Here is a 72089-nt window from a genome sequence, read left to right as displayed (position 1 = left end):
TCGTTGGAAGATCCAGAAGAATTCATTCAAGAAGACCTCTCCTCCATGGTTTCTGCCTCTAAATTCGTCACTATGCGAGTCTACACATCCCCACTGCGAATTGGATACGACTAGGACGCAATCCTCGAAACATCTACTGTGTGGTATATGTGCTCTTTTTGCGAACTTTTCTCTGCCCAACATTTTTTAGAGCTGCGTTGTTTAACCTGCTGAAAACGTTCTTTTGAATTGTGAAGATAGGAGAGGATCTGTTAGAAAGCTATTGTTTTGTGGAAGTTCGTTGGAAGATCCAGAAGAATTCATTCAAGAAGACCTCTCCTCCATGGTTTCTGCCTCTAAATTCGTCACTATGCGAGTCTACACATCCCCACTGCGAATTGGATACGACTAGGACGCAATCCTCGAAACATCTACTGTGTGGTATATGTGCTCTTTTTGCGAACTTTTCTCTGCCCAACATTTTTTAGAGCTGCGTTGTTTAACCTGCTGAAAATGTTCTTTTGAATTGTGAAGATAGGAGAGGATCTGTTAGAAAGCTATTGTTTTGTGGAAGTTCGTTGGAAGATCCAGAAGAATTCATTCAAGAAGACCTCTCCTCCATGGTTTCTGCCTCTAAATTCGTCACTATGCGAGTCTACACATCCCCACTGCGAATTTTATACGACTAGGACGCAATCCTTGAAACAGCTACTATGTGGTATATGTGCTCTTTTTGCGAACTTTTCTCTGCCCAACATTTTTTAGAGCTGCATGGTTTAACCTGCTGAAAATGTTCTTTTGAGTCGTGAAGATAGGAGAGGATCTGTTAGAGAGCTATTGTTTTGTGGAAGTTCGTTGGAAGATCCAGAAGAATTCATTCAAGAAGACCTCTCCTCCATGGTTTCTGCCTCTAAATTCGTCACTATGTCCACATTCACCCACTGCGAATTGGATACGACTAGGACGCAATCCTCGAAACATCTACTGTGTGGTATATGTGCTCTTTTTGCGAACTTTTCTCTGCCCAGCATTTTTTAGAGCTGCGAGGTTTAACCTGCTGAAAATGTTCTTTTGAATCGTGAAGATAGGAGAGGATCTGTTAGAGAGCTATTGTTTTGTGGAAGTTCGTTGGAAGATCCAGAAGAATTCATTGAAGAAGACCTCTCCTCCATGGTTTCTGCCTCTAAATTCGTCACTATGTCCACATTCACCCACTGCGAATTGGATACGACTAGGACGCAATCCTCGAAACATCTACTGTGTGGTATATGTGCTCTTTTTGCGAACTTTTCTCTGCCCAACATTTTTTAGAGCTGCGTGGTTTAACCTGCTGAAAATGTTCAACAAGCAAATGGCGTTTTTTGGGTCGTGAAGTTAGGAGAGGATTTGTTAGAGAGCTATTGTTTTGTGGAAGTTCGTTGGAAGATCCAGAAGAATTCATTGAAGAAGACCTCTCCTCCATGGTTTCTGCCTCTAAATTCGTCACTATGCGAGTCTACACATCCCCACTGCGAATTGGATACGACTAGGACGCAATCCTCGAAACATCTACTGTGTGGTATATGTGCTCTTTCTGCGAACTTTTCTCTGCCCAACATTTTTTAGAGCTGCGTTGTTTAACCTGCTGAAAATGTTCTTTTGAATTGTGAAGATAGGAGAGGATCTGTTAGAAAGCTATTGTTTTGTGGAAGTTCGTTGGAAGATCCAGAAGAATTCATTCAAGAAGACCTCTCCTCCATGGTTTCTGCCTCTAAATTCGTCACTATGCGAGTCTACACATCCCCACTGCGAATTGGATACGACTAGGACGCAATCCTCGAAACAGCTACTATGTGGTATATGTGCTCTTTTTGCGAACTTTTCTCTGCCCAACATTTTTTAGAGCTGCGTGGTTTAACCTGCTGAAAATGTTCAACAAGCAAATGGCGTTCTTTTGAGTCGTGAAGTTAGGAGAGGATTTGTTAGAGAGCTATTGTTTTGTGGAAGTTCGTTGGAAGATCCAGAAGAATTCATTCAAGAAGACCTCTCCTCCATGGTTTCTGCCTCTAAATTCGTCACTATGTCCACATTCACCCACTGCGAATTGGATACGACTAGGACGCAATCCTCGAAACATCTACTGTGTGGTATATGTGCTCTTTTTGCGAACTTTTCTCTGCCCAACATTTTTTAGAGCTGCGTTGTTTAACCTGCTGAAAATGTTCTTTTGAATCGTGAAGATAGGAGAGGATCTGTTAGAGAGCTATTGTTTTGTGGAAGTTCGTTGGAAGATCCAGAAGAATTCATTCAAGAAGACCTCTCCTCCATGGTTTCTGCCTCTAAATTCGTCACTATGTCCACATTCACCCACTGCGAATTGGATACGACTAGGACGCAACCCCTGCGAATTGGATACGACTAGGACGCAATCCTCGAAACATCTACTGTGTGGTATATGTGCTCTTTTTGCGAACTTTTCTCTGCCCAGCATTTTTTAGAGCTGCGAGGGTTTAACCTGCTGAAAATGTTCTTTTGAATCGTGAAGATAGGAGAGGATCTGTTAGAGAGCTATTGTTTTGTGGAAGTTCGTTGGAAGATCCAGAAGAATTCATTGAAGAAGACCTCTCCTCCATGGTTTCTGCCTCTAAATTCGTCACTATGCGAGTCTACACATCCCCACTGCGAATTTTATACGACTAGGACGCAATCCTTGAAACAGCTACTATGTGGTATATGTGCTCTTTTTGCGAACTTTTCTCTGCCCAACATTTTTTAGAGCTGCGAGGTTTAACCTGCTGAAAATGTTCTTTTGAATCGTGAAGATAGGAGAGGATCTGTTAGAGAGCTATTGTTTTGTGGAAGTTCGTTGGAAGATCCAGAAGAATTCATTCAAGAAGACCTCTCCTCCATGGTTTCTGCCTCTAAATTCGTCACTATGTCCACATTCACCCACTGCGAATTGGATACGACTAGGACGCAATCCTCGAAACATCTACTGTGTGGTATATGTGCCAGAGGGCCCCTGCGAATTGGATACGCTGGACGCAATCCTCGAAACACTACTGTGTGGTATATGTGCTCTTTTTGGAACTTTTCTCTGCCACATTTTTTAGGCTGGGTTTAACCTGCTGAAAATGTTTTTTGATTGAAGATAGGAGAGGATCTGTTAGAGAGCTATTGTTTTGTGGAAGTTCGTTGGAAGATCCAGAAGAATTCATTAGAAGACCGGTTTTGCCTTAAATTCGTACTATGGTCCACATCCCCACTGCGAATTGGATACGACTAGGACGCAATCCTCGAAACACTACTGTGTGGTATATGTGCTCTTTTTGCGAACTTTTCTCTGCCCAACATTTTTTAGAGCTGCGAGGTTTAACCTGCTGAAAATGTTCTTTTGAATCGTGAAGATAGGAGAGGATCTGTTAGAGAGCTATTGTTTTGTGGAAGTTCGTTGGAAGATCCAGAAGAATTCATTCAAGAAGACCTTCCTCCATGGTTTCTGCCTCTAAATTCGTCACTATGCGAGTCTACACATTCCCCACTGCGAATTGGATACGACTAGGACGCAATCCTCGAAACATCTACTGTGTGGTATATGTGCTCTTTTTGCGAACTTTTCTCTGCCCAACATTTTTTAGAGCTGCGTGGTTTAACCTGCTGAAAATGTTCTTTTGAATCGTGAAGATAGGAGAGGATCTGTTAGAGAGCTATTGTTTTGTGGAAGTTCGTTGGAAGATCCAGAAGAATTCATTCAAGAAGCCCCTCTTTTGCTCTAAATTCCCCTGCGAATTGGATACGACTAGGACGCAATCCTCGAAACATCTACTGTGTGGTATATGTGCTCTTTTTGCGAACTTTTCTCTGCCCAACATTTTTTAGAGCTGCTGGTTTAACCTGCTGAAAATGGTTCTTTTGGGTCGTGAAGTTAGGAGAGGATCTGTTAGAGAGCTATTGTTTTGTGGAAGTTCGTTGGAAGATCCAGAAGAATTCATTCAAGAAGACCTCTCCTCCATGGTTTCTGCCTCTAAATTCGTCACTATGCGAGTCTACACATCCCCACTGCGAATTGGATACGACTAGGACGCAATCCTCGAAACATCTACTGTGTGGTATATGTGCTCTTTTTGCGAACTTTTCTCTGCCCAACATTTTTTAGAGCTGCGTTGTTTAACCTGCTGAAAATGTTCTTTTGAATTGTGAAGATAGGAGAGGATCTGTTAGAGAGCTATTGTTTTGTGGAAGTTCGTTGGAAGATCCAGAAGAATTCATTCAAGAAGACCTCTCCTCCATGGTTTCTGCCTCTAAATTCGTCACTATGCGAGTCTACACATCCCCACTGCGAATTTTATACGACTAGGACGCAATCCTTGAAACAGCTACTATGTGGTATATGTGCTCTTTTTGCGAACTTTTCTCTGCCCAACATTTTTTAGAGCTGCATGGTTTAACCTGCTGAAAATGTTCTTTTGGTCGTGAAGATAGGAGAGGATCTGTTAGAGAGCTATTGTTTTGTGGAAGTTCGTTGGAAGATCCAGAAGAATTCATTCAAGAAGACCTCTCCTCCATGGTTTCTGCCTCTAAATTCGTCACTATGCGAGTCTACACATCCCCACTGCGAATTGGATACGACTAGGACGCAATCCTTGAAACAGCTACTATGTGGTATATGTGCTCTTTTTGCGAACTTTTCTCTGCCCAACATTTTTTAGAGCTGCATGGTTTAACCTGCTGAAAATGTTCTTTTGAATTGTGAAGATAGGAGAGGATCTGTTAGAAAGCTATTGTTTTGTGGAAGTTCGTTGGAAGATCCAGAAGAATTCATTCAAGAAGACCTCTCCTCCATGGTTTCTGCCTCTAAATTCGTCACTATGCGAGTCTACACATCCCCACTGCGAATTGGGAAACGACTAGGACGCAATCTCATCGAAACATCTACTGTGTGGTATATGTGCTCTTTTTGCGAACTTTTCTCTGCCCAACATTTTTTAGAGCTGCGTGGTTTAACCTGCTGAAAATATTCTTTTGAATTGTGAAGATAGGAGAGGATCTGTTAGAAAGCTATTGTTTTGTGGAAGTTCGTTGGAAGATCCAGAAGAATTCATTCAAGAAGACCTCTCCTCCATGGTTTCTGCCTCTAAATTCGTCACTATGTCCACATTCACCCACTGCGAATTGGAAACGACTAGGACGCAAGCATTTCCCTCGCTTCATTCTTTTTTCGTTGGTTGTACAATATCATTTGGATGCTGTACTTGATTGTATTTGATATGGTTCTTTATATTCGCCGCGATATAAGTGGGTGGGTGGGAGGTACTTTTTCGTAAAATAAATTATTTGAATTATAATATGTGAAGCATTAGTCTTTATTTTTCTTGTTCAAGGTCCCTGGTTTTTTTTTTTTTTTTTTGGTGATGAGGCAGCTATACCTTTCCTCAGAAATGTATTTTTAGGAACAGTGTAAAGGAATACTCGGTTGTTCTCTTCCTCTTTGGTACACCTACAACGTAACAATAGAGTTGCATAACCTGATCTCGTTAGAAATCTTTCCTTACATCTTTCCTTACATGCTACAGGAGAACTGTACAGATGAGTGTCGCATGATCTATAATCAAGCAACTTTGAGCGCATTCGTTTGACTGCACCAAGATCCTGTCATTTCGACTCTAGAACGTCTTCCGATGGTTTTAATACGGATTGGTTGTACTTATTCCGCAGTGACAGTCAGCTTTATTTTTACGGTGAAAATCGTGCAGTTAGCGAACAATCAGCTCACTGTGAAGAAGAACAGTAGGGGTCGGACATGTTGTGTCGGCGTGATAGATTAATTATTATTATTAGGTATTGCTCTTATTTCTGTTCGGTATGACTTCTGACCGGTAGAGTACGATAGCAGTGTATCATCGGTAGGACGCGTAGAGCTTTTCTGTGGTGAATGAGTACAATTGTCTAGTCGCAGATTGTTGTCGTTGTTGTTATTGTTGATTTGTCGCGGATTGTTTTTTTAACTTTTCGGTATCGGTTGCTTCGCTGTAGGAACGTTTATGGAGTGTAATGCTGTGGAGACTTGATTCGTTCTCCCCTTTACCCTGCAATTGTGCATGTACAGTGTTTTCAGAAGTAATTATTTTTGTATTGAATTCTTTCTTGTCAATTCAGTTTTTTTGTGCTGCCGGAGCGTCCACAAGGTTTCATTGCTTAGAAATTCAAAGTGTCATTAAGTATGATAAGATTTTTTTTCGGACGTTTTTACTTGAAACAAAGACTGCTAAGAGCTAAAGGGTGCGGGGCAAGAAGTACCCGTGAAAACCGGTTGACCGCTCCTGTCTTCCCTTCAGCTCCGCGCACCTCCTATTAATCACGGCTGCCGCTCTACCAGCTAGACATCCTCCACGACCGCCTAGGATCACCTACGTCCCGCCTCCCTATTGCTCTCTAATCAGCGCCGCGCGTGACGAAGCGATGGATACTGCGAATTTTGGAAGGAGGGGAGCGAAAAACGAATTTCCGCAGCAAATTCTGATGTACGGTTGTAGGAAATGAAAGGGAAGAAGTAGATCCTTCCATCCATTATTTCACATAAGTAAAGATTGTCTTAAAAAAGTTGTTGCAGGGAAAGAATAACATGCATATATTTTCACACTTTTTCACATCTCATAATTTCGCACATTTCACGCTCAAACTCTTCTATATAGACTTGCAGTGGATAATTATGGATTTGTTACGATGCCATTCAACGAATACGTATCCAACTTTCGACAGCAGCAGCTATACCTACAGCAAGTTTATGTGCTTATTACTTTGTATGCATTCTTTAGACTCCTTTCTACATTTTACCTTTTCAGAATTTAGATAGATATAATGTTTATATAGATCCCGTGTCAAACATTTCAATACTTGCCTGTACGTTTTATACAATAAAACCTTGTATGGTTCTTCAAACTACTTTCAACAGCGTTTGATCGCTTCATTTCTGTCTATTCTCAGCTTAAAATCAATTTGACAGGTTAGACGTATTAGTGACGAAAAGAGACCTTTGTACCTTCTTTGCTAGATAAGCAAAAAGAAAATCCTAGAAAGCGAAAAAAAAGTGAAAAAGTAGCATTACACCGATCAGTGAAACCTTGAAACATTCCCTTGAAACCTTGAAAACCTTGAATTCCTTGAAACATCTCGCATTCCCAGAGATGGATGAGTGGTTTCCAACTAACAAGTCAAAACATGATAATGTCATTTTCACTCGCATTACTAAATGGTATATCACATATACAAAACAAACTATTCTTTCCTTCTTTTATATTAGCTTACCAGGTATTTTCCCTTTCGTTCGATTCTAAAAGCGCATCTTAAGAGCTGCAAGCGCGGCGAAAAAACTCGTTTTTAGAGGGAGGGAGAGGGAGACGTAGAACAAAAGGAGCAATCAGGCTACTGGCTACGATTATGACGGTATCAGGAGACGCGCGGTGCAGTTAACGACGCTCATTAGCCTCCTGGATGCGCGGCGGCACATCATAGGGGTACCTCTTGACCGTTCCTTGACCGTTGAATAGTTTACGGTTACACGGTTAAGTGAAAATGATTCAGAATTGTGTTTCCTACAAACGTCTGAACAGTGATAAATTTGTAATTTCAATTCCGTAATACAACATTGCTTTTGATTGTTTGATTCACTTTTTGCTTTCGGTGAGAATGAGTAGTGTCTCCGGCATGAGCATGCTTCACATAGCAGGTTGATAGAGTAGATGTTCTGTTTATTTGATGTGTATCGCATATTTTATTAATGCAATAAAAACTTGAATTCTTTGTTTTGTGACAACAATGTTTAGTGTTTAGTTTGTTCAAACGGCTTGATGCTTGGTACAGTTACGTAACTGGGTGCACTTGAGATCGAGTTTCACGTCGTTTTGACCTGATTGTAGCAGTGATCATAATGTTCGGATTCCGTATCCTAAAGACAGAGACGTGTTTGCGAAAACACCAATTTACTAAAGAACTCTATTACTCTACAATTAAGCCATAAAAACAAGTGAAGAATAAGTATCTGAATTTCACACACTAACAGATACTCGTTTTCTGCATCCTGGAAGATTTTTAAACCTCTGCAAGTCTGCGAGAAATTTATGGATTCATCTCTCATGAAAATTATTAAAACACCGGTCTGAACGTCGGCTAAAGGCTGACTTCGAACTTTCAATGGTGAAAAATGTGATCAATGAAAATTGATAGCAGTGACATTTTTTGTGAAATTAGACTTGTGTTATTCAAACAATACTTTCTTCCTCATTTTTAATCACAAATAAAAGCGAAAGATTTCGTAGATTTCTAAACGGGTCAGTTCCACATTTGGAAAACATTTAAACTTTAGTTCCAAACACTTCTTCGACACCAGTATCGATTGAAGACGATAGAGTAAATTAGAAAAATTAAGGTTTCACAAAATTGAGAAGAAAGCTGCAGTTAAGGTGACTCAAATAGAAAATATCTAAATTTTGAATTAAAAATGTGCTGAAAAAAACTAAAGAGTAACTAGAGAATAACTATATTCTACCATCAAGAACTTTACATCTTCCCAAGCTTTCTTGATTAGAAATAAACAGGCGAAAGTTTTCTCATTTCTTTTCTGTCTCGTCGAAAGTTCCTCTCCTGATCTTTGCAGTTTTTTTGTTGGTTTTTCAAGATTAAATTGTTTTGTTAAAAAAATATTCCACTCACGTACTGTGCGACAGCGCTGGATGCATACTTCACCTAATACTAATAAAGAATTTCGATTTTGTGAGCTTCAAGCAATTTCGTCTCAGATCACCTCAAATATCGAGTGTACACTACTCATATTCGAACTATGTGATTAAAGGCATCACCCCACGGATCTGGGATGGTAAAGATTTCCGGTGGAGTATTCGTATACAGGATCGTAGATTATTGAGAAGAGTGGTTCCGTCCATTTGCTCCTAATTGCACTATTTTCTACAACGAGCCCGGTTGGAATGCGCCTGCCTTGTGCACGCGCCGCATCTTCCGGACCGTTTTTTACGGCAATTAGGAAAAAATGAACGGAATCACCCCTCTCCATAATCTACTGTCCCGTATACGAATACTCCACCTGAAATCCGTACCACCTCAGATTCGTGGGGTGATGCCTTTAAATGTGTCGTTTTTAGTCGTGGTGGCTGAGAATCAATGAGCACGTGTGTGAAGCAATTACACAGCACCAAAATTTCTGCGGAAATGAATATTAGCTTTTGGATTATGGCCAAATAAGGGATTAGTCATGGTATAATATTCTCACTGTAGGCATCGCAGAGAATTCTTATTGCATCTCATATTTTTTAAAATGCTTGTACTTCTTACTACTTTCTGTTAGAATAAGAAGAAGCACGAACGGAAACGTCCCGGGAATTGAATTTAGTTCCAAAAGGCGGGTGCGACGGGTCCAATGGCGTCGAGTTGGTGCGCTCACGCTAGATAGCTATAAAATGGGGTGGGACGGGTCCATCGGCGTCGGATTGGTGCGCCGACGCCAGATAGCTCTAAAGTGGGTTACGACGGGTCCCACGGCGTCGGACCGGTGTGCAATAGCTTCGTGTGGATGTCGCGAAAGGTAAGTTAGACGTTGCAACCGTTTCATGTCCTTGGCCACTGCACGTAATGCCTTACACTTCTATGAATCCTCCACGTATCCATTTCCTTCACATTTGCCTCAACTTGGTAGCATACCTTCAGAAAGTGGAATCACCCACAGAAACGGCAGCTTAAATAGTACCCAACAGTATTCATGATCTGGTGTGGAACTTATAATTATCAGTATGATGATGTTGCTTACGTCATGTTATGTTAAAACATCATTCTTTGATAACTGTTGGGGGAAATCAGGAGGAACACCCATACTTCGAGTAATGCTTTCAAATTGTATCTATATTATTTTGGTATCGAAGGAGTGTTTGAAGCTGATGGTAGAATATTCTCCAAATGTAGAATTGACACGTTCAGAAGGCTTTAACCGGACATTCAGACTAGTATAACGGTATAACGGTATAATGGTATAGTGGTATAACGAGCTTAGTCCGTGTGTGTGTATGTGTATGTGTATGTGTATGTTGTGTTTGTGTGTGTTGTGTATGTGTGTGTGTTTGTTTGTGTTATGAAATTCGAAAAGGGGATGTGACGGGTACACCCAGCGTCATATTGGTGCACCGGCGTCAGATAGCCATAAAGTGGGTTACGACGGGTCCCGCAGCGTCGAAATATCTTCGTGTGCATGCCGTTAAAAGTAGACGTTGGGAAGTTGCAGCCGTTTCATAGCCGTGACCACTGAGCACATTTCACCTTTATGACTCCGCGTTTCTATTTCCTTCTCCGTTCGCCTCAAGTTGGTAACATGATTTTTGAAAGTGAAAACATGCATGTAACATGTACTAAATAGTACCGAACAGTTCACAAGATCTGAACGTTATCTTTATCAGTAGAATGATGTCTTTCACGTCATTTTATGCCAAAACATTCTTTGATAATTGTTGGGGGGAAACAGGAGGAATACTTATATTTCGAGTAATGCTTTTAAATTTTGTCTATAATATATTGGTAGGGATTGTTTGAAGCTGAGGTTTGAAAGCTCTCCAAATGTAGAACTGACACGTTTAGAATGAAGACAATGAAATCTTTCGCTTTTAGTCATAATATAAAAAAGGAAGAAAGATTGTTGGAGATACACAAGTCCAATTTCATAGAAAACGGTACTAATATTAATTTTCGTCGGTCAATGAAGGCGAGCGAAGCAAACACACCAGATAGTCTGAAGTCCGGCTTTAGCCGGACGTTCAGATTGCGTTATAAAATCGCATCTGTTATTAGGCTGAAGAGAAGAAGAAGAAGAAGAATAGTGGAATTCGAAATATCTCCCTGAATTTCCCCTCCTTCTAGGAATGAGTTTGCAGTTTTCTCATTTATGAGTCGTGGTGAAAGGGGAACGGTCAAGAGGTACCCGTATGATGTGCCACCGCGTATCCAAGAGGCTAATGAGCGTCGTTAATTGCACCGCGCATCTCCTGATACCGTCATAATCGCTACAGTAGCCTGATTGCTGCTCTTGTGCTACGTCTTCAAGACGCCCCGCCCACGCCACCCTCCCCTTCCATTTCGCCGCGTCTACCGCTCTTACGACGATTTTTTTTCGCCGCGCCTACAGCTCTTATGATGCGCTTTTGAAATCGAAGCGGAAAGGAAAGTACCTGGTATTAAATGTTGTTCGAAGTTCTACATAAAGTGTGCTTGTAAGTTAATATAAAAGAAAGAATGAATGAAATAGGTTTGTATAAGTGATATGTCATTTAGAAATGCGAGTGAAAATAAAATTATCCTGCCTCGACTTGTTAGGTGGAAAACACATCCATCTCTGGGAATGCAAGACATGTTTCAAAAAATGTCCCACTGATCGGTGTTATGCTATCTTCTTTACTTTTTTCTCTTTCCAAGGATTTCTTTTTGTTTATCTAGCTGGGTAGAACTGGCATCCAACGATTAACGAGGCGCGAATAATCCGTTCTTGAATTCGTGTTCAACTTTCAACTACAGCAGCTATAATAACAGCAATAAATCGTTTTTGAATGGCATCGTGACAAACACATATTTATGCACTGCTAGTTTATATAGAAAACTTAGGGCATGCAATGCGTTAAATTATGAGATCTGTGAAAATATATGCATGTTATTCTTTTTCCTGGAGCATCTTTTTGAAATAATTTTTACTATGTAAAGTTACATTGGATAGAAGGATCTACTTCTTCTCTTCTGTTCCCAATAATATGCGCTTAATTTACTATATCCATACATTAGAATTTGCTGCGGCAGTTCATTTTTCACTCCCCCTCCCTTTAAAATTCGCACTATTCACCGCTTCGTCGTGGCGCGAATCTCGCGCGCGGCGTTGATCAGAGAGCAATAGGGGGCGGGGTGTATGTGATCTCAGGCGGTCGTGGAGGATCTAGCTGGTCGAGCGGCAGCCGTAATTACGCGGAGGAGCGCGGTGCTGAAGGGAGGACAGGAGCGGTCAGCCGGTTTTCACGGGTACCTCTTGTCCCGCACCCGTGTTGAAATGAAGCGTATCCAAGTTTTTATCTTATATGATATATCATCCTCATGTGAATGGATACTTCCTCTTTTTACTTTATTTGTCGATTCCCATCACTCTGTAGTTTTTGTTTCCTCAGCAGCTACCTTGCGGTACATTTTCTATTTGAGGTCGAGGCCCAGATGAAACAAGTCCGTACGATTCCAGAAATCCGAAAGTGGCTTGAGTCTCGGCCCTATGCAGCCGTCTAGATGAAATACAACAATGTATTGGTCGTACTTAATTTTCTCCGTCTAATAAGATATTAGTGAAGCTGTTTACTTAGAGTTTTGGATCTTCATTATATATAAAAAGAAACTTAGTAGCCTTTTTGGTACCATGCGTTAATCCATATGCGGCTTTAGTTCATCTTGTGGGGCGGATGTAGCGCATTCGTTAAGAGGTTCTGCTTTCTCTCTACGATCGGAAATCTGCACGATTCGAATCCGCCCTAGTCCTAGACAAGCCCTTCGTCCTTCCGGGCAAGTCACTGTATAAGGTAGTTATACGTTCATAAACCTCAAACGATTCTGAGTGAAGATATAGAATAAATTCCGATTCTTGAGTGAGGAAATGGAACAAAGCCGGACACTTTACTCTTTGTACTCTACTTCATGTTTATTCTTGCTTCTATACTTTGTATCCAAAATTTTAAGGAACCCCTTGTACATTTCGAAAGGGTTTAACATCAAAAGTTTCTAGATAAGAAAAGATTCTACTTCATCGCGGCGTCTATCGAAAATCATCCATCGTTGAAGAAAAAGAAAACAGAGAGTTCATGTCGCATCAATAGATTCCTTGCTGAACCCAATGAGGTTGGAGTTTCCAACGTAACCTTTCGAAAGGTGATTAGAGGCGAGAAATTTTTATAGTGGGTTCTACCTCACACAGCTCGAGAAGAACCTCATAAAGTTGATTCCACCGTTCGCACGGGTCTAAAGAGTTGGTTACTTCACCGAGTGAGATGATCACTCCGCTACGTCAAATTCACCTGTTTCCTGTTTCCATTACTATTGAGCCTTAACTGCAGACCTGAATAGTACCAGTGATTGCTATCGAATCTATCGATAAAACCAAATTTATCATCATACTAACTGGATTCTTCTTGATCATATTTTATGATAATCATACACTATAGCGGTATCGTTTTCCAAACATTCCTTCGATTTGCACAGGTTTATATCTGTCTAGTGAATTGGATAACACGATCCTCAGCTTAGTACAGTACATGCAGTACCGGTATGTTGTGCCCGGAACTGTTGCCTGAGAATTCATTTAGAAGACCAGTCTGAGCGTCCGGCTAAAGCCGGACTTCAGATCTTCTGTGGTGTTTGCTTCGCTCGCCTTCATTGATCAACAAAAATCAGTATTAGTTTTATTAGTTCTATGAAATTGGACTTGTGTATCCCCAACAATCTTTCTTCCTTTTTTATATTATAACTAAAAGGGAAAGATTTCATAGTCTTCCTTCTAAACGCATCAGTTCTACATTTGGAGAACATTGGAACTTCAGCTTCAAACACTCCTTATCAATATATTATAGACAAAATTTAAAAGTATCACGCAAAATACAAGTTTTCCTCCTGTTTTCTATAAAAAGTTATCAAAGAATGATGTTTTGGCATAAAATGACGTGAAAGATATCATCCTACTAATAAAGATAACGTTCCACGTCAGTCCACATAAACATCTTGCTACTGTTTAAGCAGTCGTTTTCATTCTGAAAGCGGTATGCTACAAACTTGAGGCGAACGAAGAAGGAAATAGGCACGGGAGGAGTCATGAAGGTGAAAAGCAAAGCGCCCAGTGGCCACGGCTATGAAACAGCTGAAACCATCTATCTTCTGCGTCATGCACACGAAGTTATTGCGCACCAGTCCGAGGCCGGCGGACCCGTTTTACCCATATTATAGCTGTCTCACCCCATATTATAGCTACCTGGCGCCGGTGCGACAATCGGACAGTGGGCCGTCGCAGCCCATTTTATATCTATCTGGCGCCGGCGCACCAATCTGACGCCGGTGGATCCTTTACAACTCATTTTATAGGTATCTGGCGCCGGCGCACCAATCCGACGCCGGCTGGAGCCGTCGCACTCCCTTTTACAGCTATTTGGCGCCAGCGCACCAATCTGACGCCGGTGGACCCTTTACAACCCACTCTATAGGTATCTGGCGCCGGCGCAGCAATCCGACGCCGGTGGACCCGCCGCACCCCCTTTTTTGAATTTCTTGACACACAGACAAACACGCACACATACAAACACGGACTAAGCTCGTTATTACATACCGGCCTGAACGTCCGGCTAAAGCCGGACTTCAGGCTTATTTTGGTGTTCGCTCCGCTCGTTTTCATCGATCAGTAAGAAATAGCAGTAGTTACATTTTTGGGAAATTGGAATTGTTTTTTTTATCAAAGCTTTATCCGTTTTTTTTTACCCGAAAACTTAAGTATAGATGAATGATTTTATGGGTTTTCCTTAAACTCTCTGTTGTATATTTGAGGAGCAATCCAGCTTGATTTCACGTCTATGTTTCCCTCAAACCCCCACAATTTGAAACATTATTCGAAGTATGAGTCTGCTCCGTTCTCAGCTATTAGCAAGAGTGATGTGCTATCATGGAATGACGTGAATATCACTATTGTAGTGATAAAAATAACGTTCTACGTCAGATCGCGCAAATTGTTGGTTACTACTTATTGCATTTAAGCAGTCGTTTGCTAGTGTGTTACCTCCTTTTAAAAAAAGCGTTAGGGAGACATGCTGGAAAATAGATATGTGAAGGAACCATCGAAACCCATTCTACTGCGTTGGGGCTCCCGCGCACTCCGACGCAATGGAACCCTTCTCTCCCCCTCTAGCTTTCTGGCACCGGCGCACCATTTCAATCCCGTGGGACCCACCCCAGCTCTCTGGCTCCGGGGCACGAATTCGACGTCGTAGTACACTTCTCACCCAATTTTATCGCGTTGAGGTTCCAGCGCGCCAAACCAACGCCGTAGTATTTGTCTCCCTCTGAGGAATTTCTTGACTGAGACACACGCATACACAGACGCAAACACGTGGCAGAATGGCAGTGGTGCGGCACCCCACCGGTGCAGAGTTTTGCATCATTATGAATTATTTTCGTGACACACACACACACACACACACACACACACACACACACACACACACACACACACACACACACACACACACACACACACACACACACACACATATATATATATATATATATATATATATATATATATATATAGTTTAAACTGATTTCCTTGAGCTGTAGCCAAGATTGGTATCGATCTTTATTAAACAGCGGCTAACGTTTCGGCGATATCGCCTTCGTCAGAGCCTGGAAAACTCAAAGCCGTTAGTGACCTATCCCCTCAAGCGCCTCATCACCCTACAGAAAGCACCCAAACGGTAAGCAAACTCAAACAGCAACACATAGGCTAGTACTTACCTCATTAGCTAGACTTGTTAACTCAGCAGACCACCACGTACCACAACTACGAGTCACAAGGGTTTTTATATAGGGACCTCACGGCCCGCCCCGTAGATCAGAATCCATCTAGATCCCTTTCTGTTTACCTTATATATCTGATGATATGAGCAGAGCAGTACGGGGCTGTCTACGAAAAGCGGGTCTAGGGAATGACGTGAGAGTTGTGGAAATACCTCCAGCAAACCTCAAGGCGAAGCTGGTACGTAACCGTGTGTATGATCGACTCTGCACAACTCCCAGCTGCGTGGTTTGCCCGTATGGCAGAGAGGGTGATTGCATGATATCGGGAGTGGTGTATCGTATCACGTGCAGGTTGTGCGGCGACGATTATATAGGGGAAACGGGACGCCCATTGTGTATTAGGGTCAAGGAGCATCTAGATGGACTCGCAAAATCAAAAACCTTCACCCCACTTGGAGCACACCGTAGAATATGTCATCCAAACTCCGAAGTAGAGGTAGAAGTTCGTATATTATCCTACGAGTCCGAAATCACAGCACGCAAAACGCTAGAGGCCTTTTGGATAACCGCCAAAAGTCCAAAAATGAACAAGAAGGATGAGTGCATTGCGATCACAAACGAGTTATCCCCGTATCAAGACTTATGCGGGTTCTGATCTACGGGGCGGGCCGTGAGGTCCCTATATAGAAACCCTTGTGACTCGTAGTTGTGGTACGTGGTGGTCTGCTGAGTTAACAAGTCTAGCTAATGAGGTAAGTACTAGCCTATGTGTTGCTGTTTGAGTTTGCTTACCGTTTGGGTGCTTTCTGTAGGGTGATGAGGCGCTTGAGGGGATAGGTCACTAACGGCTTTGAGTTTTCCAGACTCTGACGAAGGCGATATCGCCGAAACGTTAGCCGCTGTTTAATAAAGATCGATACCAATCTTGGCTACAGCTCAAGGAAATCAGTTTAAACTACGTTTCAACATGCCGAGATTCAAAGACAGTCGAACATGGGCAATATATATATATATATATATATATATATACATACACATACACACACGGACTAAGCGCGTTATTATATGGCATGATCATGATATTATTATGTTGAAAATTAAATCTGCATCTACCAACATGACATAATTATATGTCATGTTGATTATGCACACCAACAACTCATTTCTATTGTTTTTCTGCACTCTTCTAATTTGCGAATTTGAACAGTACATTCTAATCAGAATCTTCAAACACCCTCTACAATCTACAAAATTTCTGATTACTTATTCGCAGAGAGCTCCCCACTATTTTCCTTCATCTTTGCTGCATAACAGCTGTTGGTATGTAGTCGAGTTCGACTGCAGATTTCAGCATCAATTTTTATTTGGTCTACATCTACATGTAGACCAGATGAGGCGAAAACAAGGCTAATGGTCTCCAGAGGAGAAAATACGTTCCCACGCGCAACGTAATTGGAAACATCAGGAGAAACAGTTCAGAAAATTATTGCTTATTGGAGTACGATCGTTTCGTTCTAAATCTTATAATATTTAAGGCAAGTTAATGTCAACAATAAGAATTAATAGCATCTTCGGACTTATTGTAAAAGAAAAACCAGTTCGATGATCAAGAAGTACAAAGGTTCTGAAGAGTCGTTCCAAGTTTTCTGGTCGCTGCTGTGTTGTGGCGGGATCCTGTAAACATCTGGATGTCTAAAAACTCGGATTAATTCAAACTTATCATTCAAATCCCTGACCACCGCCACCTTTTGTCATCATTCATACATTCAGAGAGGCGACGTAGTGGGACGAGGGGAAAAAGAGAAAGAGAAGGAAGGAAAGAGAAATGCTGGACAATCAGCGGAGTGCATTAAAAATGCGTTCGATGCTGAGGAGATATGCATTGAATTCAATCAAAAATCTTCCTATTATCTCAGACACTCATTTCTTCCTGTGAGAATAAGGCTGAGCAGCAAGTTCCCGCATTACTAACTACTAAATTCTCCCACCAGATAAATAACCGCTCTTTTGTTTTGCTGTCTTCTAGGGGAAACCAGATCCAACAATTCCTATTTCCTAACAATATCTATTTATATGGAGAAAATGTGTTCTCCAGAACTAAATGCATCCATTTTCTTTTTTTAAAACTAGATTGGACCATATATGCAGTAATCAAGTTCTTTTAGAGAGCGTTGAGGAAGTCGTTTGGTTGTTAATGTATTTTTCTCCACTTAAATGCTACAGCAGTATAGTAGAAAGAAGTCCTCAGCTCGTCAATTTTTCGAGTATCCATAAGTTCGGGTTTTGTAATAATCTTAGCATGAACTAATCACCTAATCGACTACAAGAAAGGAATGTTTTGGAGATCTTTATTTCAAGAAATAGTGCAAATATATGTGGAATAGAAAAATAAACAGGAGCACACAAAATAATTTCATCAACAAATAGCTATTTTTTCGAAAGAGACTTTGATGAACTTATACTTCTCTGAAGACGATGCTATTAGCCTTCGGTTCAGTCGTTTTTTTTTTGTTTTTGTAGTGTTAAATACATATTTGAAATTGAAACTAGAACAGTTGAAGTATAGTATGGACTAAGTAGTATCAGGGAAACATACTGGATGAACTTGTTTGAAGAGAAGCATGTCTATTTGTGAAAAGAAAAAGAAGATCAATAATCGATCGGTTCCCGGTAAGGTATGAATTCAGTCCCACTCTGAGTCACTTTAAAGTCAACATTGAGTCATGCGGTTCATCCTGTTCTTGCTCATTTATGCCTTTTCTGTTCGAAGCTGCTATTTCTTCTTTCTGCTGGATTACTACCCTTGTTTCCAACTTATTTTTAGCCCTGAAAAGAACTACTCATTATTGTAGTTGCCTTTCCTACTCATGCTGCACTCTTTTAAGTAATCGTGAATGCAATGCACAAAAAAAGTTCCAACAAAACCACCAAATAATTTCGCATGAATAGAGAAGGAAGATATTCGCTAGTAGAATGATAAGGATAAAGGATAAAGTGTCCTGCGTCCATCAACTCGTTTGGGATGCTCCACTACGTTCACTTCAGTTTAGTTCAGAATCGTTTGAGGTTCACCAACGTGTAACTGGCCCATACAACGACTTGCGGTGGCTAGCCGATGTGCCAAGTCAGTGTTTTTGGCCTCCCAGACAAGTCTGGTACCAATGTATCGACCCCGGAGGGATGAAAGGTATGGTGAGCACTATGTAGTGCGGATTCGAACCTCCAATCCATCGTGCAGGAAGCGGCACCTCTAAATGCTACACTACATCAGCCCTAGTAGAATGATATGGTAATAAAATTAATGAAAATATTAAATATAAGTCGGAAAACATTTCCCTGGAACTCTTGTTGTTGTTTGCTTCTTCTTTTTAGGAATTTGGATAATGCAGTCTTGCCACAACGAATTAAGTGGATTTCTTCATGATTGCTACGTAAATGAAAGTACGCGGTAATACATCTGTTGAAAGCTTAAATTAGCTGCAGCCGCAGAGATTTACTTATATTAGCATTTTTGGTCTTCTATTTTTGTGAACTGAAGGATTAGTAGACAAGAGATCATTAAAGACGTTATTAAAGACGCTGTTATTCGGGGTTACTCCCCGTTACGTATGGTTTTGCAGATTTATGTTCTCTGCGATATTTCTCTTCTCAGCTTGGTAGCAAAATCTAACGAAGCATTTCTAGAGCATTTGTCCATTACAAAGTTACTGCCGTTCGCTTTTCACTAATTTGCAATTCTCGAATGCTGTTTTTATTCTGCTTATTGGAGTGTACGCAGTGCATCTTGCCCTGACTTTTCGCTTAGGTGAGTAATGCAGCACGATCAAACTACAAGAGTTAGCAAATAATGAAAAACTGGAGTACAGACCGAATACAAACACACAAACCTTTCACCCTGCTGTCGACTGAATCTCGCAATAATTGAGTTCACCAGAGTTTTGGTTAAAGGCATCACCCCAGGAATCTGAGGTGGTACGGATTTCAGGTGGAGTATTCGTGTACGGGATCGTCGATTACTGAGAGAAGGGTGATTCCATCCATTTCTTCCTAACTGCCATAGAAAACGGCCCGGAAGATACGGCTTCGAGCGTTCCGGCGCGCTTTTTTCCACAAGAAGTTTGATTGGAGCATTTTTTTACGGCGATTAAGAAGAAATGGACGGAATCACACCCCTCTCCATAATCTACTATCTCGTGTACAAATACTCCACCTGAAATCCACACCACCTCAGATTCGTGGTATGCTGCCAAATTCATTCTTCCAAATTCATTCCTCGTTTGATCTTCGAACAAGTAGAAGCAAAAATTTGTTGCAGAACTTGTTGTGGAATTACAGAATTTCTGTGCATTTATAGTTGGGCCAGAACGACACGGAGCACGGTGCAGTTGCGTGCAGGTCGCACTGGAGGTAGCGATTGGAGTCGAGGTGGGACTATCGCGAACTTTATCAAGGAATGCTGCTAGAGAAGGTTCTCACTCGATCTTAACCGCTGCACGCCAGTGCACCGCTTCGAGCGGAGCCGCTTACACAACTGCACCGTGGTTCATGTGGTTTTGACTCTACTATGTATTGAAACTTTCTCTGGCGAAATAAAATCAGAGTAGCCTGCATTTTATTTGTCTACTAATTCTCTTCGTTGAGCATCACTATTATCTACTAGATCTAATGTTTTCAATATTAATTGTCGCACTTTTCGGAGATGAATATTATCGGGTGGAAAAGTAGAGAAATTTGTTTTAAAATTGTTTTTATATAGTAAAAGAATTACCATTCACATACACAGGTAGCAATATATTATATTATATATTATATAACATAATATTATATAATATACATAAATTATATTATTACATTATAAATTATATTATTACATTATATTATGTATATAAAATGCACAGGTAGCAATATAAAAATATTGCTTTCTGTGCATTTTTTCTTATGGCTTTCGAAATCTACGCAAATGAAATGCGTTTTTCTCTCGTTTTTCTCTTCGGAAGACTACCGCACAAGCCTTCATATTGTGATATTTTAGGTTTCGTCGTAAATTTTGAAGAGACAAAAAAACTGAAACATTACTTTTTCTAATGGAGTGCTCAGATGAAATCATAAACGACGAAAACAGGTGTCAGCCGAGTTCTTCTCTCCAACTCTGTTGCACACCTTCGATTCGTCTAACATACTGTGCCAGCCTTTTTGCATTACTCAGAATCTCATCGCATCACTCCTTTTCTCTTAAACTCGAGCGCAACAATCTTGTTCTCACTCGGTCTTATTTTTTGGGATTAACTAGCTAAACCATGAATTTGGATTATAAATTTGAATGGAGTTGGAAATAGCTAATAGTTTAATGCAGCAAATGGTTTTCCTATTGTGCCAAAGAGGTTTTAGCAAAGCGTTACTTGTGACCTGACGTTTCAAAGTTTTGAAAATTTTACCAAAACCTCGTTAGCACAACAAGAAAACAAAAATCCACTCCATAAGACTGAGGTTTCAAGAAGAGAGGACTTGGATATTGCTGCAAATGCTGTACTTCCGGAAATTTGATAGTGTCTCCCTTTTTGCTTGAGCTTCCTCGACTTCTTCGATCAATGGTTGCACATTTAATCACTCAACCTGTATCAGGATCTGTGGTACCCGAAAATCAGATAATTCCCGAAACTTTATGAGTCCTTTAACATTTGACGTCCAAATTATATGTAAAGCCTACAAAGCGCTCGAGAGTATTGGTTAAAACACATTGTTTTCGTGATAGAACTTTCCTCTTCAACGTCTTCAATGTTCCAGTAGTTGATGTATCTCTCACAGATTATTTCCCCTCTTTTATAAAATTAAGACGAATCTACAGAATATTATCAAAAGAAGTCTTCAGGAAGTGCACGAAATGAGCGAGACGATTTATGGAACATGCTCAGAAATTATTGTTCCTCACAATCATCATAAAATTCCCGATTCGATATAAAGTTACCATGCTGTGTTACATGCTTCTGCTTGTGTTTAATTTACTGAGCGCTTAAGCTCAGCAAACAAACCCTCTCATTCGCTGGACACTTTAGTAACATGTCTGTGTCGGTTGTCTGCGCTTCTTTACATTCGTTATGTATTGTATGTACAGTGTCGAGGAAGATTAAACCGTCTCCACTTCTTCTGCTAATACGTGCTTCAATGATCGAGCGCATCTGCAACCATCGTGCACTTTGCAATCATATTCTCTTTCTACACATTCTTCAAAGGTCAAAGAAACAAAAGATATGGTAACTATGTATGTTAAAGCTATAATATTAAATGGAAGGACAATTTACAAGCCTTTTTTCAGAATAAAAAGTTGAATAAAAAATAAAGCGTTTTGAGGAAATGATATACATCGTTTGATGGAAAATGTTCCACTCCAGATGAGATTTTTGTTTGTTATTTCAAATAAGTTGGAAAAAATAGCGATTTTTTCATCAATCCAAGATAGTATGACGTAAGTTTGGAGTGAGTAAGCCGCTCCATAACTAAGTTTGAGACTCCTCTGCCTTCATGGACTTGCTCAATACAATTTTCTAGAAGTGTTCGCTTTGGTCTCTTCAAGATTTTTTTCCCAGAAGTTCTCATTCCAGTTTATTTTTACATTCAAGTCCCAGGACGTTTCCGTTTCTGCTTCTTTTTATTCTAACAAAAAGTAGTGAGAAGTATTGAGCGTTCATAAAAATATAAGATGCAATAAAAAGAATTCTCTGCGATGCCTACAGTGAGAATATTACACCATGACTAATCCCTTATTTGGTCATAATCCAAACGCAAATATTGATTTCCGCAAAAATTTTGGGGCCCCGTAACTGCTTTCACACGCGTGCTCATCGATTCTCAGCCACCACGGCTAAAAACCACACATTTAATCACATAGTTCGAATATGAGTAGTGTACACTCCGATATCTGAGGTGGTCTGAGACAAAATTGCTTGAAGCTCGCAAAATCTAATTTCCTTATTAGTAATAAGTGAAGTATGCATCCAGCGCTGTCGCACAGTACGTGAGTGGAATGTTTTTTTTTAATAGAATGAATTAATCTTGAAAAACCAACAAAAAACTGCAAGAATCAAGAGAGGAACTTTCGACGAGACAGAAAAGAAATGAGAAAACTTTCGCCTGTTTATTTCTAATCAAGAAAGCTTGGGAAGATGTAAAGTTCTTGATGGTAAAATATAGTTATTCTCCAGTAATAGTTACTCTTTAGTTTTTTCCTGCACATTTTTACTTCAAAATTTAGATATTTTCTATTTGGGTGAACCTAATTGCAATTTTCTTCTCAACTTTGGGAAATTTTTCTAATTTACTCTATCGTCTTCAATCGTGTATTTTTTTTGGGAATTCCTGGCTAACCCGCTGTTTAACTCGCGAGCTAATTTTTCTCTGTGACCCTACATATTCTTCACAGTGGTGTCACAAGTGATCACATCCTCCAAATTTTGTTTTTTTTCAATTAAAAATTCATTCATTTAACAATGAGATGTCTACATAGCCTCTTCGCCATCCATGTGCCTTCGTCAAAGAAGGTTCCCGTTAACTTTTCCCTTTAAGATTCACTGCAATTTTTCTTCTCGCGTCGTTTATATAGCACATATTAAAGCCATTCGTTCTTTTCAGGTGCCTAAAAAAATAAAGCCAAGTCCAATCAATAATCATTTCTAACACAATGTCAACTTTGCTTTTTTGAAAATATTTTGTAACTCTCTTCCTTTCAATTTCCGTTCGATTTTCTATGAACGTATTAGTTAGTTCGATTTTTTAAAATCATCTTCTCCAAATAATAATATTTCAGCTCAGCATTATTGCTCAAAATGAGAAATCGTTTGAGTTAGATTATTTGCCGACCGCGTATATTTCTCCTGGTTGCACAAAAATCTTTGGTTCTTCAGATGACAAAAGCATACGCAAAGGGGGTGTTTGCGTCTATTGTGAACTATTTCAATACAAGATATTCAGTAATTCCAAATTACTGAGGATGAACAAATTGATTCTCGGTTCTTTTGTTTGTGAACGTTGAACATTCTTTGATTTCTGAAGCAAATCTTGCAGAAGAACACACGAAAAAGATGTGCAAATAATTGACGAAGTCAACGAATCGTGCAAATCAAGGAGCATGTGCAGATCTACTTCAGACATGTGCGTGTTCACCGTGTTGATTCGCATTAAACCTGCCAGTAACCGTTCTAATATCCGGATTTCATCAACTTAGTTCAAGTCCATGTCGTAACAATTTGGTGTTTCTGTTCCATTTTAGCAATGCTGACATGCTAAAATGGAAGTTCGCCCATTCCTAAAAAATAACCGAATGGATCACCCATAGACGAGATATCCTGAAAAGTGCAGGTTTTTTTCACCAATGCAAGTATTGGCTCATTTTCTAATGTTTTGACTCAATCTACGACCATTTTAGCTACTCTGTTCTGTTAAAATCTAGTACTTTGAGTGGTTCTAATTTGTAGTTTTTGAAAGAAAATTCCACCTAGTTGAAGAAGTTTTGCTAAATAAAGGATAAAGGATAAAGTGCACGGCGCTGACCAATCCTTAGGGGGATGCGCCTACACATTCGACTTCAACTCAGACTTCGTTCGAGGTTTTATGAACATTAACGAATACGAACGTTTTTTGTACAGCCTTACCTGTTCCTTACTTTCATTCACTTACAATGACTTGCGGGGGCTCGCCAATGTGTCAAGCCCGTGTTTTTATCCTCTCAGACGAGCTTGGTAGCAATTTATCAATCGCTCTATTACCCTTAATAAGTTTCATCGTTTAAAGGCAGCATACCAGGAATCTGAGGTGGTGCGGATTTCAGGTGGAGTATCCGTATGCGGGGTAGTTGCGCTCATCTCTCCCTGCATCACTGCAAAAAGCCATCTCCAGAATGCTGCTTTGTACGACGCTATCTATTGCAACGCTCCTCCTCTTGTGCCGCCTCCGCCCTACGATTCGTCGGAAATCAATTCGGACTGCCTCGATAGGGTGTAAGGGACGCTACGAGTGCAAGAGTGGCGCGCTGCAATAGAAGGCATCGTACAAAACAGCATTCGGGGGCCGGCCTCTTGCGGTGATCCAGGGAGAGATGAGCGCCCAGGTCTCCATAATCTACGACTCCGCATACGGATACTCCACTTGAAATCCGTACCACTCCAAATTCGTGGTATGCTGCTTTTAAAGGCATCACCCCACGAATCTGAGGTGGTATGGATTTCAGGTGGGATAATCGTATACGGAATGGGAGACTATTTTGAAGGGGATGATTCCGTCCATTTCTTCCTAATTGCCGTAAAAAACGGCTCGGAAGAATCGGCTTCAGGCGTTCTAGCGCACTATTTTCTACAGGGAGTTTGATTGGAGCGCGCCAGCCTTGTGCCCGCGCCGTATCTTCTGGGCCGTTTTTTACGGCAATTAGGAAGAAATGACGGAATCACTATTCCTAATCATGAGGAGATCCCAACATTGTCAGCTAATGTCAGCTGTAATATGATATTTAAGATTCCACTACAAGCCAAACAACCCGCGCATTGACTCAATTTTTTGATAATCTTGCACTGGGAACTAATGAACTGCTACACCACAAGTAATCAAATTGCAGACATGTACAGACCACGTGCGAAAGTCGAGGTTTCTAGGAAAAGCGAAGTTGAGAAAGAAATGTTGGAGATATAGGGACTTCGGTATGAAGTCATGAATTACCTTTTGCTTTTGGAGACATCAGATATTTCAGATTAGTCGCAAAGAGAAAAACTTCCTTTGTTACGCATAATCGATTGCATAATTTCTCGGGTTCCCCGAGCTGACCTCACTACTGATGTCGTTCCAAGATTGATGAAGGGCTCATGACTGCTCTGACGTGTTTTGACTCTAATTGAGTAATTCAGAATGATTCATTAAGTTGTTCGCAAGTTGCCTCTTCAAACGCTCATAATGTTTGATTAATTAGATTAGATGCAATTCACTTATGTTTCCTGACACGATAATTGTGAAAAAAATCTGTGAGCTTAATTGCTGCCGAACGAAATTTCACGGACAACTCATATGTGGGACTGTCAGATAATTGTCATGGATTAATTACGACGACTATCAGAATTGGTGGTCATCATCACATGACTTGGGAAATTTCCCTCGGATAAATTGTGAGGAAGATTGGCTGATAAAAGCAAGCGATGCGCAATGTGAAATTCTGCAAAAGCAGTTCCCGGCAGCTTCGCTAACCACATCTCCACTGCCCACCGGACAATTAGCCAGGATTTGAACGCGAACGACTTGTTTTCGCGATTGTCCATCCTTTTTAGAAAACTCAGCGGCGCAATGTGGAGAAAGGCAACCGCTTGTGAATCGGAGTCATCAGCTACTTGCTTTCTTTTTACAAATGATGTCATCCGTAATGCTTTGCAGTTTCGAACGCCGTTTGCCAAATTTGTGAAAAAAAAACGTCCCGTGGGAGTATGCTTGCGCATTTGTGACGTTTTTGTCGAAGTTTTGGTGATACATAGCTATGGTGCATGAAGAGAGATATTTGATGGTTTTCATTTGTATTTGCTCTCTCTTCTCCAGTCCGCAGTCTCATAATCCATTAAATGCAATGATTCCATCCGGCGCCGGAAAATAAAACTGTTCCTAGTGCCACAACTGATGTGGTTCACGTCAAAAATTGTCTGGTGACCGAGTTTTCTGGATAGGTATTCCATTTCTGGATAGGTATTGTAAGGTCAATACGAAATAAATAACGGTGCAATTGCGTAAGCGGTTGCGCTCAAAGCGTGCGGTGGGATCATTCCAGCATTTAACGGACTTGCACAATGAGGTGGAACTTTTATTAGGCCATTCTACAAATGTGGCAGCTTTTTCGGTTGCATAAATCAAATTTGGGATTGACGGTTATAAAAGATCTTGAAGAAAAACGTTGCGGGTCTGCCGAAAAGGTGAAGGTTGGCTGCAGAGAATGAAAGGACGAAAACTTTTGAAGAAAAAGTTCTCCGAAGAAAAGTCTTCTCAATTTAAGTTTAAAAAAATAAAGAAGCTGTAGGATACCAAATTGATTAGGTGTTGACCCGACTGTTGAATCAGTTTAGAAAAAAAAATGTTTTCTAAGACCTTATCACAATTTTGTGAAACTCATATTGAAGTTTTTAAACTCTTCTCTTGGATTATACATATGTATATCCATTATGGATGTGCTGATTCTACAAACGAAGCCATCATCCAGTAACATGCGCCTTCCGTTCTTTCCAGTACTTCTGTTTCTAATTCGTACAAAGTAAGCAGAAAAGTTGACTTCTTTTCTTTTTGGTCAATAATTTTTTACGTGTAAAATGAGTCCACAATGGCTGCATTCTGTCAATAAATCGCTCATTTGCACTTGCGTAGTTGAGAGAAACCTTCTACACTTACATACATATATTGTTATACAAGATTGTTGATATGCTATTTAGAACGAAAAACGATACGAAATGTTCTTTTCATCTTCAGCATAAAAGATTTGTAGGGAGCTACCCAACTCAGGTTCTCTAAGGCTTAGGAGAGATTTTTTGAGATGCGGATCTTTCTATTCTAGGACCATTCTAGGTAGTTCACGAGTGCAACGGGGAAAATGCGGATTAGGACATCATCAGGAGCAGCCAGAAGCAATATTCCGCAGGACGTCTGCGAAAACATCCCAGATAAATTTAGTCGTGCACACCTCAAAGTGAAGGCATGCGTCGTGCGAGCATCCTTTGTTAAAGGCATCACCCCACGAATCTGAGGTGGTGCAGATTTCAGGTGGAGTATTCGTATACGGGAAAGGAGACTATGGAGAGGGGGTGATTCATTTCCATTTCTTCCTAATTGCCGTAAAAAACGGCCCGGAAGATGCGACGCCGCACAAGGCTGGCGCGCTCCAATCGAACTCCCTGTAGAAAATAGTGCGCTAGAACGCCTGAAGCCGATTCTTCCGAGCCGTTTTTTACGGCAATTAGGAAGAAATGGACGGAATCATCCCCTTCTAAATAGTCTCCCATTCCGTATACGATTATCCCACCTGAAATCCGTACCACCTCAGATTCGTGGAGTGATGCCTTTAAGCCGTTGGTAACTTAGTTAAAAGGAGCGCTTCCACACTCCGCATACGTGTTTTCGCAAAGCCAGCAGTCGTGAACAGTGACGGCTCTGAGTATTCCTGGTGTATCAAATTCTCGTATTTTAAGTGATTGGGAGAGAGAGATATTACAGGGAATTTAGTTTTTAATTTCTTGGCCGTGCTTATCTCTTCTACGACCTACCATTTCCGCATCATAAAAAATGAAATAAAAGCAGGGGGAACAAATCAATACGCCTTTCTCCTGGCAGAAGTAATTTAACAAATTGGACTGGCGTTTCTCTAAGACAAATTCGTTTCTAGAATTGCTAGAAATGATTGCACAGGCTCACTCATAAAAGCAAGGGAGCTTTAAATTGCTGTAATGTTGTGGGCTTGCAACCGAAAAGAAGGGCAGTAGCAGTAATCAACACCTGGTGCCGTTCGAGCTCAACTGCTGATGCTCCACTATGGAATGCGCTTTTGATATTCGCCTCTTACTGACATTTTCCTCATTAATCTGACCATCATTTGCTCTATGTAAGATATCCGTTCCTGCCGCGATTTGCCGGATGAGCAGAAGATCCGATCATGTTTATTTTTTATGCATTGAGTCTGTGTCCCTCTTCCTAATGGTATCCTTCCGTGAAGACTACGGATTAATGACGCATTTGTTGAGATATTATTTCCGCCGTCTTCACTCTTTAACCTTGAACTTGGTCGCGTTTGTCTTCTGCTTTTTGTGTTCGCTCCGTTCTATTTATGTTTGATTTTTTTTCAAATTCAGATTCAGATTCAGAACATTAAAGATATCGAACCAAATCACCTCAGGATTAATATGTGCATAGTAGGTGGCGGTCGTGATGCAGTGTCCACACTTTTTTTTGCTATTTTTCGCTATTGTGTCAATTGACAGGCTTTATTACATCTGTGCATTCATCTCGTAGGCTCAACTCGCACACTGATTCTCCTCTCTCCCTTCAAGAAAGCGTCTAGTCGTCTAAGCGATTTCCAAGCTATTCACAAGCTAGCATTGCTCTATATATTTCTAGCAATTTCTAGCGAACGGGTCGTGTAAATGTAGAAAACAAAGATGAAAGTAATGTTTAGTTTCTCAGAACAGCAAGTGAATGAATCCGTTTCTGAACATTTTGTTAATCTAGCGGCACTGTTCTGCCTGGATTACGATGCAGTTTTAACTAAGCGAACTCAGGATTTTGCAGGATTACAACAAGTATAATATTATATTTACAGGTAACATTAAATTTTTCAGCATTTATAGAAATTTTGGGCTTTTCCTTTACCTTTTCGCTTTTTTTTTACTTCCTAGATTTCCTAAAAACAAAAAATGACTTATGGAAAAATAGCTCGCTTGGGCAGCATTTCTTGCTGAGAAAATAAACCAGACCGAATATGCAATTATATTTAATGGCGTTGGATCCCAAGAGAAGATAATGTGGTTCTTATGGCCTCGCTGGATAGCATAGATTTGCAGGATATTTGGTTCCGGGGAGACGACACCGATTTCATATAGCGTGCGAAACAGCCGAATCGTGGGGATTGGGATTTCGCCCACTCTCGTAACGTCAGTCAGAATTGGCCACCGTAGTCATACGAATAACTTTACTCCATCCATTTTCCACGCAATTTGCGCGTCAATAAGCTTGAATAAATAATTCAACAATTAATTGAACTCAGTTGTTCGGTGAGGCCTTGTCGAAGTTTCAACCCATTTACGAGGCGATCTTCTCGAAAATTGCACGAATATATAAAAAAGGGCTATTGTTTGTTTAGTACATTAGCTCATATGTCATCATCCTGTTTTGCCATTTGACACTGTTTAAAAATTACCAACTGACTGGTAAATAAAACTTCTATCGAGAGGACTATTGCGGTAATTTTGGAGCTGGTATTTGTAGGGGCAAGTGTTATTGGTTTGCCGGAGATGTGAAGCATAAATGGCTTTGTCTGACGGAAATCATGATTATAGGCCCCAATAGATGAATTATGGAAATGCATGTTCTGGAAATGCGCATCTGGAGAGAATCGTGTCAATTAATGAAAATAGTACTGACCTTGAAATTAAGAAACATTAAATCAGCGTAAAAAATCAAAAACACTAATTTATTAAAGAAAGAAATTCTTATTCTAATCTGCTGTTTCTAATTCTTCTAATTCTGTTTCATAACGCTTACCACTCTTTTTTTCTGTTCAATTAAAAAAGAGCCATTACTTATGCGTCAACGCAATAAGTAAATTTGTGAGCTCGCGTCATTCTTCCCTATCTTTGAGATTAACGCTGATAAGAAGGACTACTTCTTTCCGAACTTTCCGAGAAAACGTTGAGCTATATATAATGTTAGAGCAAGGTGACCTGACTTGTAGTGCAATCGTGTGAGCGGCTGCACTCGAGTAGTGCTCCTCTTGCTCCGTGACTCGATTGGGGCCAGTCCAACAGAGTCCAAGAGCGAGCACAAACGCTAACTTTCAACCAGCTGTAGCTGCACTATGCAGACGAATTACGATGTATGTAGTAGGGGTGGCGGTAACTCTGTCCTCGAGTTAACTTTGTCGCTGTTGAGCTTCACTCTTATTTCTAACATAAATTTGAACTGAAATATCATCAATCAGGTGCAATTATTGCATTTCAAAAGGAATTACTTGGATTTTAGGAGGAAATTCTCTACACTATGTAAGATTGTAAGAACACCATGAAGAGCAAGAGTTTAGAAAACTCATATCCCTTGGAAAGTAATTTCATGCTGTTAAACAAGAATCCAGCAAACTTATCACAACTTTGGATTTCTTTTTAGTACAAGTAAGAAAAGTCGCATAATTGATTTTGGACGTTAATAGTGTATTTTCGCGTTTTGAGCAGAAACGGTTCGACTGTTTGGGCGAACTGAGAGATTGGGTTTCTCTCACTTCTAATGTGTTGGCACCCCAAGAAGCATAAGACACCACACCAATTACAACCATATTCCTGAGAAAAAAAAACATGAAAAATTGCAAGAACAAGGCGGGAATGAGCATTCGCATTCGCAATTTGACAGTGGCTCATAACCATTCTTCCGTCAAAACAACAACTGAAAAACGGAAAGTAAACTTAATTAGACTTAATTTAGATTCAATTGTTGAGATTACACAAATGGAATTACCATATTTCAAAGGCTCATTAGTTGAAAAGCCTTGGATTTCTCGTTGCGTGTGACCGAAGCTGCGTGCGTTGCCTCACACTCTTCATTGTGGACCAGATATATGACGATACAGCAGCGCCATCACAACAGGGAAAACGCAGCAATTTATGGGTGTTTCAGAGATCAACGCAAACGGACTACGGCATGTAAAATGAACGGAATGGAATTCTGTCTTGGTAAGCGGAATTCATCGTGAACTAGAACACATTAAGGTCTTGCAAGGAAATGATATACGAACTCGAAAATAGGCTATTTTTAAAAGCTTTCTGTTCAGCCAGCGCGTTTGTAATAGAGTGACTAAAGTGGGTAGTCAAACGATGCATGGAATACTTGCGGATCTGCTTACGGGAAAATCCTTGACACTATGTTTTTCATCGTTCGCAAATTCAGAAATAGAGATATCAGCATTTCTCGAGGTACAAGAATCCGCGTCGAGGCAACACTTCACATCCATGAAATTTATTGAATTAAATCGCATTGAGTGGAATAAATTTGATGGATTACGCGTGTAAAGAGTTGCTTAAAGTTTAGTTAGTTGACTAAAGTAATTGGGTGGGTGGTAAAATTGATTCCTGCGGCGTTTTTGGGCACTCCAATTCCAAAATTTGTAGGAATTATTTCGTATTTTCCATATACATTTGTAAACTACATTCCGAACCCTAATTATCCTGAAAATATCAACAATATCAAATATCAAAGGTTCTCCTGAGTTTGAACAGTGGATTTTCCCTTTATGCGCGATACCGGAAGTGTGTGATCGTACCACTCTTCATCAGCCATGAATCCGTTAAGCTGCTTCTGAAGATCTATGGCGTACTTCATTAAACTGTGATTCTCAGACGTATATGCGAGAAACACGTCTTCAAGTTCTTTACTTCTATGTATTTTCATTCCAGATTTTATGCATTTTTGTAAACTTATTTTTAAAATTTTCTCATGGAGAATTCATCTAAGAAGTAATTTTATTATGATTCCAGCTGAAAGGTGCTTGGACGGAATTCCAAGCTACTACGTAGATACTTATTTTCAAGAAAAGAACGACGAATCTTTGTAGTTAGGATTCATAGTTAATATAAATAAGATTCTTATGCCTTTCTTATATCCATAACATAGTTCCTTGACCGGTGATCCAGCCCAAGTTGATTCGAGTTAAAACTTCAAATTACTTGTTGTATCATAGAGAGAAGTAGTTATCTTCCTATCCTACTCTCCTCAAGTAGTCTACTTAGATTCGAGAGGTAAAGGACTGCTCTAGAAGGCGTCTTTTCGTTGTTGACGGAACTGGCAGGCAACGAACGCGGGCTAATTTGAGAATTGCCACAAATTTAGCCTCACCCAGTTAGCCTCTTCTCAGCCTCCAGAAGCAGCAGCGCATTTTGCATAACGTTTTCGCTGACCTCTACGTTTCAATGACTAAAGGTCGCAAGAGTTATGCTCATGCACCTCTTCTTGAAGTTTTTCCTTCGACACCCACAACGAGAACATCACATTTTTTCAGTAGAATGCCTCACGGGGCGGGGAATCATGCCAACGGTGGTATCTGGTTAACGCGGAAAGGGTACTAGCTCTAAACCTTTCATTTTACCGCTTATTCAGTTCAATTCTGTTTGCTCAGACGTGAATATTTCCTGAGAACAAATGTGTAGAAATTTCTGAATGTACAGTCAACACTCGGTGTGTTCAACCAGATGGTGGCGGCTTATCTGCCGCGGTGCTTTTTCTTATTCTTTTCCTGCTTAACGCACGCTCCTTTCTCCCTCTGCCGCGCTCCAATCGAAACCCCACCGCGTTCTTCCGGTTCAACACGTTTGACAGTGACTGTACGTCTGTAAAGGGAATTCCCCATCCGCCTCTGATTTTCAGGCAATATCGCGATTTCGTGAAATTTCTTAACATCGAAGTAAATTGACCGATTTGTGCTATCATCTCTTTCAAGCTTATTATTGGTTTCCTTGCTGCCCCATTGATGGTGGTCTCCTTGGAATCGCACGAGCGATTATCTTCTGATTAAGCCACTGTAACGGCGAGAAATTGATTTTCTATGTTAGCTCTGTTGTTATATGTTCATATATATTCATAGTATATGCTTTGTTCTGAGGAAGTGTCTTACGAAGTTTTTAGAAGGCTGTAAACAAGTCAAAAAAGATCTCGCAAAGATTCCCCCAACAACTCGTCCAAACTGCGTTTAATTTATGTTGACATTTTTTGTTCATCAAATGAGTTATCGGTCGCCTTCCATAAAGGTTAAGTCTATTATCTTATAGAAGAGAATGGCTTTAAAGACCATGAAGTTTCACTCAAACCAACCTGCTCTGATGTCCATCCAAAAAAAGGAAAAGATAGATTTTTAATGTTTTGGACTAGATGATCGATCGCGTAGTTGCTTTGAGATGACGTGATGAACCAGATGCAGTCAGTGCGCCTTCGTGTTCAGGCTACCCTCTTAACAAACTCACCCGTCCTCTCAACCTCCGCAGTCCTCTTTGTACTTTTTTCGTTTTGAATGAGATTATACTTTCTTCTCTGTCGTTGTCCAAGGAGAAAACAAGCATAGAAAATGCCAAAATTTGGATATGCTTTGGAATTGGATGAATTCACCGGCGGCTAGCGACCTATTGAGTTCAGCCTTTGACTTCAATATTCAATAAGAGCAAGCTTGTTCGGCTGCGGCGGAAAGTGCTGAAGAACTCAGTCGAAACGTCACTCTCGAAAAGAATGCATTAGTGGAACGGAACAAAGAATTGAAATTGCAGATTTCGCAACCTGAGCGACAAACTAACTTGTGTTGAAAAAAGAAGGAAGAAGTTGAAAATTCGTGTAGAGAAACATAAAACAATGCATCACACGAATCTCCAAAAAAAGCCGGAATTGCTCTGTAAATTTCCATCGTGGTTGTGGTGGGTCCTGTCTTTACTCGCTCAACACACTTGCAAATGTCTTCCAATGAACAGCAGCTAATGATAGTTATTGTTAACAAAAAATTGATGAGGAATTATAAAGTGGAACAATTATGTTTTATTTGCTAGAGAATTTTTAGTCGTGACACTCTTTCTTGGTAAAACAAAACAAGGTGGAGACCAATTCTACTGTGTATTGGTGACGGTGAGCCGCCGATTTTGTTTGTTCGTCTGTTCAGCTTTCTTGTTGGTGGCAACTGCTGAGACAAGTGGTGCAGAACTCTCTTGATGAGCTATTTCTTCATCGGTTAATCTGTCTCTGAGTATATTTCCTTCCGTTATGTTTGAAACAACCTAGTGAGCTTCTTCAATGAGCAACAAATGTGTCTCAAGACGGAGATTCAGTCCTTTGACAAAATTTATACTCCATGCACCAACTCATTGAATGAGATTATACCTACTCATGCAGAGATCCAGAACGTCGAACCTTTTAATCGCGCTATCGTGACGCTTCCGCCGCAATTCGCGTTTTCCGTCCGCTTCGCACACATTTTCCCTTCTTCATGTTCTGCCACCGTCGAAGGCGATTTGCTAGTCCCCGGTTAAACGTATTCGACGCCTTCTATACGTATTATGTAGGTATTTCTATGCATACGATGGAATGTGTAGAGAACTTCACACTTTGTGCTAACATAGCGAAGAGTTGGTCTGGGGTATGCTAGCAAGTAATAAGAACGTTCTGTTAGGATCTTGAAAACAAACAAGAACTTCTGCGCTTCTTAAAAAATCGTTTTGTTACAATTTTTAAGTGAACCACCAAGAAAGGTTAATAATACTTCCTATCTGATCTGTTGCCTCATCTTTAGTAATTGCGGACGAAGATTTTGCTGAAAGAGAAAGCACAACGAATTTAAATTTTTAAGAAGATTTTTAACGAGATATTACTTCCATATGATTATTCAGGACTGAGAGTTCCTAGAGTACTTGACCTTGTTTGTCCCCTCAGCATGTTACTGCACACGAAGTAGCAAACTAACAGAGTACAGATGGCAGCTATAACTGGTGGCACATGCTTCAATTTTTTCGCCAAAGCACATAATTTTCGTGGGATGGTGAAAAATTGCTGTCTTGCATTAATTCATCCCCATTTCATATTTGACATGCCTTCTGCATTGCTTAACTATTTTTCTTGAGAAACTGGAGGCGGGATCCACGTCCGCACCGAAAATTTCTATGGAAACGGAATGTCTTCTCTACTCGTGAATTTTTCATGAACTGCTTGAAATTACCAACATTCTCCTACGGTGGCTATGAGCACCAAGCCTATTACTCTGGTCTTATACACATTATTCAAAGCAGTAGTGGACATTCTAAGACGAGAATCCTCAGCATAAACCATTCATGAGCGTTTTTTACGGGTGTTTAAAATAGACGTACGTTATGTGGGTTACAAGGGTTTCTGTTGTACAGTCTTTGGAGCCCGTCAACTCAGCAACTTCTCCACTTTCATATTCTATATTTCTCACACTCTTTTCCTTCCTTCTTTCTTTCTTTTTCAAACTCGATTCACGCGATTAACCTTTCTTTCTGGAAGCAGAAAGCGAGGAATGAGTGATTCACGCAACTTCTAGATCCGGCTACAAGTAGATTTACAGAGGAATTACAATGATCATGACCTTAAAGGTGTGTCTTATGCCTTACTATGATTGATTTCTTCTGAATAAGTTTCAGTATCGTGCGTATGTATTTGCGGAGTTAAGTGCCTTTGCAAGTTTCAACGAAGCATTCAACGAAGTGATTTTTTCTAAACATGGAACAAAATAAAAAAGACAAAACTTTAGGTTAACAATAACCGCTAGAAGGAGAATTTCTCAATGAACATTGTGAAAACCCAGTCATCTTGGAGATATCGGTTGAACCGATAAAGAATCAGCGTATTTTTACATTCTATTTCACAATGGTTTTCTTGTGACCCTTCTTCAAGAGTAAATCAACTCAAATGTCCGGCCGTTGTCTAACGGGTATAATTCTTTGCAGAATCGACTTAGACGCCATGTTAGATTTCTGTGCTTTGCTATATAGTATAACATTGAAATTCTAGGACTTTTTTTTCCAAAGCAGTTCGAACTATCAGTTTTAGATTATCCACAATTTCAAAGTAGTACTCGTGATGGTTCGAATTGAGGCGTTCATTAGTTTTTCTTTTCACAAACATTTTACACTTCATTTATTTTCCAGTTTCCTTGTTTTCCTCTTTTTTTAGTTACTTGGCAGCCTTCGTCAGCATGAGATGGCTCTGTTGTTTGTTAGTCTTGGTGGCATTTGGTATTGCACTCCTTTTTTTTTTAGTTCCTATCACTTGAACTATGTAACGTTGCAACAACTGCGTTAGAGGTGTCGGATGAGCTCGCGAAGTTGGTATGCAGGACTCCCGATTAACCTGGATGTTTCTGATAAATCTGAGTGCCAGTTCTGCTCCCACTGTTAGTGACCGAAGATTGGGTAGAAATTCTAAAACGTCATTCCACTTGTCGTTGTCGATCGAGTTCGCAGCGTCTGCATCAACAACGTTTGTGGAGTTTCCTAATTCGATGCGATTACGCTGAGAGAGTTTGTTGACATTCGACGGCATGATGGGAAATTATTTTTATTTGCCACTGTCCCAATGTTTTTACTTCTTCTACTGTTGTTTTCGGATCTCGAATACTTAAATGTGGTGGACAACAACTTGATTTGAAAAGAACTAGAAAACAAAGGAAACGTATTGAACATATAAAACAATTCACGTACTAGCGGCTAGCGATGCATGCGTTTTATTTTTCTTCAAAAAAAAAACATTTTTTTAAAGTAAAATTTTGGAAGAATTGAAATTATTCATGTGTCGAATGTTTTGATGTTCGAATAAACTGGTAGTCACGCGCGGTACACACACTGAAAGTAATCTCTCTGTTTTTTTTTTTTAAATTAAGACGAGTGAAACTTTCCAAAATGTAAAATATACTCTCATTCCTTTTTACAACCTTCTTCCATCTTTTATTGTAGATCTGTAATGCCTGTTTTCTAAAATCCACTTCTTCTTGACCACGAATACCTCCTGTGCAAATGTGCAGTAGAAGTGACCGCATTACTGGAAGGATTCTCAATACGAAAATTGTGGACGCATGGACATTCTTGGTAACCTCAAATACCAGACCCAGACACTTTTTATAACGAAAATCAGTGTCGTCTTAGAAACAGCACATATAAACTCTCTGCTCATGCATTCCAATCGACGAAAGCTGTAGCCATCGACACGTTGCGAACGGCAAAAGACGTTTGCAATGGATTTGAGAGAGGAGATCCTCAACTCTAGCCCAGGAGACTACTTTGCTATTGGATACAACTCCTGCTTAACTGGAACAAGACGAAATCGAGGTGTGCGAGCCCGACAAGTGGAAACTCTTCTTACGGATAGATGCCTCTCTATTTCCCCTGCAATCCTGATGAAATGAGCACTGCCACTAGGGCGTGTGTGATGAGACCAGGTTTAGTTGGCCAGTTCGGTAGTTGGAGTACCACCGAACAGTTTGAAGCTTCACCTGGTTCGGGAAAACCAGAGTGACACGACCTCCACAGCACTAGCCTGTGTGATTAGCCCCACAGCCAGACGAGGAGATTGATGAGGTGCCTGCGCTTTCGTATCAATCAGCACATGTAGGGCCGGAGTAACTCATGACACTCTAGGCGCCCATAGAACATAAAACCACGACGGAGCCAATTTTGAAATCAACGCTGGAATTTTGCAGTAGGGACCTAGAACGAATTTGCAAGAGAGAATGCATCTGGTTTACATGGGAACTCGTACCTACCTTGAGTTTTTAAGTAACATCCGAATCAATAGATCTCGCGATCGGTTAGACAACGGTCACCGCTGACCTTCTCAAATCTAGAGTGAGTATTCGGATGAGCCACTACTTCAGTGATTGAAAAGAAGGCTTAGAGGCTGGACTGTCTAGTTTAGAAGAGATTCGATGGATTAGAAGGTCGAATCAACCATTTCAAGCGCTGAAAATGGAGATTTGCCGAAACGTCAGCCGAGAAAATCAGTTAACAACCTCGTTCACAGTTCATAAAAAATTAATAGATGCTGCTAAATGGTGCTCCATCGATTTCTTTGCTTTGTGCGAAAAGATTTAATCCACATAACTGCGTCATAAGTTCACTGGCTTCGCAGCAGCAGTACGTGTTTCTCTTTACTGCGTAACTAAAGAAATGACTGTGTCGAATTATCCAGTTCTTACCGTTTTAAAAGCAGAACAGGACGTCAGAACAAACTAATTTTTTGGAAGCTTCCATTGAGTATTCTCCAAGCGTTGTTTATTCTCTGTAACGTTGGTAATACTGCGACTATATGACATCATAGGACATCATCGAACAAACAATGACGTTGGTGGCGTTTCTGAAATTCCAAGAACTCTACGAACAGCTGTTTTCTTTGCTATTCTTACTCATTCGCTCCTAGGATTCTCCTCTTTGTGTTTCAGAAGATTTTGTCGTGTGCGGAAAAGGGCTTTCTGGAATTGTTGCAGTTTGTATTTCAAACATTGACGTTAGCCTCATGGGATTTTCGGGCTCCCATAGATTCTTTTCAGGACAAAAGCCACTGTGTGCAAAGCGAAAGATTGATCCCCCCTCATATTTTTTCCCACATCACATATATTTCATCTTTTTTCTCGCTTTTCTAACGGAGACAGAGTTTCAGTGATGAAGAAGACCAGGATGTTATGTTGAATAGGGTTAGCCTCTGCTTATGTTTCTGTTCTTATCGTGTGTTCCACTGTGTATTCAAAATTCACTCATAAACGCCGAGATCCTGGCTGGTGAACCGATCGACTACACTTCTTGCTCCTTTTCTATTCAAACCTCAAAAGCTGCGTTTGAAGAAAGCAATTTGATTGACTTTTCGCGTCGTAAGCTGTGACATACACTGACAAATGTGGAATGTGAACCTTCCAAAACACTAACTGGGATTCTGCTTTTGGTTCTTATTGGGAAGTGAACCGTCTGTGCACGTCATTCGTGCTAGACTCCGATTTTAACACTCTTCAACACAGCACCGGAGTTGCTGAATGTGCAGCTGTCTGTCTACCAGAAAAGGCCTGACATGCAGCTTCCAAAGACTGACAGGCAATCTTTCAAAACAGCGGAGGATTGTAATTGTTATTTCTGATAACAATCATGATATATAATAACGGGCTTATTCTGTCACGTGTGTGTGTGTGTGTGTGTGTGTGTGTGTGTGTGTGTGTGTGTGTGTGTGTGTGTGTGTGTGTGTGTGTGTGTGTGTGTGTGTGTGTGTGTGTGTGTGTGTGTATATGTGTGTGTGTGTCTCACGAAATTCGAAAAAAGGGGTGCGACGGGTACCGCGGCGCCGGATTGGCGCGCCGACGCCAGGCACCTATAGAAGGAGGTGCGACGGGTCCACCGGCGCCAGGTAGCCATAATATGGGGTGCGACGGGTCCACTGGCGCCAGACACCTATAGAAGAGGATGCGACGGGTCCACCGGCGCCAGAAACTTATATAAGGGGCTGCGACGGGTCCACCGGCGTCGGATTGGTGCGCAATAACTTCGTGTGCATGACGCAAAAGATAGATGGTTGCAGCCGTTTGATAGCAGTGGTCACAGCACGCTTTGCTTTTCATCTTTATGACTCCTCCGCGTGCCTATTTCCTTCTTCGTTCGCCTCACGTTCGTAGCATGCCGTTCTCAGAAAGTGGAAACGCTCATGCAAACAGCTGCTTAAATAGTAGCAAGATGTTTACGTGATCTGACGTGGAACGTTATCTTTATCAGTAGGATGATGTCTTTCACGCCATTTTATGTTAAAACATTCTATGATAACTATTAGGGGAAATCAGGAAGAATACCCATACTTTGAGTAATGCTTTCAAATAGTATTTACATTAATCTGGCATCAAAGGAGTGTTTGTCGCTGATGGTTGAATATTCTCCAAATGTAGAATTGACGCGTTTAGAAGAAACGCTCCGTAATCTTTCGCCTTAATTTATAATATAAAGAAGAGAAGGAAAGCATTGTTTAAAAAAATCTAATTTTACAGAAAACACTACTACTATTAACTTTCATTGATCAGTGAATGGGAGCGAAGCTAAAACCACCGAAAGTCTGAAGTCCGGCTTTAGCCGGACATTCAGACTGTGAGATAATAATTATCAATTTTTGAAATTTTTGAACTCAGGTCCATGACTCATCTTCCAATTGAAAAGGATTAAATTCAATTTGTCTATTAGCTCTAACGGAGCAAAGGAAGGAGATAAAAGGACATCTTGTACACTGTCACAAAGAATAGTTTTTCCTCACTTCTAGCTTTGCTGCATTCTTTTTCATTCTCCATTCATGGACTGACTTTGCTAGAAGGACTTAGAAAAGTACGAATGTGCGTACCTTGGTTACTTGAGTGGTGGAGAGTGGGTTTCTGGGATTCATCCGCTCATAGTTCCACCTAACGGAATATCCGATAAAAGTTTGAGTATCGGAAGTTCAGTGTGGACTGTTTTTCAAACATTTCTTTGGAAATTTTGCGGGACATTTCACTGCCATTTTCTATCACTTGCAGTTCGATTTGTAAATGATGAAATTCGAAAAAAAAAACCGGATTATCGAAGAAAGACTATAAACTCTTTTGAACTACTTGCACTAACTCTGCAATTCTTTGTAAACGAAAAGAAGGCCGCTTGGTATGTACATCCAGACCAAATAATAGAGATGTGGATTAGGAAGAAAGGAAATTATATAAAGAAAGGTTTAAACAACCTCTGAAGACGGAGACAAAGCTTCCAATTCCGGTCTTTCGCAGACTTTCCCACGATCTTCTCCTCAAACCTGAGAATAGTTTCTCGCTGGGTTAGATTGAAAAGTTGAGATAAAGTTGTTGTCGTCGAATAAAAAATCTAAAAGTAAATCATATCCCAAGTGGGAAAGTTAAGCAAGTTCTATTTTACAAGAACGCTTTTGTTGAAGCCTGAAAAGAGGAGGCCACTGCATAAAGCTATTATCATTCCGAAACCTTTTGTATTCGAGGAATCAAAACTAAGAGGGAGATTAGTTCTTCGACTCTCCCTTTCTAAGCACCGAAAAAAGCGCTGAAGATGGAAATGACCTCAGACATGCAACTTTCTCATGGGTTCCTATACATTCTCAGCTCAAGATGTGTACAACACAGATTCAAGAAAGCAGAGCAAATAGCATGAAGTTGATTTTGCGAGGAGAGGGTTTTTTTCGTTTGCTGCAGTTCATACTTCCCGCCAACAGTCACCGCTCCCCACTCATTTCATCGCGAAAATGAACTTTATCATGTTATGCTCGTCCATCTACTCTTATCGGAGTGCTCTTAGTTTGAAACAAAACTTTTTTGTGCTTGGTGGTCGAGTTTGATGGTGGAACAGAAGCAGGAGTAAGTTGTTTGATTGTTTACTTTAGTCAAGTTCTGAAATAAACTCACATGTGCAACAGCTGCGCTTCGAACCTGTCAAGAATTTTTATTTAGCCTCATTGATTATGAACGGGGGCTTGGAAGCACACCTTCATTTCAGGTCCTAGCACACTCAGAATAGCCCAACTCTAAGGATGTAGAATTCCCGAACAAGACTTCGAAATTTTTGCAAAAGTGTGCACACGCGACAATTTATTTCTTCCGTAGTTTGAGCTTGTAGTGGTTCAGTTTTACGCTCGTGTAAGCGTCGTCGACAGATTTTGATTTTGAGCGATCGTGATCCCTCGAAGCCAATGTTGCTATGTAACTCAACACCACAGAAAATATGACTTCATACGTCGTTTCAAACTGACCAGTAAATCCTGGCACGCTAGTGAGAATGAAGAACGTATCAAGTAAGAGGGTCGCAATGACTTTCTACCATGATATCTCGGTAGCTTTCGTGGAACGGAACACTATGCGCCGAAGTGCATTCAAAATTGAACTTTGCTGCAGAAAATATGCAACCAGATTGCAGATGTGAAATTTGCTCAAAAATGAATAATAAAATAAATATGCTCACATATGTGCATAGTTGTCATCGCGAACGCTGCAGAAAGTCGGATTTGGACATTGAGTGCAATAAAACTGTTGATATGGAAAATGAACAATAGCACACAAAACAAAAAAATCCAACTTTAACAAAAGTGCTCTGCTCAGCAAAAGCTGCTAGCAACTAAAACTAGTGCGATGTTTCCTAAGAAGCTGCGTTGACATTCTGGAATGAAGAAGCTAATGCTAGAATTTCTTTGTAAAATAAAAGGCCCCTTTAAAAATAGTAATCAAATGTAAAATCTGAATTATAGAATTTTTGCAGTAAAGTTAAATAACAGACGCTTAACAGTTCAAACGTATCTTCGACGATTACTACTGTAATCTACATGCTTTTTTCCTCGTCAGTGCCAAAGTCGTCCACTGAAGTGTTTCATTTCGTATTTGCTTTGGTTCGCTTTGTGAGGACGCGGCGTTTGCGATTTCAATGGTTAAGAGGTAATTTCCTTTGTTGACTACCTTTCTTGACATGTGGTCTTATTCGGGTTTGCGCATTTTCTACCTCGGCGTTTACTCGCACACTTGGAGTTTGTGTGATGTGTTTCATTCGCTTGTTTCGCTTACGGAACGTATTGAAATTCATCCTAGGAGTTTTTTTTAGAGATCTTGGAGCGTCATAAGCCTTTACAACCTATTTATCTACTTTCTTCTCTAATTTATAATCATACTGGAAGGATTGCAACGAGTCCTAGCAAAATAAAAAAAAGGGTCCATGAACACCGAAAGAATGAATAAACTGCTGGCTGTGTAGCTGGCTTGAAATTTGATCCCGTTCGCATATGGTCGGATAAATGAAGAACTTCCCGTTTCCTCAGAAATATTCTTGTTTGCTTCGCGAATGTCTCAGATACGTAACCACTTCAATTTTCAGAATTGCGGTTTTGTAATCTTCTATCGGGTAATCTTTTTAAATGGAAAACTAATCAATAACCATGTGGGGAAAGAACTTTTTTGTCGACTCCAAACTCTTTATCGGTATATACAAATACTTACCACTGGATTACTTGCTGTTCTGAACAGTTCACCTTACAATGAGCTGAAGTCGTCTCAACGTTCGCTCATGACTTGGAAAGCTGTATCTAGAAAAGAAGTGAAAACCGCAAAACCTCTGATTTTTTTCGACTTACGAAAGCACAGGCGTCTCGTGAGCACTTCTTCTTATTTTCGAACATGCAGGCTTATGTGCAATAACTTCTCCTCCTTGCGGTACTGCTAATTTGATGGATTGATAAGGAAAATTGTGTTCTTTTCTCCTCGTAAGCACCGTTCTTATTAGGAAGCTTTCCTTTGCAGCCTTATTGCACTTAGGAACGTAAAACTGTTTCAGCCTGACTTGATAGGACTCACGCGAGTCTTTGCGTGTCCTTTCTCATTCCTGTTCATTTTGTTGCGTTCTATACACTCTGCATTCTTCTTACGTATAGCTCCTATTCATAACATCGAATCTCTCAGTCCATATAGGTTTTATATCCTTTCCATGTAAATATTTCTGTGAATGAAAATTCTTTTTTCGTAGTCTGGAGATATTTGTCAGTTTCAGAAACAGATGCTAACAAGTGTCAGATGTTGGACAGCTGCTTTGTTCTTTTAAGATCGTTTAATGTGCATCTTTTCTCCATGAAGGATAAAAGCTACGTGCTCGGCGTTTATCGATTCCTTTCGGGGTGCATCTACGAGTTCGACTTCTATTTGCAGAGATTTGTGAACGGTCTGCAGGCCTACAATGATTTGAATGGCGAGCCCATGTGCCTTTTTTCCCTCCCAGACAAGTCTGGTTTAAATTTATCGACCCCGGATCTATGAAAAGAACGGTTGCCACTAAAACGATTTTCGAACCATCGACCATGCAGTCGCAGGCGAACCTCTTGCCAACTGCGCTTCTTGATAGTGTGTCGTGGACTTTTACAACTGCCGCTTGGCGTATGGAGGACAAACATTGTGTTTTAATTTTTTGTCGACGGAGAGTTTACGGTTGAAATTATCTTTCAGTAGAGTGTGGACATAGACGAAACTCTGAGATCTGCTCCCATTTTTGCAGCAAATTTCTGCTCAATATGTTCGAATCCATTTCTGCACATCGCCTACGAAAGATCTTTATTTCTTCCCATACAGTAAGCAACACTGGTTACAGACTGCAAATGCTGACGCACACGGAGGTCCCACAACTCCTGAAGAGGCACCACATTGTGAAGGGATATCGTCCGTTGTACCAGCCGGTCCATTACTATTACAAATCGGCCTTTCGTTCGCACAATGAACTGGTTAGTCGTAGTTTTCATCCTCCAACCCTTCCTCAAAAAAAGGAACAGAAAATCCTCGTACTGAATTGTTCTGTTCCAGATCAACGTCTGGACGCACTTTGTTCCCGCTGTTTGTTTAATTCTATTCTATTTCTTCCCTGAAGTATTCTCGCCATCACCACGACTTCCTGTGCTTGTACTATATACGGGTATTGCTACGCTTCTTCTAGGATCAACACTTGCCCATTTACTGGTTAGTGGATTACTGTAAGCAACGATGCACATTCCATTGAGGGCAAAGAAGAAACACTACTTGGTGCATACGAAAAGACACAACCACTTCTAATGGTAGCACACCATGAAACCGACGGTGTTGCAAATCTCACCACGAATAGACAGGGGAGGGGTGTAGTTTACGAATAAAAGCATAAATGCAGTCATTTCTCGCTAGTGGTCCAGAAAAAGACGTGTGGACGACTCTTGCCTGCCCGGTGTCCTCTGATGCAGCTTATTACGGAAAGTAGAAGGACGGCAGTCTGCAACGCGTCCGCGGTTGTGCACATGTTTGGGCGTCTGCTGTTTATTTGAATTATATTACATGGACTGCTGATGTTGCACGAGTTGCTTCTATGCTACCACGCGTAAAAAGGTGCATCGTTGGGAACACCGGCCCAACCTGGGGAAGTTTCTCACGCATTTTGTTTCGGAATACAAGACACTGATTACGCTCCTAGTCGTAAACTACACCCCCCGTACATATCTATTTGTGCTGAGATCTCAACATCGTCAATTTCGTTGTACGCTGCCTTTGAAGTGAATCGAATTTTCCTGTGTTTCTCGTGCAGTTTTTATTTTTCCTTTTTCATACTAATCTGTTCCAGCATTCGCGATCTCCACATGATCACATTTTTTGGTTCCTTGTCGACTTTTCTGGAATTGCTCTATTCGGATGTTCAATAGGTCTTCAACGATATAGTTGCAGCACAGACATGATCAACGTTGTCCGCCTGGTATACGAATTTCTGTCGTTGCACTGTAGAATATCATATAGAATATCAATATCAGCATACCATGCGCCAGTTATTCCATATGGTCAGGTCAAAACGAACTCTTGGTATAGCTGTGCGAGCGGATGCGCTCAAAGCGGCGCGATAGAGACAGGGATTGCAATCGAGGTGGGACCATAGCTGATTCTGTTAGGACCGAAGAGATGAGTGGAGCCAGCGGGGGTCCCATATCGGTCGCAAAAACCAATTCCACTTCGCTACTTACGCAACTGCACCAGTCTTCGCGCAGTTTCGGCGCGGCTAACTTCCCTTCAAACAACATACGACATAATATGTATAACAATAAAAAAGAAACAGCTAAAAAATAATTGGAAGATTTTAACTCAATCTATGGGAAACTGGAAGGACAGTGCCATGAGAAAATGAGTCCAATGTTCTAAATTTCTACATTTTATGTTGAACTTGTGAAATGGATTTGTCTGGTATGCGTTGCGTTTCTGGAAACGAGATTCTCGATTTGATGCATCCATGCAAACTCTTCTGAAGTCGGCTCCGCACCACTGACGAATCCGATAAACTTCTAAGAAAAAAGAAATGAATGAAAAAGAATGGAACACTTTCGCAAAATGATCTTGGGGGAGTCTAAAGCAGACGAGAAGATGACGAAGATGTTTGCACAGCGAATTGCGGTCCCGAATTCCTGAATTCATTGTGAATCGAAGTTCCTTGACACAAACATCAGTAACTGTCTGCACACGAATTATTTCATCCGCAAGCTTGGAACATTAGAGCTTACAAAAGAAGCCGAATTGGAGTGAAATTGCTAAAGCGGTAGCGCTTACAGTGATGCGGTGGGACCTCAAATCCGCTCGAGTCTGAAGCTCGCGAAGGTTCTATCACAGCCGCAATCGCAATAGCTAGAAAATAGTATAGCATCCCATCACACTATAAGGGATGTCAACTAACATCCTTGGGACATTCTTGGGTGCTCTTCTCACACTTCATTTCTTCTATTTCAAGAAATAGGTCGCAAAATTGTGTCAAAATCTATATGTCGTGCAATCTGATCACCCTAACATACGATACATGGTGAAGGAAAGACGCTATGGAACCACATGTCATGACAAACAAATATGAACAGGAAAGTTTCCAGAATTCAGCGCAGTGATGCTTCAAAAAATGAGGAAACTCGGTGAGCCCGTAATTTCCTCAAGGCTCCTAGGCACAAACAAGCCTCCAGAGTATACATAACTGAAATTTCACGTTGCGAAAGATGCCGAAGTAGATTTATATCGTCATGATGCCATTGAAGGCTGATTTTCATTTGAAGACGTTCTTATAAGTTTTTTTTGAAATCACTCTCAGTAGCATGTCAGAAGAAATTCTCCAATTTCTTCTTGGATGAACTCTTTTACTTGGTCCAAGGACTAAGGGCAATGTTTGAAAACTTCGGGTTTGAGATAATTTCGAAGAAAAAAGTCACAAGGACTTAGATCAAATTTTTGCAACTGGTTAACTGTATTGAAAACGTGTTTTTATTTTGCTACTCACTCGTTTAGGCTTATCTTCCGTCTTTGCTGTTTATCGTACTAGTTCTTCAATTCCTCTCTGCCTGTTATCTTTTTGTATGCCGGCCCGATTGGCCGTGGAGACTAGAAGTTCGGATGGCAACTTGTCTGCTACTGGCTCTCTGGGTCCATCTACCCCTGTTGAGTAGATACATGGTATGTTTCCTCTTCACCGCTTGACTTTACGAAAAGAACAGTAACGGTGCTGGAGGATTCGTCTGAATAATTTCCTCTAATTTCAGCAGGCTGATTACTAGCCAGTGCTTAACTCAATTCTAATTAAAGTTATTTTTCAAGTGTTTTCATCATGCCTCAGTTATTCTCTTATATTCATTACCAGTCTGAACCTTCGGATAAAGCCGGAGTCAGGACTTCTCGTGGCGCTTGCTTCACACGCCTTCACTGATCAAAAGAAATTAAAAGTAGTGGCATTTTCTGTGAAATAAAATTGTTCCAACAACGTTCTCGTTTTTTTGGGAATTTTAAGATGAAAGACATCATAGTTTTCCCTCTAAATCCGTCAATGCTACACTTGGAGAATACTCGAACGTGATTTTACATTTATTTTTTTCTATTCGTTTATTCCATTCGACAACACCACATTTTCAGGAGATTATTCGAACTATTGATTTTTCTCCTGTTTTCCCCATCCATTAGCACAGAACAATGTGTTATCGTGAAACGTCGTCATCTAGTACAGAGAAAGTTAAGGTTCTACCACAGATAACGTAAACTGTTGGCTACTACTTAAGCAGTTGTTTGTATGCGTGTTTCCAGTTTCTGAGGGAAGAGACTGATCAACCTGATGAAGGAAACGTTTGGGGGACTACGCATGTAGAATGCATAGAGGTAGAACGCACCATATGGAATTTTCACGACTATGAAACAGTTCACAACGTCTCATCTAATTCACTTAGAGTTATATCACGGTACCACCGCACTACGACACACCAAATCGATGCTGCAGGACCCATCTCACCCTATTTTACAGCTTGCTGGCGCCGGCGCACGAACTCAGCGCTGCCGGATCCGTCCCACTCCATTTTATTGCTTTTTTCTGACCACTGTGAGAAGAATTCCAATAATAGGTAACTACGGCCAGTGACACTGAATAGTACTTTTAGTGCTTGTATCACATCGCAAATTTTTGGAAACAGTACTAGTACTATGTCTAGAAGACCCGCTTTTGAGCAGTACTCGTAAGGAGAAACAAAGCAACAGTGAGAGAAGTTTAGTTTTTCAAGGCGATACGAAAGGATCCTTTCAAAGTACTTTATAAAATTAAATAAGGAGGAAAGTGCTGTAGGAAGTTCTGAATAAGACCAAACTGTTTAAGATGTCTATTTATTTTATTGCGGTGGGAACTTTAACTAGAGTGAGTTAAAGTTACTGCAGAGTTTCATTCAATAAAGTTTTAGGCAGAAGATTCGTCAGCAGACAACTCTCTTCACTTGCATAGCAATGCTTTTAGCTGGCTTTTATTCAGTGGAATCTTTATGGGAGCAAAAGTTCCTGAACGATTTGCTCCTGGTCTTTTTGATATTTTCGGTTATGGACATCAGGTTGGTGGGCTTGGTGCTAAGTGCGGTTGTAGCAGGAGAATAAAAAAAAATATTTCGTTCCTGAACGAGATAGTGAACCGAAAATAATGGGTAGATCGAATTTGTTTCTTGCTTCTGGGGGTTCTTCTTGGCGGATGATCTGTTTACTCACAAGTGGTACAAATTGCATTTCTAAGTAGTTTTTGGAAGGTAGAAATGTCGCAATTAATAATAAGAGGATTTTCCCCGTAAATCGGAGAAAAACGGGATACCATCGTCCCATGGCAGCCACAGAAAGTTAAGAGTCAATTCTTGCCCCCTCATTTAGACAGGTATCCCGAACGTGCAAAGAACAATTATACTTCAGACCTCTTCAGAGACTCGAATTCGCGTAGTCTGCCATATCTGTTACTGTTTAGTTTTATCAGCATTAATTGGGTATTCGGGGTAAATTCTAAAACTTTTTTTTTGTTTTAAAGACAGTATTTTATGGAATCGCGAATGTCTGGGGTTCTCGTGGAGAATGTAGGCTTTGCGATGCAGACTCAGTATGCTCACCTTTCCCTGACCGCTCGTACTACTAAAAATCCAAACATCGAAGATTTCATGATGTGATGTGGCCTATAAGGGCAGAGAAGGTAATTACGGCTCTGATTTCAGCTATTTCATCTTTGCATCATTATGGTGGCCTGGAACCTGTGTGACGCCGCCCACTACGACTGTGCACCTTCTGCGTGGAACTCGTCGATAAATATTGAAATCGGTGCTGCATTTCTTCTTTCAACGCTTTTCACTGTGTGTACAGTGAAAGCATTGTCAGCGAAAGCGCGGAACATCAAGTACAATTAAGAACTGGTATTAAGATGACGAATACGGTACTAATCTTCCCAGCCATTCTTTGATACGGTTCCTGATATTGACCTCCGACGAATTTCCTAGTCTAAGCTCGTTTTTGATTTGTTTCAGATTATTGTGCTTAGGTAATGCATAGGAATGATCTCTTTTAGGGTACTTTCACGGTTGTACGATTGAAGTGATACAATTGAAAATGTTATCTTTATTGTGATAGAGTTGTGTAAAAAATGTAACTCGGCTTTTTTCACCTCAAAAACCTCACAAGTACCTCAAAACATTCACGCAGTAACACGCATAAACAAAGCATGACCACATGCAGACATCAAATATACACTGTTAATAGCGCAAATGATTTAGAAAAATATTATTCATTTATTGGTTTTGTGTGTTTAACTAATAACGCGAGGAGCTGTTTACAGCCAACTTCTTAAATATTTTCGCCACTATTGCCGTTTGGTTCTCTGGGCTGCGCAGATAGACAATGAGCCTTCATATTCTTACTGTTACGAATTTCGGAATCTCGTGGTTCGCCATTTTCTGCCAGGGAAATGTGCACAAACATTCTGAATTGGTAGCTGGTCTTTTGTGGGTGGGCCGTACGTATGGTGAATGTTGACTGAGTAGGTCGTCCTTTTTGGCTTGGATAGAGCACACAATGCAACAGTCACAAATCCCGATCGCGAAGCCTCTCAGCTGCCTGTAATATAGCTTAGTTCAGAGAAGATAAAGGGCTTTATGCATTCGCACAAGAACGGCACGACCTTTCTGATGGCGCACCCAAAGGAGCTGAGACAGTGATAGTGTTTGTTGAGTAGCTCAAATGCGGTTGGTGTTGCAACGCCAGTGGGGTGATGCCTTCAAGTAGTGGCCCTATTAAACAGCCGTGACATTACGTGAGTCTCCAAACCCGTTCGTTATAGATGGAATTTCGAAATTTTTAAGATTGTTTAAAGCAAAACCATTCGGTGAGTTTTTGAATATATATAAGAACGTGAAGAACCAGACAGGTAGAGAGACCGTACATTAGTCGAGCAGTATTTGTTTGTGTAAGCCCTGCAGCTTTTATTGTTTCAACATAAACTCTACATTACATTGCACCTTCATGAAATTCGTCTGCAGTGTTGATCAGAACCGACTTTGCTTTTTGAAAACTTACTTTTTTGCAAGTATTTCTTGTTGTATTCATGCTCAGTCCAAATGATGATGGGCGTCAATAAAATCTTAAAGGCATCACTCTACGAATCTGAGGTGGTACGGAATTCAGGTGGAGTATTCTTATAAGGGATAGTAGATTATGGAGAGGAGTGTGATTCCGTTCATTTCTTCCCAGTTGCCGTAAAAAACGGTCCGGAAGATACGGCTTCGAGCGTTCTGGCGCGTTACTTTCTACAACGAGTTCGATTGAAGGGCGCCAGCATTGCGCACGCGCGACATCGACATCGATCACCTCAGATTCGTGGAGTGATGCCTTCAAGGTTTTCAGTCTCACTGAAATCCACTTCGGATTAACTGGGCTCCAATGTTGCTTCTTCAAATGGAGAAAATCTTGACAGCCTAAGTATAGACAGAGAATAGTCTTCTCAGTAGAGAGGCCTTACTTCACAAAAGGAAAAAATGATAAAGGATAAAGTGTCTGGCGTTAATCAATCCGCTTGGGATGCGCCAACACGTACACTTCAATTCAGGGTCGTTTGAGGTTCACGAACATGTAACTGGCCTATACAATGACTTGCGGGGGCTACCCAATGTGTCAAGTCAGTGTTTTTATCCTCCCAAACAGGTCTGGCACCAATTTATCAACCGGGAGACAAGAGGCTTGATTTGAGCTAGGGCGGATTCGAGCCTCCGATCGATCGTGCAGGAAGCGGAACCTCTAACCGCTGCAGGGAATATAACGTTATCAACAGTGTCGTGGTTGGTTGTTTGCACTGCTTGTCTGCTGATCGAGGCCCCAAAGCAGTCCTATTAACTACCACTCCGTTTGACTTTAACCTTTAGGATGTGCAAAGTAGCCAATAAGCAAGAGAATGCTTTTGTTTCATAAGGATACAGTAATAGCGAAACAATTAGATTGTAAGTGAAGCAAAACTATGCACGAAGCAATGTTCTTTTAGATGAAATGGCCGGTAAAGCTTAAGCCCAATAAAGTAAAATTAACCATGACATTGTCGATAAGTTCCATCGCACCATATTTAGCTTGCTAGAAACGCGGCAATTGCATTTGTTCGACTATTCTGCGCGAAGCCATAGCATGCTGCAATTAATTCTTCCTTTCAGACTTTGGAAATTAAGAAATTACTGGCTCGAGTATGAATACGATAGGAAATATAGCGAAAAGTAGTAGGTTGCCAGAAAATTAATTTGCTACTCATTTTCGCCGCGAACACACTTTACGAATGCGCAAGTTCACAGTCGCATAGCAGCTCAGTGATGAGGGATGACTCAGTTCGCGTCCAAACTCCTCAAAAGGTAGAATGTATTTTGCTTCCACGTTCACTTTGCTCTGCCCGGATTCGAGGACCATCTCCTGCCAGAGCGATCTAAAGGAATCCATCTAAAGGAATAAAGATTCCCAAAATTTGACGGAAAAGAAAATTTTATCTGGAGGACAGTTTGCTTGCGTTGCAATAGCTATATTTCCTAACCCAGGGCCTAAAGTTGGCAGTTGTAGCAAATCCTTCCCCTAATACTTCGTTCGGGGAAGGAAGCCGGCTGTCTTCCGTGGCCGTATCTCGTTTCGCCACCCGCCGCCAACTTGATCCCCAGGTTGGGGAGCGGTCTTATACGTGTAACCAACAATCTATGAAATTGTAAGCAGTACGTACGCTGTAGTGTGTGCGCTGGAGACATCATGTCACGTTATTAACTGTTTTGATGATGTGGGGTCTCTGCGTGACAATACGGAGTTTGTTTTCCAAATTACAAATAGTGAGTATGGCTATGTTCAATTTTCCCCAATCATTCCGAATATTTCGGCGTCGAAGACGGCTTTAGTTCCTACGAAGTACGTCCTAACCACCCTCAAGTAAAGCCGATATGCCGATGGTAGGGCGCTTCCACGTACCTCGTAGGGACCAACGCTAATCTCACGCCGTTGTTCAGGACGATTAGAGGTCTGCATACCCGTGATCTATGCACTAAACTCCATATATTTGGCTTAACTTTGTCATGACTACGTCATTTTCGTGAAATGTTGCCTTTAACTCACTTATGATACGACCTCGTTCCAATAACAAACATGCTCCACTACCGATCCTAGGCAGGTCAGCCGGTTCGAGTTGATTTTCACCGATGTTAATGCATAAGTTGAAATCCAAACCACCAGATAAGCAGCAAATAATCTCAATGAAAGCTTCATGTTGATCTTCAAATCCGATCTGTTACAGCGTTTTGAGCTCCAGCTACATTCCGTTATGATCATATAACTTTCAGCAGAAATGATGCAGAAATGAATGCGATGATGGTAATCCTCATCTAAACTTACCACCGGTTAGATTTTTTTTAATCTTTAGTGGAAATGATCGGAGTAATGTTGAAGAAAACGATAAAGGATGAAGTTCCTGGTGTTGATCAATCCGCTTGGGATGCGCCCCACGTTCACTTCAATCCAGAATCGTTTAAGGTCTACGAACGGTAACTGGCCTAACAATGACTTGCGGGGGTTACTCGTGTCAAATCGGTGTTTATCCTCCCAGCCACGTCTGGTACCAATTTATCAACCTGGAGGGTTGAAGGGCTTGGTGAGCACTAGGGCGGATTCGAACCTCCGATCGATGGTGCAGGCAACGGAACCTCTAATCGCTACACTACACTCATCCATTACTGAATAGCTCGTCAAATTATTTGGTTTAGCGATAAAAGAAGCAGAAAAGGTCGGTCCGTGCGCGTTCTTTTTTCTTTTTTTCCTGTCCACTTTAAAAAGGAAAAGCACATTTCTGTGATATGCTTAGGGAATTTTAGTAATAGGTAGACAAGGACTTCTGTATTGTTTAAATTCTGTGTTTAGTCCAGTGAGCATTCTGAAGAGTGGATTTCGCTCCAAATTACACTTCATTTACAAACTCTTATTCCAACGCTTTTTTAAAATTTGAATTGTGTTCATTGCATGATTATATCGTCAGGCACTAATTTAGATTAGTGGGTAAGAATTAAAGATTTCGAACGGAATATTACAATTAAAAAGGAGTTGTGTTTTATGAAGGGCAAAAGTTAGCGCATCGTGCAACATTGGTAAAGCTTAAAATTACAGTCATTTCCGAAATCATTAATACTAGATCTTCCCATTTTGAGAAGAAAAAACTGATAGCCACATTAATATTCATGAATTGTTGGTAAATATGTAAATTCGTGTCGCGTGATTCACTAATACGCATAAAAGCGATGGAATATCTGAACAGCATTCCGCTGTTGATAGGCATGGATATATGCACGGAATTCCAATCCAGTCTGGTCTTCGTGGAGGTAATTGGTACCGCTAAGGTTGATTGCGTTTTCCTATTGCTACTCCAGGTGATCGGAAGAGTTCCTGATCGCGGTACCCAACTTTTGCTAATTGGCCTGGATCGGTGGCCTAGCATGAACAGTACTCGATGAGAGAAGTACGCTAGCTATAAGTGTGCTCTATAAATACGCATACATAACATATTTAGGCAACTAGGGTAACATCTACGACGGTTTATCTTGGAATGTTTTCGGATCAATCGAAGGTAACAGCTCCACAAGCATTCCTCAACCGTGTTATTTTACTAGCGATCAAGATTTACCGACTCATCCATCTACAGCAGCCATGAATTGTTTGAAACGCTCATTTGTTGCTTGGTTGTGGATGGGTGCTTCAAATGGAAGAAACTAAAATTAGAGGAAATATGTGCAACCATCACCTTTGATCCCGAAAATATTGCATACTTCATGTGAAATCTTTCATTTCCTACAAATGTCCTTTTCTGTTTTCATTCCGATCGATTCACTACAGCTCCTCTAATATGAGAGATTGCCAGATACGCAGCCGAATATACATGGGTCCGATTGCAATCTCATTTATCGAGGTCGTAGGTTCACCTTTCAGCACGACGGCAAATCGTAAACGCGCTCTCGATGCACTTTATACCGTGCACGTGTATAAATTTTATGACTGTACTAAGGTGTGAAGTAATTTGGATCAGAGGACGGGCCGTCCTCTCTGAGGAGCGCTTCGATCACTCCGAGTTCTCTTTCTTGAAGGATCGAGCGGTCAGCAGTTTCGTCCACCTATAGCTGCATTGCTGCCCAAGTTTAAACCTATGGTGTTAAGGGAACGGTGAGCGAGTTCGAGCGTTCTCGACGCGACGGGGACAGAAAGTTTTGTTTTGTACAAAGTGTGATGTAGCGCAACTTGTTATGTGCAAAGTTGAATTATTTCCGGTAGTACATGTGATGTCTCCGTAGATGCAACCGTCATTTTTTTTCAAAATAATTTGTCATTGTAGCCGACGCGTTGAGGAATTTCTACTTACTTTTAAAAGCGGACAGAAGGTAGAGAGAATCAGTGCAGTGATTGGGATTTTTTGGTCGAGTTGAGGTTGACGGTCTCCTTTCTAACCTCATAAATAACGGCATTCGTTTATTGTTTCCATTAGAAACGATTAGCTCTGAAGTAATAGAGAACCGTTTCTTCGTGGACTCCACACGGTCGCATTTGATTGCCGCCATCAACATGATGGATCTGCTCAGCGGCTGTTCCGCTGACCACCACCGCCACCGCGGGCCGCATCCACCCACTGCACTCTCAGCGTAGCGTCTTCGACGTCCTCATCTCTTAGTTTTCTCTGAGGTAATCAGCGATCCGTGTGCTATCCGTATACGATCATGAGATCTACTCAAGGAATCATGAGAGTTTAAAATATCAATGTTATGTGTACTAGCCATCACATGTGACTTTTTGTATTTTCATTTTGAAGAGTCCTTCTTCCTTTAGTTCACTTCCATTTCTTTCTACCACGTCATTTTTTCTTTTTATTTTTTTTGTATTTTACCTACAACTTATGGCTTCCAAATTATTTCTCTAACTTAGTGTCCCATTGTTTTTGCCTATGCAGCTGGACTGTTTTTGTTGCATTTATTCTTGCATCATTTTTTTTACGAGTTGAAGAGAACCCGCAGCTGCAGTAGTGTCCATACTGTTGCGGCTCTTATTATCGTTTGATTCCATAAACGTTGCTGGCTCGTTTTTTTCCTTAAAAAAATCAATTTTGCTAATAATTTTTCTGAAATCTTGCAGTTGTCTGGAGATAGAATTGGATTTCCCTGTCCTCTGGAAATTGTCGCGTTATCATCCAAACTATGTCATATGAGGGATTAACTAGATGGAACCTTTATTTGCCTGATGTTTCGGCTTTTTCGCCGTCTTCCAGGCCTAAATTGAGGATGACTGGAGCAATGCTACGCTTATCCCATCAGGTGCCACACTACCCTGGGTCAGTGTTTCGATAATCGTTCAGGGTAGTGAAAACAGAAACCCATTTACATTGAAAATGATCTTACGTGTTGCTCCACCGGGTGTGGCGCGGCTGGTTGCACGCACTTGTCACTCAGTGTACCAGCGGATGAGTATTACTGCATGTAGATCACCAGCGACGATATAGATGATTTGATCTACACACAGAATATCAGGCGGTTATAGGTCACAGAGCGGTACAAGTGGCAAGAACTCATTCGTTATCGACAGGCATTCATTCCTATTATTCATTGAAGGGTTTCTTTTGAGAATTCAAAACGCCTCCTACGTCTTCCTTGCCGATATTTCTGTTTCGTGAGGCAGTATAATGCATTTCACATCGTAATCGTTTCCGTTGTGGGCCTCATGTCTATGCCTTCCTAGTGGTGTTATCAAACTTTTTCGTAGCTTTTCTGCCAAGTGTTCATTGATCCTCACTCCAAAATTCCCCAACGTAAGTTGCATTGCATATCAAGCACTCAATCTCATACATATATTACCAAATTTTTGCGCAGTCGCCTGTTTTTCCGTAAGGACAAATAACACATCTTCCACAGATGCAGTATCTATCATATAGTCTGTTTCTAACAAGCTGGCTTTTGATGTTTGCATTTGGGATATTCACCAATATCACGTCATCTTGTAATTGTGCTTGGATAATGCTTCGCTGAACAGCGGCACTGACACTGTCAGAGATAAAAGGAATACGAAGAGAAATTTTGTTTTCGCGCGGAACATTGCTGTTTACAGTGCGAGTTCTTCGGTAATGCGGTCGTACTGTATGGCCTTTAGCACATGCAATTTTCGAGGATAGTCTTCGTGATTCGTGTCGTTCTTGGTTGCCAGTGTATACTTCACTAGCGGTTTTGAACATATTACGAATCACTGCGCGTTTTACTGCAGTCAAATGTGCAGATTTGGCGTGCAATATGATGTTCTTGCAACTTTCTTTGCCATACCACTTTACTCTAATAATGCCATTTGAAGTACTTATTTGCGCGTTGAGGTAAGGAAGCCATCCTTCTTTTAGGGTTTCTCGTGTGAGTCTTATATATTGCGATTGTTGGTTGAGTATTCGGAAACACTCGTCCATTTCGGACTGTGTTGATGTTATGATGCAACAGTCGTCAATATATCTGCAATACATTATTGGTCTACGCGAAAGCACTCATAAAGAACCCGAACCAGCTCGCGAAACAGATACAAAATTTAGGATTCTGCTATTTGGGGTGTTGTCCGATTATAACCATCATAGACGACTCACCCTTAACAATCTCACGCGCGAGCAATGGCAGGGTTTCACGGAAATCCGGGAAATGACTAGAAGAGGGAAAATACGCCTTTCAGTAAGCGATAAGGGTGGGGAATTCGTAGTCATGTCACAGGCTCTTGGTCGTGAAATAACAAATCTTCACTTGCAAGATAAAACTATCTATTGCCGCATAGAGAGAAAGAATTCCTTGTGCAGTGCAAACGCTTGAATCATGTATGGATGTCCATAGGAAAATCTGCTGGTCTTGACGAACGATTTGTAAGCCGCCTCAAGCTTGACAAACCGACCTGTCCTGTGTCCTATAGCCTAATCAAAACGCATAAGCTTAAACTCGATGAGATCAACTCAACAACAGCGGCAACATTCAAAATCCGACCAATAATAAGTTGTGTGGAAGGACCAACGGATCGAATTTCGTGGTTCCTTAACGAAATCGTAAGTCAAATTTTGCCTAAAATACCATCTCATTTGTCGAACACGCACCATTTCCTTGAGCGATTACGCAGTGCGAGAGTTGAGAGCAACTGCGTTATAGAGTCCTTTGATGTAACCCCACCCTACACGAATGTAAAAAAGAGTGAGGCGCTGCAAGCTCTGAGATAATAGATTTATATGGTAACAACTTGGAAACATATGGGCTAAGTAAATCTACATAATAACACTTATCAAGGAATGCCTGAATTGTAATATCTTTAGGTGGTCAGGAAATTATTTCGCGCAACTGAGAGGGCTAGCAATGGGTCAAAGAGTAGCACCAGTACCGGCGATCTGCTTCATGAGCAGAATCGAAGAACCAGTGCTTTCGCGTAGACCATTGATGTATTGCAGATATATTGACGACTGTTGCATCATAACATCAACACAGTTCGAAATGGACGAGTGTTTCCGAATACTCAACCAACAATCGCAATATATAAGACTCACACGAGAAACCCCAAAAGAAGGATGGTTTCCTTACCTCAACACACAATTAAGTACTTCAAACGGCATTATTAGAGTAAAGTGGTATCGCAAAGAAAGTTGCAGGAACATCATATTGCACGCCAAATCTGCACATCCGACTGCAGTAAAACGCGCAGTGATTCGTAATATGTTCAAAACCGCTAGTGAAGTATACACTGGCAACCAAGAACGACACGAATCACGAAGACTATCCTCGAAAATTGCATGTGCTAAAGGCCATACAGTACGACCGCATTACCGAAGAACTCGCACTGTAAACAGCAATGTTCCGCGCGAAAACAAAATTTCTCTTCGTATTCCTTTTATCTCTGACAGTGTCAGTGCCGCTGTTCAGCGAAGCATTATCCAAGCACAATTACAAGATGACGTGATATTGGTGAATATCCCAAATGCAAACATCAAAAGCCAGCTTGTTAGAAACAGACTATATGATAGATACTGCATCTGTGGAAGATGTGTTATTTGTCTTTACGGAAAAACAGGCGACTGCGCAAAAATTTGGTAATATATGTATGAGATTGAGTGCTTGATATGCAATGCAACTTACGTTGGGGAATTTTGGAGTGAGGATCAATGAACACTTGGCAGAAAAGCTACGAAAAAGTTTGATAACACCACTAGGAAGGCATAGACATGAGGCCCACAACGGAAACGATTACGATGTGAAATGCGTTATACTGCCTCACGAAACAGAAATATCGGCAAGGAAGACGTTGAAGGCGTTTTGTATTCTTAAAAGAAACCCTTCAATGAATAATAGGAATGAATGCTTGTCAAGTGCGTGCAACCAGCCGCGCCACATCCGGTGGAGCAACACGTAAGACCATTTTCAATGAAAATGGGTTTCTGTTTTCACTACCCTGAACGATTATCGAAACACTGACCCAGAGCAGTGTGACACTTGATGGGATAAACGTAGCATTGCTCCAGTTATCCTCTATTTAGGCCTCTGAAGACGACGAAAAAGCCGAAACGTCAGGCAAATAAAGGTTCTATCTAAAAACCTCGCAGGCACACCATAACAAAACACAAACAGAATATGCCGAGGTTTCAAGACAAAAGAACATTCGGATTAACTAGAATTACTCGGGGTCAGGAATAAATGTACCACCCTGTAGCCAGTGCCTACTTCAGACAGGATGTGTTTAGTTCTTCTTATGGTGAAACTAGAGAAGAACATCTGGTTAGCCCTTACTCTAACACTCATTTGACCTTTAAAAATATCAGCAGTCTTTTTTGATGCTTGCAAGCTGGAGTTTCTGTAAATTAGTGGACATTTTCTCCTTTCTTGATTATCATTAAAAATACTGATTTGAAGAAAGAGTATTCTCGATTGCTACAGTATTTTTAATACAACTCTGAAACTTCTGAGAAGAGGCCGTAGGCTCTGGAAGCTTCTTTGAACTATGTACGATATAACACTAGGATGTTTTCGGATTACTTCAAACGACTATTCACAAGTTGCTAAAAATTTCCAACAACACTACATATTTATTTCCAGAACCTGTATATGTATATATGCGAGAAATAAACTGAAAGTAACAAGAATGGAATAGTTTTCGTTGTCTTGGATAGCACCTCTACATAGTTTCTCCATTCTCGAGAGGCCCATTTTTAGGTCCAGTTATTTCTTGAAGATATGTGATAGCAAATGTGATGCAAAAAGTAGAATGGAAGAGATAAGCTTCTTGAGGTAGCGAAGATAGCTGGAGTGAGTGGGATTAGGTGTGAGCTCGCTTTGAGAAGGACAGATCATTACTCGGGTCAGGGTGAAGGCAGATCGGGTCGTCGACTGTTTTTCAGAGGAGGGAAGGAGTGCATACACAGCTGCACAGTTGCCCTATCGTTTCAAAAGTTTTGTCTTCCAGAATGTCCTCAGTAGATGGCAAATTTGGTTCGTTCAGGGGGGAGAGGGAAAATTAGCAGAGGTATGGAATTTTCCAGCAAGGTTTCCAGACAAAAGCGAAGGAACCTGAAAACATCCTCTGAGGCTGAAAACTGAACTGAAATATACCTTAAAAGAATACTGGGGAAAAAAGCAGTAAATCCTACTTTAACTTCCTAAATGCTTATTTGATGCTAAGGAAAAGTGGTAAGTTGTACTCTAAGTTCTGAAGTATTTCTTTGTGAGACAAATAGAGCCCCGAAACAAAAACTGATAGAGTCATGCAACTGATCTGGTGCTCAATCGATTACAGCGAGGTCACAGGCTTAAAACAAGGTGAAAAGAGGCGAGCGCTCCCTCCTTTCGTTCTTTGGTTCCTCACCTATCCGTGCATATAATTAGCAGTTGAAAAACATGCTTACCTAGCCATGGCACTCGTTGTTTTCATAAACCGTATCCGATTTCGCTGCATAAAATCGATCCTCAAACTCCTGTTCGACAGCAACTCGTTCTCGATGTACTCTAGGATTTTTAATCTATCGCCGGACAACGATGCTACCCTGACATTGTTTTTCTTCTTTGGTTTTGGTTTACTTCAGTGAAACAAGCAGTTACAAAGAATTTGTTTCACATTTTCTTGTAACTTTTCTTGAACTGAGCTGTGTTTTGCTCGTGTATCTGGCTTTTTCAGCGTTCATTTTCTAAATACATTCTTTTACGAGCATATTTATATATCGTGTTCCCCTGTTTCGATCCTGTTTGCTATTTTTTGAAATGGCCCTAGGATGTCCTCAATCAATAGGTCAAATAGTAATAAAGACCGCTAGCTTTAAAATATGCTCACAATTAATTTTTGAGAGAATTAATGTTGGCGCTTCAGAAAATCCACTCAAAGCGTTTATTTATACGTTCATCAGAATTTATAAAGTTATTTCTGTAGATATCAGTTTCTGTGATTTTCTCTTTTCAGTGCATTCCTTCTTGATTCTCCGTTACTTCCTGCTATATTAGAAGAATTGGATGATTTCTATTTCTTAACTGTGTTTCATCTCATTTCGTTTATTTTTAAAAGTAGATTCTCTTCTCTCTCATTTTTTTGAAACTGCCCACAAACTTAGAAACCTTAGAAATAGGAGAACTAGCGAAATCCCCACGTTATAACCTCTTCCTTATAAAAATAGTTTGAGATCTTGCAATCGATACTGTTGAGTAACTTCCAGAAAAAGTCAGCGACAATGAGTTTTGTGTTCAGGTTTTAGTCGGGGAGAAAAAGTGATGTTGTAAATTTTTTTTTTGTACAATTACAGCTGAAGACAGCTGTTGAAGTGCTCGATGTCTCCCAGAAGGAAAAAAAAACCCAAAGTTTTTCTCTTTTCAGAGTTTTTTTTTAATGCTCTTTGTGAGTACGGATGCAAATTACTGTTTTGCAGACTTGTGAACTAGGTCCGTCTTAACACATTGACATTTTTTGCTATTCTGAATGTTGGGGAGAGTTTAGAACAACCGCAGCTGTTGGTAACGGTGGCCTTTCACAAACTTCTTTTGTTTTAAATCATTAGGCCTCCCAGGAATCATTTTAATGGGATTCAAAGGAAGTTTCTACATAAAGAGCTCAGCATTGCTCCCGGAAAATTGATTGACGTTCCCATCCACACAATACTACGCCGCTAATAACCTCTGTCCCAAAATCCGTCGCAAGCCGTCGAAATTCTTGGGAGTGGGCAACATTTCAAATTTTGAAAATACAATTCGAAAGCAAATGAGCTGCTGATTTCAAATATACCTCAAGAATTCAGTTTTCCCCATTATATTATTATATTAATATTATTATATTTTATTTATAAGCGCATTCTAGAAGTTTATTGGATGTGTTTTTAAAGTCTTGTGCAAAACTTCCCGCATGTTCTTTTGAGCAACTAAATTCGCCATTTTTGAATCGAAAACAACCTGCAGCTGCATGTTTAAGAAATGTGACAAGAAGAAAACTACAAGCGTTTGAATAGTCTGATCGTTAACAAGAAGCCGACGCAAGAATGAGACATAAAATATCCGAAGAAAAAAGTTGTTGGGGAAATTTCTGAATGAAACGGAGCAAACAGCTGGAACAACTGTTGAATCTTCCTAGCAATAGTGAGGGATTTAGCGCTATAAATCTAGAGATTTCTATTTTCTACAACTTTCTGAGAATTTTCCCGGTTGCCCTCACAAAACTCCTTCCTTCCCAGCTGCCGTTCCCTCGGATTTATTCAAATAGATATGTCCAAAAGAATACTGTGCTGTGAGTGTCTCGATCTCAACGACAACGACAACGTCTGTCAGAATAAAATAGAGGAGAGCTTTTATGCACTATGTCAACACAGAATTCAATTAACCGTGTCCTATTTCGCGTAGCAACGGGTTCTGCTGTTTTTGCAGTGCACCGCCTCGAAATTGCTCAAATGGCCGCACATTTCGTCATTTGACGTAATTTGCAGCATCCACTAAGACATTCCTGAAGACTGGGGTGACTCACTTAAAGACGGCATCTCACGAAGTAGGCGGTTTGGGTCTCTCCAAGAATAGAAAGCGGTTTCACCGCCAGCCATAAATTGCATCTTTGAGAATAGGGTGTCGTTCAGAAGTAAAGGTGTGATCAATCTGAATTCTGGCTGGTAATTCAGAAAACAAAGCGTGAGAAACAGTTCTGGTTGCACCGGTCTTCCCTACGATGCACCTTGTTACGTGGTAGTACGCCAGCAACTCCGTTCACGTTACAACGCCAAAAAATGCTAAATCCTAGACGCGCTGTGGATTGCAATCGTTCTATCGCACGTTGTCTTTTTGTATTGCGGGTGGGTATTTAGTGTAACTACTCTTGCATTCGTGTACAACACCCCTATCCCTGTTCGTGGTGAGATCCCAACTTTGTCGTCAACTTCGTGATGCCTTCGGAAAGACAGAATTACATTGTGCACCAATTCTGATCAGTGGATGATCCAGTGAGAAAAAGCAGCAACTCAGTAGAATCATTAAAGAAACGAAGTGGGATCAGAAGTAAAGAGGCTTGGTTTAAGATGTACGCTTGCAATGAAGAGTATAAATATTTATGAGCGACGATTTTTTTCTTGGATTCAAGCGACACTTCTTGCCTACACTTCCACTACTAAACAGTTTTGTTGGGATCAGAACAGTCACTATATTGTTTTTTTTTTTTTGGTTTCTTCTATTTTTGGTCTACGTACCTGTCCGGAAGGGGTTATCATTTCAGACATAAACTGTGGATTTCTTTTTCTTTCCCTGTGAATCTGAAACGTCTTCCTTTTCCTCCAATTTAAACAGGAATAACTTTTTGCACTATTCTCGTTTTGCCACAATTTTTGTCTGTCGCTCAACAATTTTGGTTTTCTAATCATGTAGGTGAGCAGAGATTTTCTTACTCTTATCTAGGCTGTGTTCACATTTCTCTCATGTTGATCTCTAATTACAGGCGCTTGACTTTCAGCGACTACACTAAAGCAAACAAGAAAAAATCGGAAACACTTCATCACAGTCATTCTCTGAAGATGACAAAGATCAACTCAGAACATACATAGAGTAGCCATTATTTATCCTCGCAGCAGATTTTTAGGATTTTAAAATAGCAAACTATTGGGAAGTCAATACAGCAAAAATTGTTGAACTCGTGGTGAAAAATGAAAAAAAAAGACTTCTTTTCATCCGCTCCGTGACGTTGCAGTTAATCATTTTGAAAATTAAATAGTACACAGCTACTTATAAAGATAAAAGTAAACTAGTACTCAGAATTAGAAACAAAAAGAAGCTAGGAAAAAAGATTCTTTTCTTGGAACAATCTCCTTTTGATTCATGAGGAGCAATTACCACAACCACTCGAAGTTGAGAAGTTGCAGGTCAAATTAGCTAAACGAATGTTACTGAGGGAAAATATTGCAATGGTTGCGGTTAGCGAAGCGGGAAAAAACGGAGAAATTTACTAGAAAAACGACTAATGTTAGACTTTGGCAGGATACAAGATTTATATGTAATGTTTGAGACAGCTAGTTATCTACGCGAAGAAAAATTTGAAAAATACCCCTAGCTGCCCCTAACGTCTCTGACACGTTTCTAGCACTTGTGTTTACTTTTTTCTAGATAATTACTCGTTTCTTAGAGAGGAGCCCCATGTGGTCTCAGTTTTTTATTCGATTTCGTCTTCCCAGAGATGACGCACACTAGAAAAAATCTGCGGCATATTGAACAACAGGAATGCCTCCTAGGAAAATTCCTCGTGACGTGTTCGAATGCAAAGGAACTCACGCACTTTCTAAAAGTTCTCCGATTTTCTCGAAAATCTTTTAAATATCTAGGCGAACACAAGAAAAGTGATGCTTTTACGATGTCATAAAAATAGTAACATACTCTAACTACTTGCTAAGGAATCTGTTCGAATGCTTTCCAGACAAAAAAAACCTCCTTTCCTTGCAGTAGTCATTTTTTAAACAAATAAATTGCTGGGCCGTGGACTTCGCGTAAACAATACACAGTGTTCGCACATTTATCGTCACCGTTGAGTGACCAGGCCAAGAAGTCCGGCAAACAAAAGCATTACCGTTTGCCTTAACACCTCTCTTCGAGCTCGCATTTCGTTCCTGTACTGCGGTTTCTTCTATTCCTCAAATCTCAAGACATACAGAACTTTGTAGTTGATGAATTCCTTGTAGCACGCTTCGTTTATTCCTGATGAAGGCTGAAATGTGTCCCTCGTGTTCTCGGCAAGCTTTCTTGCGTTTTCGTGTGATTCATGGTCGATTGAATTAGCGAATAGAAATAATTCGCTGAAAAGAAATGGTAGTGGTTGCTAACGGGCATATTTTCCGCTTCAAATAAATTTCTCATGTGTACAATACTTGGAGAATGGAGCTGCAATGGGAAAGCTATCAAAAGAATGGATTCAGAGAACACCGATTCAATAATCATGCAAAAACCTCTGAAACAACGTTTTCATTCATCGACGGGTTTTATCTAATTGTTGCAATGGAAAGGATCAAATTTTCATGTGCTTGGCGGGCGCACCATTTCTCCGATCCTTATGTACATATGGTATAAATAAAAACAAGTGCAAACATCAATGTGTCCTTACTTTCTCTTCACGCTGTTTGTTTAAGACACAGAAACAGAAGACCCATCTACAAATATCCGGATCTTTTCAAAAAACGTTAATTTTACTTCATTCTCCCTTCGAACCCATTACTGGGAACTAACAGATTCCTTTGAATCGTGCTTAGAAAACTTTTTTCAAATCTAAGCATCTCTTTCCCTGCCACGCCAATCGCGAATCCAAACAATTGTCCGTTGAATAAACCCGAACCGAACTGCTGCAGCAAATAAGCAAATTACTGTGGGATTTTTTGGTTAAATTCTCTCGGAAAAGAAAAAAGAAGAACTGTATGCATATCTCTAAATACAGCTTTTCCGGTAACCTCTGGCAGTCCTAGAAATTAGAATTTACAGAAGATTGGTATATGTAGCAAATCGACGACCTAGTAACGAGTTTAGAAAATTTTGCTCCAAAGTTGAAGAAGTTTGTTAGTAACTACATCAGTACAGCAAGTAAGAGCATTATCTATATTATATCTATATTATTCCTGTAATAATAATAGATACAACGATCCAACGATTTTCAGTTCCACAGCGTTATTCATGTCTGGTGCTCCCTCATTTGATCCACCAATTACTTAAACTGTGGAGACTTTCTGCTAAAACTATTGTCTGACTCGCGGAGCCCACCTACAATCTTCTGAAATGCTGGCCGCTGCCATGCTTAATGTAGGTCTATTAGGACTTGTTATTAAACTTCGGGTGTGTTGCAGTCGGTTAGAGGTCCGTTGTAGCCACACGGTCGAGGGTTCAAAACCGCTCTAGTGCAAACCAAGCCCTTCATCCTTCCGAGGTCGATAAACTGGTACCAGAATTGTCTGGGAGGATAAAAACACTGACTTGATGGTCCCGCAAGTCATAGTATAGACGAACACTCGTTCCAAAACCTCAGCGATTAGCAAACCGAATTCCAGTAATATGCGTTGGCGCATCCAAGAGGATTGATACGCCAGTGACTTTATCCTTCATCCTTCAATGTTATTCATTTTCATAAAATCGCTTGAACTGTTAGAAGGCGGAATGGTGTAATGGTAAGATGCCAGCACTTTGTCTGCAGGGTCGGTGGTTCGGAACCGCCCGAGGGCCGCTTTTTCCGTATCCCAGAAATACTCATCAATATCATTCATTTTCGGCCTATTTTTGTCGCTTTGTATTATGGAAGAAATGAAGCTTAAACATTAAACTACTTTTAGAGTTTATCCAGAAGTATTGGTTTTTTCAGCAAAGTGACTGAAAACACTCATAAATCGACAATGATAAGGAGGGTGATTTGTATACACGCTGTTTCTCGCTGCTTATGAATTTCAGTGGACGGTCTTGTCTCCAGCAGCTTTCATCTTTACATGAAAATAACTCAGACGAGTTCCAGCAACGTCAGTTATTTTCCTTTCTCTCCACTATTATCCGTTTTGCGCTCATACGCCGCTTTTGACCTATATAACAGTTGTTTTGCACATTTCTGTGCATTGTTTTGCACTCCTTCCACTATCCTTCTTTTTCCGTTTGTCGCGCACGATTTGAGCTAATTTCCGCTTACAGCAAGCACTGCATGGTCAGTGAAGTAATAGAATATCCATAAAATGGAGATAAATTTCTAGAAAAAAAGTAACGGATATCGATCTATTCAACAGATCAGAATTCAAGTGTTCAGCATATTGAGTTCTATCATGCAGTAAATATAGATAGGGTCGTCGTAGTTTTACAAATGACAGATATGGCAAACATTCACTTCAAATCTAGAAACCGAAACTAGAGCATCAGATTGATCAAGACTAGAGCATCAGATGTATCCGACCAAGCAGCTTTTTACACTGGTACGGGAAGTTGAGTCCACTTAGTCAAATCTATAGAAACAAGATAGATATCTGGAGATATCAAAAAAAAATCTTTAGGAGCCGATGAGACGAGAATTTCGGGACATCATCTTTATGCCTTCGTTTTGCATTTATAAACAGTGATACCAGCGCTTGAAGAAACAATTTTTCCCTTCAAATCTAGGAAGCTCTATGGTCATCCTGCAGTTCATTGACCACTCCTCCCAATATTCGTAACAGTTCAAATCGCTGGCTGTTTAGGCATTCTAGCTGGAGTGTTACGGATCGTCTGCTCTTTGCTTTCTGAGTAAGGAAGAAAAGGGGAAAGTCCTCGAGAGCGCAGAAGAATGAAAAAAGCGAACAGAGGAGATTATGGGATTTTCAGGCAAAGCGGAGCCGCGGCTTCTAGGTACTATGGTGATTCATATTTTGCGGGTTTCGCTTCTTTTTGCCTCGTAACACGTTCACTTCTTTTCCAACTATGGTCACCGTTTAAAGGAGAAGAGACGGGGATCTGTGTGAATGTGCATGCGCGGAGATACTTACGAAGGCGAGAGTACACGAAATGCGAAGCTATTCTCTTCTGATTCCTTATCCAAATATGGGAATATAATCTCATAATCCACGCAATGAAGTGGAGAATTCTTCACCACTAAGCCCGTCGAAAAGAGTTCGAATAAATGCAAAAAGTATGCCAACCAAATCTTGCCTCCGGCACTTTTAACGATCCTTAGAAGAAGAGAGGAAGAACAATTGTAGGATAAAAGGTTCACAGGATGCGCTGTTTTGATTTTCTTTTCAAGAAAAGCCACATTTTCTAATGTTTAATAGTTGGGTCGTGAGATTCAGTCTTCAGTGAGATCTGATAGAGTCACCCGCTAAACAGACAAACAACGAACAACGTGACGAAATGTGCTCTCTTTTCTATTAAAAATTGATTACTAGTAACTGTTTTTATTTCTTCTGTTTAATTCAGTGCAGTCGTGCGGTGCCTTTTGTATCCACGCAAAAATTCGCACTCTCTCCTCTTTTTCTGGCTTGGATCACAACTTTTTTGCACGAAAAGTTGCTTGGAACAGAGTCTTGTTGATATCCCAATAGAATTCGAGAATCAAATTTTCATGGAAATCCTTTGAGCTTCATATTAATTGTTATATATGTATATCAGGTTTCTTTTTGCAGATAACATCTGGACCCTTCAGCTCATACGAAATTTCTGAAATTCAGAAATTATGTATCTTTCTCGGGTTGGTTCACTGAATGAGTAGTGCATACATTCACTAAGTTGTTTAGACGTTTACCTCGTTTGTAGGAAAATGTTTAGTTTTTCGTTTTACACCTTGTATCAACAACAGTGAGACTTTTCTTGTGAATGACAAGACAAGGATAATAAATGAAATAAAATAATGATAAACATAAAAGTGAAGGTAAATTAATAATAAATATGAATAACTAAATAATAAAACAATTAAATGAATACAAATCGAACGTAATCAAAATCGATTGTAATTCAATCCAGTTCGCGGGACCTATAATAAATAATAATGTTTCAATAAACGTTCTTAAATAATAGATGAAGTAATTTTTTAACATGCATAGGAAGAAAATTCCCCACTAGTTTTTGTTTATCTCAACACATATGGGAATACATGTGGGTGCTTGCCAATATGTGGATGAATGGATAAGTCTTTTTCTGGGTCGTTAGGCTTGGATATCTGTAAATTCGGCATTTCTCTCTCTGGGATACGTGTTCCTCCCTCCACACACGTCCACGAGCCAAACGAAACAACATTCCCAGCTGTTGGTCATGTGAAACGTCATCGAACGAGCACGCTGCTCTAATGGAGACGCACTCTATTTCGACACATTGCATGCGAAGCGTTTTTGCGCCTTCTCAGCTGATATGTTTGCTTTCCACTTATGCCGTGACTCTTCGTTTCCGCTGCCGTCCGCCCGTCCCGTCGCACAGCTGATATCCTCAGTAATGCATGCCGTTTAGCGCTTTCGACACCTCATCACACTTTCAAGGTCTTCTTTCTTCTTGTAGAGTGCCCAACAAATAAATTCATAAAATTTCCGAAACTTTGTAGTAGACTTTGCAGTGGTTTTCCCCAGAAGTAAAAAAAAAACTGGTAAAAATTAGTAAATTGTCGACGTTGTTTCACGTTACTGAAACCAGAACCACTCGAAAAATAAATTTCTACACGGTAATGGGTGGTTTGTCCTCCAGAGGAAGAAAATGTGCACTTTTTTGCAGTATTAAAATCATGATAATAACAGTTTCTTTATATTCCAATGGGGAAAACACGAAAATATTGGCATTAACGCGCAGACACAGAAAAAAATGAGATGATTATAATTATATGACCATAAAAATAGTGAAAGTTTCGTTTTCGTGTGTTTTTTCACAAGGGTGCTTACGTCACAAAGATCTTCTGTTCAAACGGAAAAACCCTGGCTAATTACTATAATTAAAACCTGTTCTTAGATTGTCCCCGTAACTCTTTTTTCCATTCAAGCGAGAACCTTAACGCAAATGAAATGAAAGAAATGACCTACAGTTCCTAAAAAATGTGCTATTTCTTGATTTTTCCCTATCAAGGTAACTAAAGAAAACGAAGAAGGCAAATCGTTGGAGAAAAAATTATTGCGAAACCATTACGGGATTTGAGCGCTGAAGAATTGAAATATAGGAAAATTTCGATGAAGAAGCGCCCAAGCATCAAAACAGAACCTTTTGGCGTGTGCGAGCTTCGCTTTTCCACAGCTCGCAAAATTCTTTCATATTCTGATGTTTGTTTCATTCCTGTTGTTTTTATGCAGAGATTGTGGGATAGTGGGAATTCTTTGGGAAGAGTTCTGAGAAGAAACTGACATATTTCTTCTTGAGGTCTACTAAAATTGCTAAGTTTAGGTGAAAGTCAAGCAAAAAAGGCATGACCAGACCTCCTAAATTTCCTCCGGAAAATCCTTGTGTTATATATTTCTGCACAGGAAGAACTTTCGGAATCGTCGACGACATGCGTTTGCAGAGTGGGTCAGCTTTTGTTGAACATGACTCATTTTCCACGTGATTTCGGGACCATATCGTTGGGAAATGCTCGTAATTCTCTCAACAGTGCACTAATTTCACACACTCGACCTTCGTTGAATAGGTGAGCGTGGAAGATGCATAGAAAGTCCTGAAATGATAACGAAGAATTCCAGAAACTCAACAAGCACCTCTGCGTTTAATACTGAACGCCGAGCATTTATCACATTTCATATTATTTCTACAATTCCCGAACTTTAGGAGTTATCAACAGAAGTTAGATTCTCTATGGATCGAAATCATACAAAAGAACACTAAAAAATGAGAGAATAAATGCAAAATATGCTTGTGAAATACGGATGTTTAAATAAATATAAATACATAAGAAAAAAGCGATGATGCGTAGTTTCTCTGCCAGGCAGAATTTGCAGGAGTCGTTCTGCATGACCCTTTGCCATATTACGGTAATACCATACCCCCTTGATTTTCATGCACATAATGCAGGAGAAGTCGACGAAAAAAAAATTCCGGAAAGGTTTTTTTTTGGCAAATGAAGGAACTTCGAAGAGAAAACATAATTGGACTACCATTCAAAAGAGAACAGGTGAACGGAAGGAAATCCGGCAGGGGCACGGTGGCAGGTGGGCGGCGCATGAATTTTGAGGTAGACAGCGGCATTAGCTCCTGAGACCTCTGATACCTCTGTGCTTCCTGCGCCAGGTTTATTACGGTAAACGCACAGCAGTTATCTAGAGCGGAGCAATAATAGTTGCCTTTTCCGGAGTTTCTTTCGATGGCCAGACTTATTTCCTCGCTTGTGCGTGACTACGGCAAACTTATCCAGCAGTTGTTTTTTCGCGACAATCGGCTAACTCAAAATTCCGGCGTGCAACGATGCCCCGATAAACAACGACTCTATTGTCCAGCAGCGACGAACTTTGGCCTCGTTGTTTTGATTCGGACTGGCTGTCAGTTGCAGTGTTCTGAAATCGTCACTTCCAACCAGAATGATCTCCCTAACGTTTTCTATGCAGTTTCGTGCGAGAACAAGACAAAACAGAACCGAAATTTTTGCATCACGTAGGTGAAACATTTCAGCAACCTTCGCAAGTAGGAATAGTTAGGAAACGGTAAGAACTGAGAGGATTCCCTCTTACGCTTCTAACGTGAAATCCTACCGTAGAAATTTGAGGATTTCATGGAAATGTTTCGAGCGACACCTACATTATTTGCATCTTTCGTCGAGAAGTGAAAGAAAATCGTTTAATACAAACGCCAATTGCCACAAACACTATCGGAAAAAGTTCCAGTGTTTCGTTGTTTACTCATTGTTGAGCTATTGGAACTGTCTTCCAGGTTTTTTTTTCACTGAATTTGCCTCCGTTTAACCCTGTAAAAAGTGAAATCCGATTTCACTAACTAGTTTCCTCATAACCATAACTTTTCCATCGGCGAGTTTTGGAAGTGAGAACAACGCATGCGAAACCTGCCAACTGAGTGACCGCTCACTGTTGAAGCACCCTTAATTACGGTAGCTCTGCCTGTTCAGCCTTTATGTTAGGTCACTTAAGTTCCGACAAGGCGGCATTGCACAACATATGGTTAAATGCGGGAACTGGATGTCTACGCAATGAAACAGGATTTGAATTCTGGTTTCTGCAGTGGAAGTGGACTGCATGGCCATAGATGCGTGTGTGGCTGCAGTCCACTCGAATCAGTTCATGTCCGCAACCGCAACGGACTGGAAGCTCTTAATTCACTTTGACCATTCTTGTTTGCACGCGCCTCACTCCTACCAACTCCTGAGCTTCATGTCACTCACTTCTTATTGCATTGAAATCGCATATATCTTCTTTAGCGTTTAGTCAAAGTCCTTTAAGTTAATTAAGACCCTTTACGTCATTTCACTTTATTGTTTCTTAAATTTCTTCAAATAGTCCAGTAAACTCGTTCCCTTTTCAATTTCACGGACCATATTTCAGCCTTTTTGAGGATGGAAACTTTGTTATTGGCTACACAAAGCATTATGAGAACCACGTCTTTGATGTTTCCCATAATATAGTTATTATGGTTGCTCATAAGAGGCCATTCTTGCAACGAAAACTGCTCCAAGATACACTTGTTTATCCAAAAAATGAGAGCTTGCATTTTATTCCTTTTTTCAAATGCATGTTCATTTGTGAACGTAGGTTGCGAATAAAAAGATTATCCAGCTCAAAAGAGAGTTTTAAAAGAATGTTTCAAGAAAAAAGTGGAGAAGCGTGAAAATGACACATAAAATGTATGCAATTTTTTCGAGGTCCCCTTTGTTAGGAACCTCCATTTTGTTCTTCACTATACTATTATTGTTACTATTATGGCTTTATGAAATCACCATCCGGAAATTCTGCAAATTCTTTTATTTCTTACTTTTTTATTATGCTCGAAGCATTTTCATCATCTCAGAATTGAATAGGATTTTTATATTTGCACGCGTATCATAAACTTAATTCTGTTTGTACGCATACCATCAACTTAATTCTGAATCAGTACATCTT

The 72089-nt window shown here is 40.5% G+C and overlaps 2 protein-coding genes across 4 annotated transcripts; both read left to right on the top strand.

The window, feature by feature from the left end:
- Positions 1 to 41120: 41120 nt before the first annotated feature.
- On the top strand, positions 41121 to 49796 carry RB195_026447 (uncharacterized protein; the record flags this gene model as incomplete). Of its 3 annotated transcripts, XM_064215006.1 has the most annotated exons (9): positions 41121 to 41140; positions 43902 to 44031; positions 44111 to 44263; positions 44892 to 45020; positions 46577 to 46741; positions 48004 to 48147; positions 48787 to 48889; positions 48990 to 49032; positions 49700 to 49796. In XM_064215006.1, 9 exons carry the CDS (start codon positions 41121 to 41123, stop codon positions 49794 to 49796), a joined length of 984 nt encoding a protein of 327 aa, XP_064070885.1. The 3 variants fall into 3 exon arrangements, with proteins under 3 accessions (XP_064070885.1, XP_064070888.1, XP_064070886.1); XM_064215005.1 differs by lacking the exons at positions 41121 to 41140; positions 48004 to 48147; positions 48787 to 48889; positions 48990 to 49032; positions 49700 to 49796 and adding an exon at positions 46828 to 46842 and having other exon boundaries at positions 43909 to 44031; XM_064215004.1 differs by lacking the exons at positions 41121 to 41140; positions 43902 to 44031; positions 44111 to 44263; ... (2 more) ...; positions 48990 to 49032; positions 49700 to 49796 and adding an exon at positions 47922 to 47942 and having other exon boundaries at positions 48787 to 48975.
- On the top strand, positions 47252 to 47646 carry RB195_026448 (uncharacterized protein; the record flags this gene model as incomplete). The annotated part of the gene is made up of 3 exons (XM_064215007.1): positions 47252 to 47296; positions 47363 to 47434; positions 47503 to 47646. The coding sequence occupies 3 exons, from the start codon at positions 47252 to 47254 to the stop codon at positions 47644 to 47646; spliced, it is 261 nt and encodes an 86-aa protein (XP_064070887.1).
- Positions 49797 to 72089: the final 22293 nt, after the last annotated feature.

The sequence above is a fragment of the Necator americanus genome, chromosome X (genome assembly GCF_031761385.1).
Source record: "Necator americanus strain Aroian chromosome X, whole genome shotgun sequence".
Taxonomy (NCBI): Eukaryota; Metazoa; Nematoda; class Chromadorea; order Rhabditida; family Ancylostomatidae; genus Necator; species Necator americanus.
The sequence above is the reverse complement of the archived record's forward strand: the minus strand, read 5'-3'. Positions and strand labels throughout refer to the sequence as shown.